The following is a 72,089-nucleotide window of genomic DNA, read 5'->3' as shown; positions in this document are numbered from 1 at the left end:
TGCTTTCAGTTGTGGAAAGAAATCTAGACAGAATTTCAGTAAGGAAACAGAGTACTTGAACGACACTATAAACCAGCTAGACCCCACAGAACACTTCATCCAAGAAGGAGAATACTCATTCTTTTCCAGTGCACATGGAATATTCTTCAGGATAGATCATATATTAGGTCATAAAAAAAAGTCACAATAAAGTTAAAAAGATTTGAAATCACACAAAGTATTTTCTCTGTCCACAGTGGCATGAAACTGAAAATCAATAACAGAAGGAAAACTGGAAATTGTGCAAATATGTCAAAATTAAACAACACACTATTATGCAACCAATAGGTCAGACAAGGAATCACAAGGGAAAATAGAAAATACTTACAGATGAATGAATATGAAAGCACAATATACCACAACTTATGAGATGCAGTGAAAGCAGTGTGCTTAGTGGGAAATTTGTAGTTATATATGCCTACGTTGTGGGCATGTAGGCATATATAATGAACAAATCTGTCTTGGAAGACAGAATGCTCCTTAGAAGCAAGCCTACGTCTCACATACTGTGAACATGGAATCAGAAAGGATCAGTCCCTGGAGAAGAATATCATGCTTGGTAAAGTAGAGGGTCAGCAAGAAAGAGGAAGACCCCCAACAAGATGGATTGACACAGTGGCTGCAACAATGGCTTAAGCATAGCAACAATTGTGAGGATGGTGCAGGACCAGGCAGTGTTTCATTCCATTGTGCATGGGGTCACTATGAGTCGGAACCGACTCGATGGCACCTAACAACAACAACAACACTGCGGGACAAAGATGTGGCAGTCTGCTTCCATAAAGATTTACAGCCTTGGAAACCGTATGGGGCAGTTCTACTCTGTCCTATAGGGTCAGTGTAAGTAGAAATTGACTCAACAGCAGTGGGTTTGGTTTGGTTTTGGATGCCAACATTAAAAAAGAAGATCTCAAATCAATAATCTAACTTTAAACATTGAGGAAGAAGAGCAAATTAAGTCAAAAGCTAGCAGAAGGAGACCTTTTTCCTCAGCTGCTGCTAAGGTGCTCAGTTCTTCCAAGGAAGCTAAGGACGCGTTGGGGTGAGGCCTCACTTCATCCTGTGACTAGCACCATGCTTGGCAGCTGCCAGCCCAGCACTCCAGCACCATGGCCTCGTTATTCAAGCTCACCTGCATCTACTCAGCCCTCACTTTGCACAATGATGAGGTAACTGTCACAGAGGATAAGAACAATATCCTCATTAAAGCGGCTGTATAAATGTTGAACCCTTCTGGCCAGGCTTGTTCACAAAGGCCTTGGCCAACATCAACATCGGAAGCCTCATCTGCAATGTAGGGGCTGGTGAACCCGCCCAGAAGTTGGCGCTGCACCAGTGGGAGGACCTCCCCCCTCCACCACTGCTGCCCCAGCTGAGAAGAATGTGGAAGCAAAGAAAGAAGAATCTGAAGAGTCTGATGATCACACGGGCTTTGTTTTTTGTTTTTTTTTATTTGTTTGTTTTTTACTAAACCCCTTTTGTAACATGTTCAATAAAAAGCTGGACCTAAAACAAAAAATAAATAAATAAAAGCTAGCAGAAGGAAAGAAATAATAAAGATTAGTACAGAGATAAAAAAAAAAAATAGAGACTAGAAAAACAATAGAATCAATAAAACCAGAAGTTGGTTGTTTGAAAAGATCAATAAAACTGACAAAACTTTAAGCTAGACCTAATGAAGAAAAAAAGAGAGAAGATGTAAATAACTAAAATCAGATAAATGTGAAGACATTTCTACAGAAATAAAAAGAGTTATAAGAGAATACTATGAACAATTGTATGCTAGCAAATTAGATAATCTAGATGAAATGGACAAATTTCTAGAAACACACAAATTACCTAAATTGACTCAAGAAGAAGTAGAAAATCTCAACAGACCTATAACAACTGAAGAGATTGAATCAGCAATCAAAAGCCTCCCAACGAAGAAAGGAATTCTACCAAATATTTATGGAGAATTAACACCAATCCTTCTCAAACTCTTCCATAAAACAAAAACCAGAATTGGAGGGAATGCCACAAGAAAATAAAATTACAGACCAAGATTCCTTATGAATATCATCAACAAAATACTAGCAAACCAAATCCAATTGAGACAGAGCCCCCACAGCGTTGTATTAAAAGTCCTGTTTCCTTTGCTGGGCTTCCTCTCCGCCATTTTGCATTAGAATCCTGCTGTTGCTTGGACGTTATATGTAAACCCTACTGCGCCTCCGTAGTATGATTAAGAATGTTGCTGATGTAACTTGTATGAACTTCCTACTTGTAAACCCCTTAAAAGTAACTTGCTTGCCAGCCCTTGGGGAGCAGTCTTGGCAACAACAGCTCCGAATGGCTCCTTTTCCTCGTACAATGAAATAAAGGTGGCTTTCCTGTTCTCCCGCCTTAGTGGCTCATTTACTGGCCAATACGAGTCATGCCGAGCAAGAACCTGGGGTTTCCACCCAGTAATACAATGGTATATTAACATGATTATATACCTTGCTCAAGTGAGATTTATTCCAGAAATGTAAGAGTGTTTCATCATAACAAAATCAATCAGTGTAATACATCACATTAATAGACCTGAGGAAAAGAACCTCATAATCATCTCAATTGACAAAGAAAAGGCACCAGTGAGTCTGGGAAATATGTTCCACTCACAAAAACTCAATTTGGCCTTTGCCTTTGGTTTAGGAAAGGTAGCCCTTGGAATTTTCCAGTAATTGAGGTATCTTTGTCTTCTAAATCGCCAGTCACCATTTGAAAATGTGTGCAGATAAGTGGGAACCACAAAGACCACACCTGGTCAGACAACCTCAGGAAGGAAGGGGGCATGATTTCAATCATGCATATTCAATGATCAATCAATCATGACTATGCCATTGGGCCCCAGTTATGACTATGCAAAGAAGATGATAAAAGGCCCAGAATGTTGAAGTAGCTGGAGATTTCCAGATTGGCATGAGCACCTGCTCTGAGAAGAGTGGCTCGTCCCTGGGGACAATCGAAGCCTTGCACCAGGACCCCTTCCAGACCTCACTCTGTGTGTCTCTTTGTATCCTTTCTGATTATAATTAATGGGTAATAGTAAGTATAGATGTGTTATTGTTGTTAGGTGCTGTCGAGTCGGTTCCAACTCATAGCGACCCTATGTACAACAGAACTAAACACTGCCCGGTCCTGTGCCATCCTCACAATCATTATGCTTGAGCCCATTGTTGCAGCCACTGTGTCAATCCATCTTGTTGAGGGTCTTCCTTTTTTTCACTGACCCTCTACTTTATCAAGCATGATGTCCTTCTCCAAGGACTGATCCCTCCTGATAACATCTCCAAATTATGTGAGATAAAGTCTTGTACTTCTTCTGAGATAGATTTGTTTGTTCTTTTGGCAGTCCATGGTATAGTCAATATTCTTTGCCAGCACCACAATCCAAAGGCGTCAATTCTTCTTTGGTCTTCCTTATTTATCGTCCAGCTTTCACATGCATATGAGGCGACTGAAAACACCATGGCTTGGGTCAGGCCCACCTTAGTCTTCAAGGTGACGTCTTTGCTTTTTAACACTTTAAAGAGACATTTTGCAGCAGATTTGCCCAATGCAATGTGTCATTTGATTTCCTGACTGCTGCTTCCATGGGTGTTGATTGTGGATCCAAGTAAAATGAAATCCTTGACAACTTCAATCTTTTCTCGTTTATCGTGATGTTGTTTATTGGTCCAGTTGTAAGGATTCTTGTTTTCTTTATGTTGAGGTGTGATCCATACTGAAGGCTGTGGTCTTTGATCTTCATCTTCATCAGTAAGTGCTTCAAGTATATATACTCTCTGTGAATTCTATGAGCCATTCCAATAAATTAAAAACCCATGGGGCAGTAAGTCCGCAGTGGCCGGCATTTGCCTATCTGGCAATCTGAAAGACAGAGTACTTCTAACTTGTAAGCTGTAACCCAGCTGACCGTGGGTCAGAGAAATGCTGCATGGACAGCAGGTGTCTATATAACTTGTGACCCAGCTCTGGGTGGCTGAGATTGGAGAGAGAGAGTTCTGCTTGGGAGGCTGGCAACGAGAATGGAGAAGTGGGACAGTGAATACTGGATCCATTTTCAGGTGGGAATTGGATTCATGCTGATCCTTACCATGCAGTCAGCAATAAAACTGGGATTTTCCCTTCTTGCCCCTTGTTTATTAGTACAGAGGTATTACAGAGTTACATGGTAAAGGGTGTGGTGTACAAGCCTAGTAGGAAAAAAGAAACCAAACCTGTTGCTGTTGAGTTGATTCCGACTCATAGCAACCCTGTAGGATGGAGTAGAACGGCCCCATAGGGTTTCCAAGGAGCAGCTGATGGATTCTAACTGCCAACCTTTTGGTTAGCAGATGCGTTTTTAACCACTGTGCTGCCAGCCACCAGGGCTCCAATCCTAGTAAAAGAGATTAAAAAATTGGGAACAATAATTCAGCATACCACAAGAAGCAAGATTCTTCACCTACCCAGCCCCCTCATAGCTAGAGGACAGACACAAGACCTAATCTTTATTCTTCAAGTGCTCACTCCTTGGCCTTTGAATCTTGAGGAAGGAAAAAATACTTGCAAGTCAGCTTTATTTTAGCAGCAGCAGCAGCCTTGGAGTCTATGACTCACTTATATCCTTCTGTGATGGTTAATTTTATGTGTCAACTTGCTAGGCTGTAGTTTCCAGTTGTTGGCCAAACACTAGTCTATTTGCTGCCACGGAGTAGTTACATGTGATGAAATCAGTTGGCTTTGGGTAGATCAGATTATCTTTCACAATGTAGTGTAATATGATGTAATATGATGTAATGTAAGGCTATGCAATGTAATATGTTGTTGTTGGGTGCCATCGAGTTGATTTCCGACTCATAGCAATCCCATGTAATAGAGTAGAACTGCCCCATAGGGTTTTCTAGGTTGTAATCTTGACAGAAGCAGATCGCCGGGTCTTTCTCCCGTGGAGGCGTTGGGTGGATTTGAACCACCAACCTTTCAGTTAGCACCCAAGTGCTTAACCTTTGCAGGACCGTGGATCCATGTAATGTCCTGTCATTACCTTACATGTAATGTAATGTAAGGAGCCCTGGGTGGTGTAAATGGTTAAGCAGTCAGCTACTAACCTAAAGATTGGTGGTTTGAATCCACCCAGAAGTGCCTTGGAAGAAAGGTTTGGCGATCTATTTCTGAAAGATTACAGCCATTGAAAACCCTATGGAGTGCAGTTCTACTCTGAAACACATGGGGTCGCCACGAGTCAGAATCGATTCAATAGCAACTAGTTTGGTGTTTGGTTTAATGTAACGTAATGTGATCACCTTCCATAATATCATGTAATCAATCATTTGAGAAGAGAATTTTCCTAGGGTGTGTTCTGCTTCCAGACTATAAACAGATATTTTAGCAGAACTGTCTCACACATATGGGGGAAGACAGATGCCATGTGAGAATAATGTACAAGCCAAGGAATGCTAAAGTACCAAGGAACATCTAGGGCTGCTGACAATGAAGGAATCCACACAGTCAAGGCCCTGCTTTGAACTTTTAACCTCGAGAACTGTGAGAAAATAAATTTCTGTTCTTTAAAGCCACCCACTTGTGGTCTTTCTGTTACAGCAGCATTAGATAACCAAGATACTTTTCAGTACATCTCCCTTTTGCTTACAATAGCAGAGTCACTTTCCATTGCTTGTACTCAAGGTATTAAGTGTTCTAGCCACTACTTACCTCTAAAGTCATTCTTTTCCAAGAGCCCACCCTTTCCAACAGTTCAACCATGCACATTATTTAGGGGATGTACCCTTCCTAAGTTCTTGTTCTTCTTTTTTTAATCCACTCATTCAGACATTTATTTAAGCCTTCAGATATCTGGGTTCTGTCAGGGTCAAACCTTGAGGTCAACATGGACCACTATCCCAGGTCTTTCCTGTCACTCCCAATAATTTTAATATCTCTAAAGATTCAGTGCTTAGGAGAGCTTCCAGAAGATACTCAGATCAGTAAAGTGTATCCGAGAGGAGGCCATATGAGTCTCACTATGTGCTGTACCCACACCTTCTCTGAGGAAAGAACTGGTTGCCTTCTGTCTAACTTGCCATTATTTATAACATGTGACCCTCATTCCTTGTCTATAGCTTCCACATCAGCACTAAATCTAAAGGCAACTATCTAGAGGTTGGGTGGGCAGTCCATGAGGGTGGTATCACTCTGACTAAAGGGACGTTTTGAGGTTATTCCCCACCCATAAAAACCCAAAACCCATTGCCATCGAGTCAATTCTGACTCATAGCAACCCTATAGGACAGAGTAGAACTGCCCCGTAGGGTTTCCAAGGAGCGGTTGGTGGATTCGAACTTCTCACCTTTTGGTTAGCAGCAATAGCTCTTAATCAGTGCACCACCAGGGCTCTGCCCATAGCCTATGCCAAAGGATATCTTCACAACCATATATTTTTACTGCATTTCCTCACCGTCTTGGCCACAGTGGTTTGAGATTTTGAACCCAGAGTCACTTTGCTTGAGTAAATCACAATAGCATGGAAAGCCACAGTCTGTATGATCACAAGTTAAGAGCCTTCTAGAAGCTGATCTACGGAGAGGAGATTAAGCAAGCATGTTGATAGAGGCAAAACACAAGGTTATGAGACCCCAGAGAAAGACTGAATGCTTGGAAAGTCAAATCCCACTTCTCTGACATCCAACTGTAATGATCAATTGTATATCAATACCTATAATCAATGCAAACTATCTATTCCACTTCATTCAGTTCCAGTTCAACTACAGATACAATACTTCTTCTTCTGACCCTAACTGCCAGGAATAGGTCAAGTCTCAAGTTAAAGGACATAGTCCTCCAGACTGCCAAGTCTGTCAAAGGCCTCAGATGTCAGCTGCAAGCTTGGAGGTCCCCACAACACCCTCACTTCTGACCTGCTGGCTTAGGCTGGGTTCTCTAGAGAAGCAAAACCAGTGAAGTGTGTATGTATATAGTGAGAGAGAAAGAGAGAGAGATTTATCTCAAGAAAATGGCTCACGTGGTGATAGGGGCCATAAAGTTCCAAGTCCATAGGTCAGGCATCAGACTGGAGGCTTCTTCTGACCTACTTAGCTGCAGGGACTGATGAAACAAGATCAGCAGATCAGACAGCAGGCTGCTGGCTCACAGGCTGCAGAGGCCAATGAATTCCAAGATCAGCAGGCAATATGGTAGGCTGCTGGGTCAAGTCCCAAGAACTGCAGGTAAGATGATGACAAGCCAGATGCAGGGCCCAGAGAGTTTTGGCAGAACGTCTGTATATATTGTAAGCAGGCCACACCGCCGAGGAAACTCTCCTTACAACTGATTGGCTGATCACATCAGATAACATCTTGGATGGGATTACATTATATAACAAAATGGAGGATAACCACATCATTACACAACTGCCAGATTACATCATTATGTAACTGTCAAACTACATCATCACATCACTGCCAAACTACATCATTACATAACTGATAAACCACTGAGAATCATGGCCCAGCCAAGATAACATACAACCTTAATCATCACAGGCTCCCACTGCTCCCTCAATTTCAATAATTCACTAGAACCACTCACAGAACTCTCAGAAAGTGCTATACTTATGATTACAGTTTTATTATAGCAAAAAAGATACAAATGAAGAGATGCATGGGGTGAAGTCTAAGGGGTTCTCAATGTGGATCTTTTGTGCCCCAAACAGGGATGAGTTACCCTCCAACGTGCATTGATGTCTTCACCAACCAGGAAGACCATGGGGCTTCCGTGTCTAGAGCCTTTATTGGGACCTCATTATGTAGACATGATTGACTGTATAGTGTCTCCCTCCCCTGAGGTCAGCTGAGAACACACCACAGGATTTTCTGACATGGCTACCCCAACCTGAGTCACCTCATTAACATAACTTGTCAGGTCTGATTTGGAACCCTTACAGATAAAAGACACTTCAATCATTGGGGAAATTCCAAGGTTTTAGAGGTTATCTCCCAGGAATCAAGACAGAGATCAAATTCTTTGGGTAAAGTTAACCCCACACTGACACCCAGCTCTATTTCTCATAATGAGTTCCAAGAAATTGCTTTGTATCCTTTTATTTGCACTCCTTTAACTCGCTTTCTTTTTTTAAAACTGGACCTCTTTCTTGCAAGCAAATCGTCCCTAAGACGATTTGACACTTCAATTTCTCCAGTCAAAGGCCATCAAGAACACACTTACGGTTGAACAAGTTGGGTTTATTACTTGTTGCAGGGTGAGAGAACTCACACCATTGGGAACTGAGGGACATCTCAGTATGAGGATGTTAGAAAAGACTTATTATAGGATTTGGGTGCGTTTTAGGTGATTTTGGGAGAGGGTTTTAGGAAGTGAGGCTTTGTTCTGGATTGGATGCTGTCAGGAAGCAGAGTCAGTTCTATGGTTGAGTGTTTTAATAACTCCTATCTATAGAGAGGAGCCCTGGTGGTGCCGTGGTTAAGCGTTTGGCTGCCAACCAAAAGGTTTCCAGTTTGAATCCACCAGCCACTCCTTAGAAATCCTATGGAGCTTTTCTACTCTGTCCTACAGGGTCTCTATGAGTCGGAATCGACTCGATGGCAATGGTTTTTGTTTTGTTTTGTTTTTTAATCTATAGAGAGGAGCCCTGGTGGCACAGTGGTTAAGAGCTCGGTTGCTAACCAAAAGGTTGGAAGTTTGAATCCACCAGCAGCTCCTTGGAAACCCTATGGGGCAGTTCTATTCTGTCCTATATGGTTGCTATGAGTCAGTATCAACTCAATGGCAACAGGTTTATAGAGATGGCAGACTCCACCAAGACTAAAGCTGTAATTGGAAAAGAAGCAGCAGTCACTCATACTAGCTGGGAGAGAGGATATTTGGTATTTTGTGACTTGGACAATGTTCATGTTTTGTCTGTGCTCAGACATGATCATGGCATAGTCTTGATTTTGTCTTGCTACATCATGGCCACAAAGTGGCCTTGTCTGAAGTGATGTTCTATAAAACTGGTTATGTTCAACAAGAGAGCACCAAGGCCTAGCTGTGAGTGCCAGGCCAGCTCACAGCAACACCACAGCCTCGGTGAGAGTACCACACCAGTTCCTTGATGCCAGGGACTTCTTTTCTTTTTCTCAACAGAGTGTCAGCAGGACCTGTGACCTGCTTCTAGCCAGTAGAATATGACAAAGGAGAAGTGATTTTGAAATGTAATTAAGGTCCCAAATCAGTTGATGTTTAATTCATCAAAAGGGAGATGATCTGGAGTGGGCTTGAGCTAATCAACAACCAAATTGTTGTTGTTGCGTGATGAACATGCTTTGAGAAACAGTGGCAGAGGACATGAGTTTGAGCTACAAGAGCTACGACCTTGGAGACCAAGTGTTGTACCAAAATCCTCTGTCTAGACATCTGGTGAAGTGTGCTGGATATTCTCGTGACCCCCTCCCCCAGCCCCATCTTCTGCCCAACTCTGTGCCCTGGGGTAGGGTGGGGCTGATGCCTATGAACTGAAGGATACCTTGGTTTTTGACTTCTGGTTGGGTTCAGCCAATGGAAGGCCCCAGGATAAGACAGAAGTCCCTTTATGCCTCACTTTGTTTTTGGCATGGCTGCATTCCTGTCCAGCCATTGGTTCATAGCTTCTTTTCCATGGTTCCAGTAATAGCTCCTCTTCCTCCTATTCCTTCAGGCTTAAAGGTGATAACAGCTTCCCACTGTTGCTATTCCTTGGATGCTTTACCATTCCTTGGTGGTTGTCTTGACCCTGGCTACACCTCTGTAGCTGTTGTTGTTGTTGGCTGCCATTGAGTCAGCCCCAACTAATGTGACCCCATGCACTATGGGACTGGACTATTGCAATCCATAGGGTTTTCATTGGCTGATTTTTGGAAGTAGAGCACCAGGCTTTTCTTCCTTGTCTGTCTTAGTCTGGAAGCTCTGCTGAAACCTGATCAGCATCATAACAACACGCAAGCCTCCACTGACAGACTGGTGGTGTCTGTGCTCAAGGCGCATTGGCTGGAAATTGAACCCAGGTCTCCCTCATGGAAGGCGAACATTCTACCACTGAGCCACCACTGCCCCTCTCTGTAGACAGGCCCTCCACTAACTTCCCTTTGTTAAGCCCCGTGGGTGTGCCATCTATGCCCTGCTGGATGTAACAGGAGAGGGCAACGCCATGGCAATGGAGTGGGTGGGGCAATACCCAATTTACACATCATCTGGGAGTGAAGGTAGATGTGGACGCAGGGGACTGTGCCATTCTCTGTCTGCCTGACTTCTGGAATCAAAATTGACACCTGTGGACTGCATAAGCCCCTGGATTCCTGGGCAGTTTGGGACAGACACAGGCATGTGAAGTCTCAAGTGATTAATTGGAAAATAAAAGTGGTGTACCATGCTTGTACCCTAACCTGGCAAAGCAGGTCATGCAGGTGCAATGTAGCTGTATTTGTGAGGCACATTTGTTTTCGTGTTGATACTCAAGCTTCACCTGTATCATAGCTACCCAGTTTGCCCAGTCTCAGCCGTTTCATATTTGGTATGGCTTTACAGTTTACATCACCCAGGATACAACAGCAAAACAGCGTGGGAGGGATGTTCTTGGCACAGCTCACTCAGGCTCACTTAAGTCCATAGAGATTAAGGAATTGGCTCATGTGATTGTGGGGGTTGGCAAGTCCAGTATTTGTAGAGCAGGCTGGAAACTCAGTAAACACTTGATGTTGCAGAGTCTTGAGTTTGAAATTATATGGCAGGTCAGCAGTTTGGAAACTCAGCCAGGATATCTGTTATAGTCTCGAGGCAGAATTCTTTCTTCTTCTGGAAACCTCAGTTTCTGCTCTTCTGGTCTTCAACTGATTGGATGAGGTCCACTCACATTATTGAGGGAAATCTCCTTTACTTAGAGTCAACCGATTGTAAATGTTAATCTCTACAAAACACCTTCATAGCAACATCTAGACTAGTGTTTGACCAAACAACTGGGCACCACAGTACAGGTGAGTAGACACATAACATTGACCATTACAGAGCATCTGAAACTGCATCAAATCTTAGAATCTTGCCTCCAATTTCCTTCTATGGCTTCTTCTGTGTTGTGTGAAGCAGAGATGGTACATAACAAAATGACAGATAGCAAGTGGTAGGCATGTCCTGAATGTACGTCAAAACACACCATAACGGGTGCTATGGATTGAATTGTGTCCCCCAAAAGTGTGTGTCAACTTGGCTAGGCCATGATTCCCAGTACTGTGTGATTGTCTACCATTTTGTCATCTGATGTGATTTTTCTATGTGTTGTAAATTCTACCTCTATGACGTTAATGAGGCAGGATTAGAGGCAGTTATGTTAATGAAGCAGGACTCAATATACAAGATTAGATTGTATTTTGAGTCAATCTCCTTTGAGATATAAAAGTGAGTAGCGAGCAGAGAGACAGGGGGACCTCATGCCACCAGGAATGAAGAACCAGGAGGGGAGCACATCCTTTGGATGTAGGGTTCCTGTGCCAAGAAGCTCCCAGATTGATAACAAAGACCTTCCCCCAGAGCTGGCAGAGAGAGAAAGCCTTCCCCTGCAGCTAGCACCCTGAATTCAGACTTCTCATCTCCTAGACTGTGAGAGAATAAATTTCTCTTTGTTAAAGCCATTCACTTGTGGTATTTCTGTATAGCAGCACTATATAACTAAGACAACAGGATACTCTCTTGTTGGAATATGTGTGTGATAATACAACATGGTTAACTTAAAGATTTTTTATTGTGATGAGATATATATGCATAGCATAAAACTTGCCATTTTAACCGTTTTTAAGTGTACCGTTCAATGACACTGATTACATTCACAATGTTGCACAACCATCACCATTCTCTATTTCCAAAACTTTTTCATCACCCCAAACAGAAGCTTGATGTCTTAGTTATCTAATGATGCTATAACAGAAATACCACAAATCGGTGGCTTTAATGAACAGAAATTTATTTTCTCACAGTTTAGGAGGCTAGAAGTCCAAATTCAAGGTGCCAGCTCTAGAGGAAGCCTTTCTGTCTCTGTTGGCTCTGGAGGAAGGTCCTTTCAGCTTCTTCCCCTCAGTGATCCTCTTGTGGCTTGGCTTCTATCTTCCCCCATCTCTGCTTTCTTGCTTGCTTAATATGCTCTTTTACATCTCAAAAGAAATTGACTAAGACACACTTTACACTAATACTGCCTCATTAACACAAAAAAGAAAACCCATTCCCAAATGGGATTATAACCACCATAAAAAAACCATTGCTGCCGAGTCAATTCTGACTCACAGCGACCTTATAGAACAGAGTGGAATGGCCCCAAAGGGTTTTCAAGGAGCAGCTGGTGGATTCAAACTGCCCACCTTTTGGTTAGCAGCCTGAGCTCTTAGGCACTGCGCCACCAGGGTACCTGTAGCCACTATAGGGGTTAGGATTTACAACACATATTTAGGAGGGACACAATTCAATCCATAACACTCGGTATCCATTAAGCAATAACTGGACAACAAAAATGTCCATCAACTGATGAATAGATAAACAAAGCTTGGTAGATCCATACAATGAGCATTGTTCAGCCTTGTAAAGAAATGAAATGCTGATACATGCTACAACACGGAAGAAACTAAAAATAATTACGCTAAGTGAAAAAAGCCAGACAAAACAGCTATATATCGTATGATTCCATTTATATGAAAGGTCCAGAACAGGCAAATCCATAGAGACAGAAAGTAGATTAGTGTTTGCCAGGGGCTTGGGAAAGGGGAAGTGGGGAGTGACTGCTTAATGGGTATGGAGTTTCCATTTGAAGTGATGAAAAATTTCTAGAATTAGATAGTGGGCATGCTTGTACAACATTGTGAACAGACGTAATGCCACTAAGTTGTATACTTTAAAAAGGTTAAAATGGTAAATTTTCTATTATAAATATTTCACTACAATAAAAAATAAGTTACAGTAAAAAATACTATTAGGTTCTATTGCAGTTATAATATAAGGTTACTCATCTGACAGCTTCTCCTGCCCCCACTTCCTCACTGAAATAACTACAGCTGACCACTTGGGTACCCAAAGCCTCTTTCACTCACTAATCGAGGAGGAAGACAGACCCTGAGAGCAAGAGAAGTGGAGAAAGAGAGAAGAAAGGGAGGGCGAGGAGGGAGAGAGAGAGAAATAGAGAGTCATTTAAAGAGCAGCAAAGACAGAGAGCTAAGCAGAGATAGATAGAAGAAAGAAAGAAGGGAGAGATGGAGATAGGAGGGGAAAGAGGTGTGGAGACTGACAAAGAGGGGGAAGAGGAGAGAAGAAGTTGCTCAGAATGAGGAGGTAGAGAGAGAGAATGAGAGACACACAGAGAAGGAGAATGGGAAAGACAGGGAGAGAGAATAAAACAGATATGAGAGGTGGAGAGAGGGTGAGAGAATGAGAGGCAAAGGGAAGAGGAGAGGGAGATTGAGATCTCAAGATCCCAACGCCCTGACAGCCAGAGCCTGAGGTCTGGTATGACTCTTTTGGAACATTACAGAAGAACAGCAAACACAGTGGTGCCCAGAGTGCAGATGGGGTCAGCCAGAGAGAGGCGGGGCTGCGGTCTCTGGAGTGCCCCACTAACTTCCCCCCCAGCAGACTTTCTCAGCTCCCAGCTAGACAGTGCAGTTTCAATGCTTCTTCACAGGGGGCATATAAGAACAGTTTTTGAGTTTGATCCATGTTGTAGCATGTATCAGTACTTCATTTCTTCGTAAGGCTGAACAATACTCCATTGTATGGATATACCAAACTTTATTCATCAGTTGATGGACATTTTTGTTGTCCAATTATTGCTTAATGGATACCAAGTGTTATGGACTGAATTGTGTCCCCCTCAAATATGTGTTCTAAATCCTAACCCCTATAGTGGCTATAGGTACCCGGTGGCGCAGTGTCTAAGAGATCAGGCTGCTAATCAAAAGGTCGGCAGTTCAAATCCACCAGCTGTTACCACCTCCAGGACCACAGCACCCACTCCAAGCCTTGACCCTACGGGGTCACCTGGTCAGAGTGGCCCTGTCCCACTCACTCCACCATCCCTACGAATCAACCCTCCTTCTGCCAACAGCCAGATCTGAGTGTAGGGTGGAGAATAGTATTGTGAAAACAGTGTGGGAGCGGTGTCTGACCTCCTCTCACTTCACAAGTGTGAAGGAGAATCAAGATCAACATCCCAAGGCTGATTCCCATGAGGCAGATGTCTGACCTGCCTCCTCTCCTCTCTCTGTGCCATCTTTACCAATTCTGACACCAACCATCCCTCCCACGGCACCCTCTCCTCCTGGCTGATCTTTGGTGGTAGTAGGATCCTCTCTCTCCCACCTCTGGCGCGGCTCACCTCAAGCCCAGCGGATGGCAAAACTGATCAATCCCTTTGGTGGGCCACAATTACCGTATCTGCACTGTCCCACCCAATCACTTGGGTGGGAGTTAGAAGACCATGGCGAGTAAGGCCACACAAAAGCAATCCATCATACCGCAGGCATTGACCTTGGCAAGGTTGGAGCTTGTTTTATCTGTAAAGGAAATAGTTTGAACAGCATGAGCCAGAACTGAGGTTGAGAAATCAGCGGTCAGGCCAGGCCAGGTCTTGCATGGGCTGAGTGAGGGCGGGCTGGGGAGAGGAGTCAAATGTGGGAGGAGGAGGAAGAAGAAAAGGGGGGGCTCAATCACCCTCCCCTAGGCACTCTCTCTGGTCTCAGCTCTGGTCTCATCATCTTGAACCTGGACTGCTGCAGTAACCTGGTGTCTTTTTAAGCTGTCCTTTAGTGAATATTTACTAAGCAGCCTCTCAAGAGGCTGGGGACACAACAATGTCTGAGACAGCCTGGGACCCTGCCCTCCCAGAGCACACAGTCCAGTGGGAGAAACAAACATGTCCCCAGACAGATAGTCCAGAATCAGGGCCCGAATGGGAGAGGTGCAGGCAGAGGGACCTAGCTGGGACTTGGGGAGCCAGCCCCTCCCTCTGTCTACCTTCTTCCCTGCCCTCCTGTCATTCCTGCCTTTGGACTTCTGACATGTATGCCTCATGTCCTTCCCCCTCCTGTCTATCTCCTCTCTTCTCTCCTTTACTCTCCCACTTTCCTTATATAAAGGAGCCGTGGTGGTACAATGGTTAAGCACTCCCTTGGCTGCTAACCAAAACGTCTGTTGGAACCTACCAGCTGCTCCGCTGGAGAAAGCTGTGGCAGTCTGTTTCCCTAAAGTTTTACAGCCTTAGAAACCCTAGGGGGCAGTTCTACTCTGTCCTATAGGGTAGCTATGAGTCAGCATTGACTGGATGGCAATGGGTTTCCTTATACATGTCCCCTCCCCACCTACCCTCCTTTTCCCCCCTTACATCTGAGCATACGGTCTGTGGCTGGCAGAGCTGAGGGCTAAAATGTGTGTCTGTGGAGATAGCATGTCTTCTACTAGGAGGAGGTCCGTCTTCCCCACTGGGAATCCTTAAGGGCAGGGCTGGGCTGTCTAGGTCGCTGCCATGTCTCCAGCACCAGCACAGTAATATTTCCAATGAGTCTAAGAAAGGCAATTTCTCTAAGAAAGGGATTTCCTTCCCGAAAGGATTCTCAGAGTGGCATTTTTTACTCTGATATTTTGCCATCATTTGGGATCTCATCCTCAACCCTGGAGGCTCAGGGATCTGATTTTGCCAAGGTGCTGAGTGTGGCCCCATCGCAGCCAGGGCTGAGGGTAGGGGGACAGGAATGCCCAGGCTCAGGTGACCAGCAGGGCAGAGTGGAGAAGATCTGGGACTCAGGAGCCAAAGTGCCTGAGTTTGAATTCTAGCCCTGTCACTTTCCAGCTCTATGGGTTTGGGCAAGTTTCTTAAGCATTCTGTCTCACCTTCCCCATGGATAATCCCTACCTCCAAGGGTTGGAACATGAACTGAGTTAACACATGCAAGGAGTGTAGAGTGCCCAGTGGCCCATGGGGAGCACTGCACAAGTTAGCTGTCATTATTGAACAGCAAAGATTTTATTTATTTTATCGTGGTAAAATATATGCAACAAAAAGTTTGCCATTTTAACCATTTTAAGTGTACAATTCAGTGACCTTCACTATATTCACAATGTTGTTCTACCATCACTGCTATCCATTTCCAAAAGTTTTTCATCATCCCAAATAGCTGGCGCAGTGGTTAAGCGCTTGGCTGCTAACCAAAAGATCAGCAGTTCAAATCCACCAGCCGCTTCCTGGAAACCCGATGGGGCACTTCTACTCTGTCTTATAGGGTCACTATGAGTTGGAATCAACTCCGTGACAGTGGGTTTTAAACAGAAACTCAGCTCCCTTTAAGCAATAATTCCTCATCTCTTCCTCCCACCTACCCCTGGTAACCACTAATAAACTTTGGTCTCTATGGATTTGCCTATTCTAGATATTTCATATATGTGGGATCATACAATATTTGGTTTTTTGTGTGTTTGACTTATTTCACTCAGCATAATGTTTTCAAGATCCATGCATGTTGTAGCATGTATCAGAACTTCATTCCTTTTTATGGCTGAATAATATTCCATTGTATGGACATGGCACATTTTGTTTAACCATTCATCTGTTGATGGACCCTTGGGTTGTTTCTACCTTTTGACTATTGTGAATAATGTTGCCATGAACATTGGTATACAAGTATCTGTTTTCTGCTTTCAACTTTTGGGAGTAGGATTGCTGGGTCTTAAATCTATGTTGAACTTTTTGAGGAACTGCCAAACTGTTTCCCACAGCAGCTCAGCAAAGGTTCAGTGAGCACATACTATATGCCAGGTACAGCCAGCACAGGGGCTCTAGCAATAAACAAGAAAACCAAGGCTCCTCCTCTAATAGAATTTGTAAATTCGAGTAGGAGAGATGACTAAAAGCTAACAGTATACCGGATGAGCAAGATGATCTCAAAAAACCCAAAACCTGTTGCCATATAGTCAATTCTGACTCACAGTGACCCTATAGGACAGAGTAGAACTGCCCCATAGGGTTTCCAAGGAGTGGCTGGTGGATTTGGACTGCCAACCTTTTCGTTAGCAGCCATATCACTTAACCACTGCACCACCAGGGCTCCAAGATGATCTTAGCTCGTGATCTCAGCTAGTGATAAATACCATGAAGAACACTAAACAAAGAAATGTGATGACTACTGACTGGTGGGGGTTGCTTTAGATCATGTGGTCAGGGAGGGCTTCTTTGAGGAGGTGACTTTTGAGAATCAGTCATGGGGAGGTCTGGAGAAAAGTATTCCCAGCAGAAGGAACAGCAAGGGTAAAGGCCTTGAGGCAAGCACAGGCTTGACAACTCCAAGAGCAACCTGATACTTGTTCTGATGACATCCCATGAGGGCAGGGATTCTCATTTACTTATTGCAGTCGTTGTTTGCTTTGGTCCCTTTGGATTTTCCAGCTCCGAGTGCAGGGCCTTGTATATACTATGGATTACAATAATTATCTGTGGAATAAATAAGAGCTAGAATGAACAAGTGGAATAAATAAGACAAATATTACGTAGTTCCACTTTGCTATGAGTCAGAATTGACTCGACCGCAATGAATGTGGTATGGTTTTTTTATATGAAATATCTAGAACAGGCAAATTCATAGAAACTAAAGTATATTAGAGGTTACCAGGAGCTGGGTGGTGGGGGACAGGGAGTGGGAATGGAGAGTTATTGTCTAATGGGTACAAAGTTTCTGTTTCAGGTGATGAAAAACATTTGGAAATACCTAGTGGTGATGGTTGCACAACACTGTGAATGGAACTAACATCACTGAATTGTATACTTAAAAATTATTAAGATAAAAAATTATATTATATATATTTTACCACAATAAAATTTTTTTAAAAAGAGCTATACCTTCCAAGGATCGAAAATAATTGTACACAGTTTCTCTGGGGTGTGACCCGGCCCCATATTGTGTGACCATTCTGGGGCATTCACAAGGCTCCCTTTGTTGACCCATGGACTCTAGGCTAAAATCCCCACTTCTCCAAATTTGGGGGCCACATCCCTAGAGTCCCCAGATCTCTCTCTTGGGAGTAGATAGTTAGAAAGAGAGAGTTGCTGTCAAGTCTGCTTCTACTCATGGCAACCTTACGTACAACAGAATGAAATTTTGCCTGGTCCTGCGTCATCCATCCTCATGATCACCTGCGTGTAAAGTGTATTGTTGCATCTGCTGTGCCAATCCATCTCACTGGGGATCTCTCTCACTCTCACTGGCCCTCTACTTCACTAAACATGATGTCTGTCCTCCTCCAGCAACTGATCCCTTCTGATGATGTGTTCAAAGCAAGTGAGTTGGACAACGTTCTGTTGTAATCCATAAAGTTTTCATTGGCTAACTTTTGGAAGTAATCACCAAGCCTTTCTTCCTAGTCTGTCTTAGTCTGGGAGCTCTGCTGAAACCTGTCCACCATGGGTGACCCTGCTGGTATTTAAAATATCATTGGCATAGCTTCCAGAATCACCGTAACATGAAAGTCACCAGAGTACGATAAACTGATGGATCGGTGGTGGCTCTTGGGAATAGAAGAGCTAAAATACCAGGCTTTGGAGCCAGATTGCCTGGGGATTGAATCCTAGTCACTAGGATTCAAATTTGAGAAGAGATTTGCCTCAGTTTTCCTCCTCTGTAAAATGGAGGTAATCCTAGCACTTATCAGGTAGGGTTGTTGTGAGGATAAGGTGTGTTATGTGTCTGGGGCCTGTCATAGTGCTCTATAACCCTTAGCTATAATCATTATCATTAGCAACACTGAGATGTGTTGTTAGAATTAAAAGAGATCAGATCTGTCAGGCCTGACAATAAGAGGTGCTAGAAAAATAATGCCTGTGCTGGCAGTTGACAAGACTTTCCAGGCCAAGTTGGCACATCTTAGCCCGGGCGCCTTCCCTTTGATTAGATGGATCTCTCCTCCCCGCTGCTGATCTCTCTGCCTAAGGCGTGTCTCCTTCATTGACCTGTTTCTACTTTTGCTTGTGTCTCTTAGTCCCTCCCTCTGACCTCTGTCTCAGTCTCTCTGTTTCTCTGGCTCTGTCCTCTGAATCTCTGTTTCTTGTTTCTCTGGATCTCTCCCTGTCTCCAGGTCTCTCCCAGTCTTTGTCTCTGTCTACACATCTCTGAATGAGTGTCATTCTCTAACTCTGTCCATCTCTTCCTTTCTCTGTATGTGTCTCATTGGCTCTGGCTCTGCCTCTCTCTCTCTCTCTGTCTTTCTCTGACTCCTTCTCCCTGTTTCTCTGGGTCGCAGTTACTCATTCTCTCCCTGCTTCCTCTCTCTTTCCTCTTTTATTTTCTTTTAATACACTTTATTTTTAGGACACTTTTAGAGAAACTGGAGCCCTGGTGGCACAGGAGTTAAGAGTTAAGAGATCAGCTGCTAACCGAAAGGTCAGTGGTTTGAATCCAGCTGCTCCTTGGAAACTCTATAGGGCAGTTCTACTCTGTCCTTTAGGGTCGCTACATGTCAGAATCGACTCAACGGCAAGCGGTTTTATTCTTTTAGAGAAACTTACAGAGAAATTGCACATAAAATACAGAGAATTCCCATATCTCCCCCAGCCCCCACTGTTTGTCCTATTACAGTGAAACGTGTGAAAGCCAGAATTCAATGGGACTGCCTTGTTTTTCGAGGTCTTGCAATATTTCCGCCTTCGACAGGGTGCAGTCTTACCACTTTTCTACCGCTCTCTATTAGTGGAAAATATTTGAGTTTTCCTTCTCTGACAAGTTTCTACCTTACACAGGTTCTGGCTTTCACAGGTTTTACTGTATTAATATCTTGCATTAGTATGGTACATTTGTTACAACTGATGAACCAATGTTGATACATTATTATCAACTGAAGTCCATAGTTCACATCAGCATTCACTCTTTGTGTTGTACAGTGCTGAGTTTTGACAAATGCATAATAATACTATTACAGCATTCTGCAGAATAGTTTCATTGCCCTAAAAATCCTGTTCTCCACCTATTCATCCCCCACCCCAACCACTGATCTTTTTACTGTCTCTGTAGTTCTGCCTTTTCCAGCATGTCATATAGTTGGAATCATACAGTAGGTAGCCTTTTCAGACTGGTTTCTTCTCTTGGCAATAACCATTTAGGTTCTTCCATGTCTTTTTCGTAGTCCCCTCCCTCTTTTTATCTCTTTTCTGTCTATGTCTCTTTCTCTGCCTCTCTCTCCCTCTCTCACTGCCTCTCTCTCTTGTTTTTGGACTCTGTCTCTCTGAACTCATTCTCTTACTCTCTTCTCTTATGCTCGTTGCACAAGATAACCCCCACTTTCTGGCTGGCTGCCTGTGGGAGAGGGTGAAGAGGAGTGATTATGTAATTGTTTGTTATGAACTTAGAGGGTGAAGAATGAGGAAGAGGTCAGGAGAGAACATTTTCCTCCTCCTCACCCTTCTTAGCCCTCTCTTTTTTCACCCCCCTTCATTAACCTGGCCTCACAGACCTCCTAGCTCCATTTTTCCAGGATTAGGTGGAGAGATCAGATATCACTCCCTCCCCTCACCTGGTGTGAAAATGGTGTGGCAGGGGCATCTGACTTCCTCTAACTTCACAAAAGGAAAGGAGAACCAAAATCAACAGCCCAAGGCTGATATCTATGAGGCTGAGGTCAGACATGCCTCCAAACTTCCAACCTTTTTACCAATTCTGATACCAACCGTCCCTCCCACAGCACTCTCTTCTCTGCTGGGTTTGATAATTCATTGCAATGGTCACACAGAACTCACAGACCATACTCATAGTTATGGGGTTTATTAGGGAAGTAACAGGTTACAATTCAGGTTCAGGAAAGCTCAAAATACAGTTCTTACATCAGGACTGCGACTTCTCAGCTGTGCCCACAGGTGCCCGACTCCCTGACTCCTCAGCCTCTGCCCTGCCCAGGCAAGTGTTACAAAGTGTTACAAGTGGTACTTTTAGCTCTGCTCATAAGTGCCCCAAGAAATCCCACTCCACCGGTAAGCTTTGGCCCGAGGGTGCTCAGCTCTAGCTCCATGGGTTGGCAAACCTAGCTCCATCAAGTGCCCAAAGGCACCCTACTCCTCCAGCAAGACTCCTGCCCAAAGGCACTCAGCTTTCTTACTCCATGGGCAGGGAAGCCCACCACACCATCTCTTGACAGTCTCTCCTGCGGCAGTTTCTCTGCCACTGCTTCTCGCTATCTTCAGTGTTATGGCTCTCTCTCTCAGTCTCCTGGTTCCAGGAGTTTCTCAGTGCAGGGATCCCAGGTCCAAAGGATGTGCTCCACTCCTGGCTCTTCTTTCTTGGTGATGGGGAGATCCTTTCTTTCTACATCTGGGATGGTTCATTTTAAGCCTAGTGGGATGGCAAAACTGATCAATCCCCTTGTTGGGTCACAATTAACGTTATTTGCATAGCCCCACCCAATCACTTGGGTGAGAGTTACAAGACCATGGCAAGAAAGAACATATAAAAGGTACCCATCACACCGCCCCTGGGGACAGTCAGAGAATAAACAGTACCAGACAAGAGGGAGTGAGGGGCTTCGACTGGGAGACAGAGGCTGCAGTCAGGCAGGGCTTCCCAAAGGAAGCAGGCAGGCACCAGGGCTCTCCTCCACCCCCCAGAAAAGGCACAAAGCTATGGAATCAAGATGTCAGTGGAAATTTTGGGGAGTCACTCAATTCAGCCAGGCTGAGGCCTGGGGGATCCAGTTTCTAAGCGTCAAAACCGAGACTCCTGAGAACAGAAGGAAGAATGCCAGGTCTCCTTCCCAGTCCTGGGTTCCAACAAAGAAGGAAGTGCTTTCCTTCCCACCGCTTCACAGGAGATCTTGATCACCATAGTGCTCCAAAAAGTCCCATAGGTCACTGTCCTACCCACCAGAGAAAAATATTAAGCAACTTATACTCCCAATAGGGTCATTGGTGGTTCAGTGGTAGAACTCTCGCCTTCCGTACGGGAGACCAGGGTTTGATTTCCAGCCAATACACCTCATGCACAGCCACCACGTGTCTGTCAGTGGAGGCTTCGCACATGGCACAAGGGTTAAGTGCTTGGCTGCTAATCAAAAGGCTGGTGGTTTGAACCCACCAGCCACTCTGAGGAGAAAGATGTAGCAATCTGCTTCTGTAAAGATCACAGCCTAGGAAACCCTATGGGGCAGTTCTACTCTGACCTATAGGGTTGCTATGAGTCAGAGACAACTCAACAGCACACAACAGCAACAAATGATGTTGAACAGGTTTCAGGGGAGCTTCCAGACTAAGATGGACTAGGAAGAAAGGTCAGAAAAACTACTGCTGAAAATCAGCCAGTGAAAACCCTATGGATCACAACAGTACATTTTGCAACCAATCATGGAGATGCCGCAGGACCAGACAGTGTTTCTTTTCAGCATGCATGGGGTCGCGCGAGTCAAGGGCTGCCTCTATGGCAGCTCACAACAGAACAACAACATACTCCCAACACCTACACTTCAGCCCTTGGTTCCTCCATATCCTCCCCACATATCTCACCATTTCCTACTCCCTCCCTGATACACACCAGCCTGTCCCATCCCTCAGTGCCCCACCCACCAGCCCAGTGCAGCCTGAGGAGAGGAGACCTAGGCAAGTCACTGTTCCCTGGTGGAAGACAGCTCCTGGAGGTGCAAACTGATGCAGGAATCCCAATTCTGCCCCTTGAGAGCCACAGGACTTGGGCAAGTCTCAGACTGCCCATGTGCAGAATGGGACGGACAGACGAAGATGTGACAGTTCAATGAGGGCATGAAACTTGAGGAAGAGCATTCCAAAACGACAGCTATTGACATGACTGGGACTTCTGGCTGGGGTCTGGGCCAACTCTCTCCTTGTACTAGGTGACTCCATCTTAGATTTCTAAATGCAGCTTCTGTCATACAATGCAGCTTATCACTTCGGTAAAATTTCCACTGTGCTCTGACCTAGAAACAAGCAATTCTGCAGAAAAAAATGCAATTTTACCTACCTTACTCTGCTAAAGGAAGAGCTTGGGGTTAGAAATAGCTTATGTTAGAAAACGATAATTTAGACCTGTATAGGTGTTAGACAAGTTGTTAAACATGTGACTCAGTGGCAAAGCCAAGTTTCCTTTAACCAAAAACAAAACCAAGCCTGTTGTCATCGAGATGATTCCGACTCATGGTGACCCTATAGGACAGAACAGAACTTTTCCATAGGGTTTCCAAAGAGCAGCTGCTGGATTCAAACTGCCGACCTTTTGGTTAGCTGCAGATTTCTTAACCACTGCACCACCGGGGCTCCAACTTTCCTTTAGACTCCCTTAAAAAATTGTTTTTTTCTGATTTCTTTACATAGTTCTGTATAACTATATTTTAAATGTTCCCAGAAACTCCTAGTCAGACAGATTCTATCACCTATAACCACCCTTGCAAAGTAGGTCAACTCCTGCCAAGGTGTCAGCTGAGACTTTGCCACCTGTAACTTTGTAAATGTTAACCAATCAAAAATGTTTTAGCTCTCCCCCCCTTTAAAAGCCTCTGTATTACTGCGACCCCCTGGGGCATTTTGTTCAGATTATTCTGGCACTGTTTTCCATTTTGCAGAATGCTTTTTCTGCCGTAATAAAACTCTGTTTTTAGGCTTAAACAGACTCGTGGTTTTTCCACTGCAACAAACTAAAGAACTTAGCACAGTGTGGTACACAAGAAATGCTCAGGAATGCGTAATGCCCGCCTTCTCCCTGCCTCCCTTGTTGGTCCAGCCCCCAACTGAAAGTCCATGCCATAGTCTGCTCATTACCCACTGCCATCAGCATCAGTCTACCCTCAGCCTGACTACTCAGCCTCACTGCTCTAGCTATTGGCCACCCCACACCCCTTATAATAAATTTTTCCTTGAGAACCTATTTCAAAGGGCTAAGGAGCCTATGGAGCCCTGGTGGTGCAGTGATTAAGAGCTCAGCTGCTAACCAAAAGGTCAGCAGTTCGAATCCACCAGCTGTTACCACCTCCAGGACCAGAATATGTGTCCTATAGGGTCGCTATGAGTGGAAATCGACTCAACGGCAATGGGTTTTGTTTGGGTTTTTTTTGGTAAAGAGTCTATGTGAGAGAACAGTTGTTGAATAATAATAATGGCACCATGTTAATGACTTTGTTGTTGTTGTTAAGTTCATTGAGTCTGATTCCGACTCATAGCAACCCTATAGGACAGAGTAGAACTGCCCCATACGGTTTCCAAGGAGTGGCTGGTGGATTCAAACTGTCAACCTTTTGGTTAGCAGCTGAGCTCTTAACCACTGCACCACCAGGGCTCCATGCTAATGACTTTAAATACATTTAATCCACACAACAATCTTGCAAGGGAGGTATTAAGACTGGTACTCTCATTTTACAGGAGAGGAAACTGAGTCTCAAAGAACTGACATGTCTTGCTCAAGATCACACACAGCAAAAAAAGTAGCTGAGGCAGGACTTGAACCCAGTTTCACCTGGTCCCAGAGTGTGTGCTTTCAGCCACAACCTTAGACCTGCTCTCAGAGGACAACACTGGAAGGTATGACCATGACCATGAGTGCAGGGGGGCCCGTAAGGATGAAGACAAGAGAATGGCCCCAGAAGCTCGGAGCTCAATGGTGAGATCAGAGCAGAGACTAGAAGTTATGTAACTCCACAACCGTGGTAAACTCCTTTGTGGGATCCACACCGAGGGAACTTAATCCAAAGGTATTCAGGTTACCGAAGAAGCTGAATCCCAAGTTCTTTGTAATCAGGGCTCCTGGCCAAGAACAGTTCCTTCTTCCTGGTGCCCTGGAGATCTGTGGTGCCTTTGCCCTTTTTCTGTCCCCTCGCCATCAGGAATCACATGAACGAAAGCAGCAACAAACCCAAAGGCATTTATTTCTGCTATGTCTGTGAAGCTGTCTGGGACCCCAGCGCCTCCTCTTCAACTTTCATAAGGATTCATGCATCAGCTGAATATTAACCCTGCTCTTTGCATAGTGTTTTCCTTTTGTTTCCCTACCAGCCCTCACTCAGTTACTAAGTCAGATGCTACTAATTGTTCCCCTACATCTATTTACCCCTTCTTTCTTTAGTAATGTTGTTGGTGTTAGTTGCCTTTGAGTCAGTCTCGACTCATGGCAACCCCATATGTTACAGAGTAGAATTGCTCCATAGAGTTTTCTTGGCTGTAATACTTTATACGTTGTTGTTGTTGGGTGCCATTGAGTCAATTCCGACTTGTAGCGACCCTATAGGACAGAGTAGAACTGCCCCATAGGGTTTCCAAGGAGCAGCTGGTGAATTCGAACTGCTGACCTTTTAGTTAGCAGCCTGAGCTCTTAACCACTTCGCCACCAGGGCTCCAATACTTGATAGATAGATAGTCATAGACATAGATATAAATATAAATATAGATATAATATTTTATTGTGTTTCCAGTTAAACAGAAGTTTAGGTTCCCGTTCAACAATTCTACACAAGTTGTTCAGTGGCATTGGTTATTTTCTTCACAATGGGTGAAGATTCTCATTATTTCTGTTTTGGTTGTTCTGTTTTCTTGGCTATTGTAAAAATGACGTGGTGAAGGCATCTGATTTCCTCTAACTTCACAAGGGGGAAGGAGAATCAAGATCAACAGCCCAAGGCTGACTGCTATAAGGTGGAGATCAGACATCCCTCCTCTCTCCACCATCTTTACCGATTCTAACACCTACTGTCCTTCCCACAGCATTCTCTACTTCTCTTCTGGGTTCCATAATTCGTTGCAATGACCACACAGAACTCACAGACAATACTCACAATTATGGGATTTATTAGGGAAGTAACAGGTTTCAATTCAGGTTCAGGAATGCAGGATACAGTTCTTCCATCAGGACAGCCTCTTCTCAGCCGTACTGCAGGCAGGTCTCTTTCCAGCAACTCAGCCCCTGGGCCTGGACTCTACCCTGCTGGGCCAAATGTTACAAAGATTTTTTAGCTCTGCTGATAAGTACCCAGAAGCACCCTACTCCACCAGTAAGCCTCGGCCCAAAGGCACTCAGCTCTATCTCTATGGGTCAGCAAACCTAGCTCCACCAAGTGCTCGCACAGAGGCATCCCACTCCTCCAGCAAGCCTTCCCCCTGAAGGTGCTCAGCTTTCTTGCTCTGTGGGCCAGGAAGCCCACTGAACTGTCTCCTGCCTTTACTACCACTGTTTCTCTGTCACCACTTCTCACCATCTTCGGTGTTACTGCTCTCTCTCTCAGTCTCCTGGTTCTAGGAACTTCTCAGTGCAAGGATCCTGGGTCCAAAAGATGCACTCCACCCTTGGCTCTTCTTTCTTGGTGGTGGTGAGATTCTCCCCTCCCGCCTTTGGGATGTCTCAGTTTAAGCCTAGTGGGATGGCAAAACACCAATCCCTTCTTTAGTGTTCCACATACCTCATTTGCATAGTCCTACTCAATGGTTGTGTGTGAGTCACAAAGACTATGGCTAGAAGGGCCATATTAAGTCATTCATTGCACTACAGCTGTAATCTTAATGAAAGCGGATAATCAAACCCCTAAATCTGAACTGAACACAAGACTATCCAGAATAAACTACATTTACCTGCCTCCCCTGCAGCTAGGTGTGGCCTTGAGACTAAGTTTTAGCCAATGAGGTATGAGGGGGAGCAATGCATGCAGCTTCCAGGTTGTGTCTCCCAATCCCCCTGCCCCAAGAACAAGTCTGTCTTGGAAGAAGTACAGCCAGAATGCTCCTTGGAAGCAAGGATGTCGAGACTTCACCTCAAGTACTTTGGACATGTCATCAGGAGAGACCGGTCCTTGGAAAAGGACATCATGCTTGGTAAAGTAGAGGGTCAGCAAAAGAGAGGAAGACCCTCAAATGACATAGATTGGCATAGCCGCTACAATGATGGGCTCAAGCACAGCAACAATTGTGAGGATGGTACAGGACTGGGCAGTGTTTCACTCTGTTGTGCACGGGGTCACTATGAGTCAGAACTGACTTGACAGCACCTAATAACTACATTGAGGACCCTAAGGAGCTTGTTAATATGAGTTAAAACTATTGACATTTACTGTATTGGAAGTTGAAACTAAGAAGTTTGAAAAATATTTATTGATTTATTTGAAGATAACTATGGTGATCAGATTATATGTTTACATAAATGATATCTTGAGATTAATATGAAAATTGTTTTGACTTTATGAACCCCCTGAGAGAGAACTGCTGTCCTCAAGCAATGTCAGTTTGTTCCAGAACACGAAGAAGGGTAAAACTTGGAAAGTGAATCTTACTTGCCTTCGTTTATAATTCCTGAGTCTCAGGAGAAGCTATGAGATGTGTTAAAATGTTAACAAAGTTCACTCAGTTTTGATGGGTGTCCGAGTTATCTAGTGCTGCTATAATAGAAATATCACAAGTGGATGGCTTTAATAAACAGAGATTTATTCTCTCACAGTCGTAGGCTAGAAGTCCAAATTCAGGGTACCAGCTCCAGGAGAAGGCTTTCTCTCTCCGTCGGCTCAGCAGGAAGGTCCTTACCATCAATCTTATCCTAGTTTAGGAGCTTTTAGCACAGGGATGGGCACATCTGGCTTTACTTTCTTGGTGGTATGAAGTACCCCCCCACCCCCCCCTCCATTCTCTCTTTTATATGTAAAAAAAGATTGCTTAAGACAAAACCTAATCTTGCAGATTGAGTCCTGCCTCATTAACATAACTGCCTCTAATCTTGCCTCATTAGCGTCATAAAGGTAGTATTTATTACACATAGGAAAATCAAGTCAGATGACAAGATGGTGGATGATTACACAATAGTGGGAATCATGGCTGTCATGGATTGAATTGTGTTCCCCAAAAATATGGGTCAACTTGGTTAGCCCATGATTCCCAGTACTGTGCGGTTGTCCTCCATTTCGTGATTGTAATTTTATGTTACAGAGGATTAGGTTGGGATTGTAACACCCTTACAAAGGTCACATCCCTGATCCAATGTAAAGGGAGTTTCCCTGGAGTGTGGCCTGCACCACCTTTTATCTTACAAGAAGTGAAAGGAAAGGGAAGCAAGCAGAGAGGAGGGACTTCATACCAACAAGAAATCAGTGCCAGGAGCACAGTGTGTCCTTCAGACCCAGGGTTCCTGTGCAGAGAAGCTCCTAGTTCAGGGGAAGATTGATGACAAGGACCTTCCTCCAGAGCCAACAGAGACAGAAAGCCTTCCCCTGGAGCTGACATCCTGAATTTGGACTTCTAGCCTACTAGACTGTGAGAAAATAAATTTCTTTTTGTTAAAGCCATCCACTTTCTGTTACAGCAACACTAGATAACTAAGAAAATGGCCTAGCCATTGTTTCTCAAACACTCTTGATTCTATCTTAGGATCCAACTTCTTGATTATTACCTCCCTCCAATTGGATTTAAAAATGTTAAAAAGCAAAAATGTCACTTTAAGGACTAAGGTGCTCCTGATCCAAGCTGTGGTGTTTTCAATCACCTCATATACATGTGAAAGCTGGACAATGAATAAAGAAGATCGAAGAAAAATTGATGCCTTTGAATTGTAGTGTTGGTGGAGAATATTGAATACACCATGGACTGCCAAAAGAATGAACAAATCTGTCTTGGAAGAAGTACAATCAGAATGTTCCTTAGAAGCAAAGATGGCGAGACTACATCTCACTTACTTTGGACATGTTATCAGGAGGGATCAGTCCCTGGAGAAACACATCGTGTTTGGTAAAGCAGAGGGTCAGTGAAAAAGAGGAAGACCCTCAATGAGATGGATTGATACCGTGGCTGCAACGGTGGGCTCAAGCATAACAACAATTGTGAGGATGGCACAGGACCAGGCAGTATTTCTTTCTGTTGTGGGAACCGATTTGAAGGTACTTAACAACAACAACAATTGGATTTGAAATATAGAAAATAAAAGTTTCAGGAAATATTTTACACTTAAAACTACTGTTAAGATTTTCCAGAGGGCCCTTGGAAAACCACAAAGATTTGTTCTTTCACCAAATAAAAGAGATGCTAGAAATAGATTAGGCTTTTTTGAAGACTTGCATTTAAAGGGTCGTCAAATCAGAAGAGAAGCTCAGCCTTCCCTAAGTTAAATTAATATGGGTAAAATGTTATTAATAATAAATATTTCAGAAATTGTGTTTTATGGGAAATCCTTGGAGATTTGTCAATGCCCTCACTGTCCATAATATGTTTTTGTGATTAAACTCATAAAATAGCACTGTTGAGCTTTCCTGTGTTTATGGTAGCCTGTGAAGCATTTTGCCGGATGATATTAAGCAACAAGAGTATGGAGTTATCAGTCATAATTCCAGTTATTACATATTACATTTTTAACCAAAAGGTAAGCAGTTCAAATCCACTATCCGCTCCTTGGAAACCCTATGGGGGCAGTTCTACTCTGTCCTTTAAGTCACTATGAGTCGTAATCAACTTGACAGCAACAGTTTTGGGTTTTTGTTTCGTTTTGTTTGTTTTTTTGGTTACTTGGATACAGCCTTACTTCTTTCATTTGAATCTAGCATCTTCTAGACCAGTGGCTCTCAACTGGGAAAACACATTGGATTTATAAAAATGCAGATGTTTATGCCCTACTCCAGACTTACTGCATCTCTTTACTTGATATTCTTGGTATAAAAAAATCATGTCTCTGGATTATCATATTATATTTTAAGATTTTCTGTCATAAAAATTATGTTCATCCATTTTTATAAATCAGATGTAATACTCACTAAATTTTTTTGAAAATAAACTTAAGCATTATCCTTAGCAATGACCTGTTGCCATCTAGTCATTTCTGACTCGTGGTGATCCCGTGTGTTACAGAGTTGTTGTTGTTGTTGTTGTTAGGTGCCATCAAGTCGGTTTTGACTCATAGTGACCCCACACACAACAGAATGAAACACTGCCCGCTTCTGTGTTATCCTCACAATTGTTGCTATGCTTGAGCCCATTGTTGCAGCCACTGTGTCAATCCATCTCATTGAGGGTCTTCCTATTTTTCCCTGACCCTCTACTTTACTAAGCATGATGTCCTTCTCCAGGGACTGATGATCCCTCTTGATAACATGTCCAAAGTATGTGAGACGTAGCCTCACCATCCTTGCTTCTAAGAAGTGTTCTGGTTGTACTTCTTCCGAGATAGATCTGTTCGTCCTTTTGGCAGTCCGTGGTATATTCAATATTCTTCACCAACACTACAATTCAAAGGCATCAATTCTTCTGTCTTCCTTATTCATTGTCCAGCTTTTGCATGCATATGAGGCAGAGTAGAACTGCTCAGAAGGGTTTTCTTGGCTATAATCTTGACAGAGGAAACACTGGTGGCATAGTAATTGGGAAGACTGCTCATGTGTTGTATACTGTTTGCTTCTTTTTGTGAGAAATAAATTTATAGTGTTTATATGCAGTGTCCTGTTGGTTGTTCAAACACTGTTTTCCAAAGTTACTTAAACGTTAGTTCTTTTTTCTCTCACCTCCTTCATCATACATTTGTATGATGTATCTTTCGTTACGCTTTTGTAAAATAGATTCATTTATCATAGCCTAATTTCCATCCACAGATCCCCCGACATCCTTGTTGATATGCTTTTTTGTTTTATTTTGTCTAGTTTTGTTTTGTTTTTGGTTAACATACATTAAACTTCACTCTTTGATATTTATAGTGCCATGGGTTTTGACAAAAGCATGAAGTCATGTATCCACCACTTCAGTATAGTAGATAACAATTATTTCAAGCTAAAATATTCCATGTGAATCTCATTTGTAGTCAACTACTCCTCCTTCCCCTAACTCCTGGCAACCTCTAATTTTCTTCCCCATACCTACAGTTTTATCTTTTTCAGAATGTCATATAAATGGAATCATACAATATAGTCTTTGGGGTTTGGTTTCTTTCACTTAGTAAAATGTATTTAAGGATCATCCATGCTGTTAAGAGAGCCAAAAGCTTGTTCCTTTTAATAGCCAAAGAGAATTCCATTGTATGGGTGTACCACAGGTTGTTAATTCTTTCCCCTTCTTGGCAAGCACACAGCTTGGTGCCTGGCACAAAGCTGGTACATAATTAAGAAAGAAAGGAAGGAAGAAAAAGAAAGAAAGAAGGATGGCCTTGACAGCATCACAGCATCACTTTAGTCTTAGAGGAAGAGAAGTGTGACCAGGTATAAAATAATCCTGATTCCACTTCATGCATCCACTCCATGGAAATCAAATCATCCTTTCACCTATGTGTTGGTTGTTTCCAGCTCTTAATGATTATGAATAAAGGTGCTGTAAACATTCACATACAAATTTCACCTGCTAATCAAACGGTCAGTAGTTCAAATCCACCATCTTCTCCTTGGAAACCCTATGGGGCAGTTCTACTCTGTCCTGTAGGGTCGCTATGAGTCAGAACTGACTGGATGGCAATGAGTTATATTTTGGGTTTTTTGTTTGTTTGTTTGTTTTTAAGTTTTCAAATTATTGGGTAAATACCCAAGAGTACAGTATGGTAAGTCTATGTTTAAATTTATAGGAAACTGCCAAATTGATTTCTGCTACTGTGTTTTTTATTTCTACACTTTCATTCAATTGTTTCTTTTAATTTATATTTCTGCTCAAATTACTTACTGATCTTGCATGATGTTTATCTTTTCCATTAGAGCCTTTCATATATTTATCATAGTTATTTTAACCATGTTTGATAGTTCCAGCATCTGTAATTCAATGGTGTCAAAGACTCAGGCTACTTCCATATTGTTGTTCCCCCTTCCTTAGGGTATTTACCTCTCCACCTCCATATCCTCATTGCAGCCACCAGAAGCAGGAAATATTCAGGAGGAAAATCTGTCCCCCCTTTGAAGAGCATGTTGTGGAAGTTGCACACACCATTTCTACTCACATCCTATTGACCAAAACTTGGTTACATGGCCACACCCAGTTGAAATGGAACCTGGGAAATGTAGTCTTTATTCTGGATAGCAGTGTGTCTGGATATGATTCCCTTAATGTGGTAGAAAGGCAAAATAGACATTGGGGAACATCCAGATGTCTCTGAAATACATTTTCTCAAATATAATCATACATAGACGTATCAAACCAGATAGCAATGAGAACTTTACTTTCAAGCACCCCAAAACATCTGAATGCATTTCTCATGGTAGGCAAGGTATTGTCCAATGGTACATACCATTCTGGGACATTTCACAGACCTCCTTCAAGCCCATCCAGCAGTCCCAGGTTATCAGAACACCATGTTAAGGTTACTTGAGTCATCTCTGACCACATGCCCTGCCTTGTAAAGTGGTGGTTTGGATTAGAAGATACTCTGCTTGTCAAGCACATAGCTTGGTGCCTGGCACAAAGCTCATACATAATAAATAAATAAAGACAGCCTTGGCAGTATCACAACATCACTTCCTTCCAGAAGGAGGGACGTGTGACTAGGCGTACAATGATCCTGCACTTCATGCACCCACTCCATGGATTCCAAATTATCCTCTCACCATCTCACTCAGCCCTGGGCTTGTCTCTGTCTCTGCATCTTTCTGTTTCTTTGCCTCTGTCTCTCTGTCATTCTCCATCTCTGTCTTTTTTTTTTCTATTTTGAATTCTGTCTCTCAGTCTTTGTTGTTCTTGTTGTTTTTAATGTGTGTGAGAGAGAGGGAGAGGGAGAGAGAGCTAGCTCTTCGGTTCTTCTGTTTCCTTCTTCCTTAGCCCCTATGTCACTTTCTCAGTCGCTATCTCTGCCTCACTGAAACTTTTTTCTGTTTGTTTTTCTTTCTGATTCTATCTCCTCTCTGTTTCTTTGTATTTCCTTTAAAAAAAAAATCTGTGTCTCACTTAGCCTTTGTCCTTGACTCATTGAATCTCAATCTCCCTCTCTCTCTCTCTGATCTCTATTTTGATCTGACTTTGGATCGCTTCTCTTCACTTCTCTTTCCTATTTGTCTCTGTCAGTGTTGGTCTCTATCTCTATCACACGTTGTCTGACATAACCTGCCCCTCTCTGTGTTTCTGTCTCAGGCTCTCTGTAATCATTTTCCCTCTTTAACTTGCTTCCACCCTTTACTTTAAGTGCCTCCACTCCTGCTTGGAGGTGGAGGTGGTGATAGGGGCTGTTCTAAAGCTACTTTCTCTTTCCCTTCCTGTCTAAATGGAAAGACTAGATTACCCCTCCTCCACCACCACCACATATATACCACCACAGGACAGGTAAAAGACAAGTCATGAATGCATGTAAGTGTGTATTTGGGGTGGGAGTGGAGTCAGATTGAAGGAGGGAATGAAGGCTAGGAAAGTTAAATGTGAGACAGCCTAAAGCTGAGTCTCTAGTCCAAGAAAACACATCATAGCAGCAGATCCAAAACCTAGAAGGTTAAGCTGCATGATTCATTTTGTTTTCCCAGAATTCCCACTGTCTCTTGTGGACACAAATCGGTCTTGGAAAAAGCAAAACCAGAATGCCCCTTAGAAGCAAGGATGGCGAGACTTCATCTCGCATACTTTGGACATGTTATCAGGAGGGATCAGTCCCTGGAGAAGGACATCTGCTTGGCAAAATAGAGGGTCAGTGAAAAAGAGGAAGATCCTCAACAAGACGGATTGACACAGTGACTGCAACAATGGGCTCAAGCATAACAATGATTGTGAGGATGGCACAGGACCAGGCAATGTTTTGTTCTGTTGTACATGGGGTTGCTGTGATGTTTAAGATTGTGTGTTAGCTTGACTGGGCCATGATTCTCAGTGTATGTATGTGATCACTCCCATGATGAGATCTGCTGTGAGTAGTCAATCAGTTGAAAGAGAGTTTCCTTGGGGGTGTGGCCTACATAAGCAGACATTCTGGCTTTTTGCTCTCTCTGGATCCTGCGGCTGCCTCCTGTTCGTCTGACCTCCAGTTCTTGGGACTTGAGCTATCAGCTTATCTGCCGACCTCATCTGCCATCGAGCGGGAGCCCTGCTCTCTAATCTGCCCGTCGTGGGTTCACCAGCCCCTGCAGTTACTTGAATCAGGAGAAGCCTTGCGGTCTTGCCTGCCAATCTTGAGATTCATTAATCTTCACAGCCTGCGAGCAAGAGCCCTACTCTCCGACCTGCCAATCTTGACTTTGCCAGCCCCTGTAGCTATGTGAATCAGGAGAAGCCTCTATTCTGATCCACGGACTTGGGACGTTCCAACCTCTACAATCGCATGTGCAGTTTCCTTGATATAAATCTCTGTATATATACTTATATGCTTTATTGGTTTTTCTTCTCTAGAGAACCCAGCCTAAGACAGTCGCTATGAGTCAGAGCATATGTGACAGCATCTAACAAAAACTAGTGGACACAAGATGAATTTCCCACCCACACAAGCCCTATTACCAAAACCTTCGGGTTCTCTCAGGGATTCAGTTTCCAAGTCTGAGAATCCAGACACACGAGAAGGGCATTAGAATTTATTCAATAATATTTGTAGGTAGGATACATTTCAGGACAGTAAAGGAGATTTACCATTTTTTGAAAAAAAAGAAAAAGGGCTGAGAACGAGTTATTTATATTATGTTAGTTGTTGTTGTTAGGTGCCAACGAGTCGGTTCTGACTCATAGTGACCCTATGTACAACAGAAAGAAACACTGCCCAGTCCTGTGCCATCCTCACAATCGTTGCTATGTTTGAACTCATTGTTGCAGCTACTATGTCAATCCATTTCACTGAGGTTCTTCCTCTCTTGCACTGACACTCTACCAAGAATGATGTCCTTCTCCAGGGACTAGGCCATGTCTCTAGAGGTGATCTTCCCCTCCAGAGACTGACAGTGAGTGGTGGTCTCTACATCTTCGACTCTGAACACACACACACTTTCACCAGCAAGGGTCTGATAAAGCAACAAAGGTAATCTTTGATAATTATTACTTAATATTATCTTGAATACTAAACAAAACAACTTGTTGAATTGATTAATTTCTCTTGGTATTCTAAATCTTTGTCTGGTTGTCTTTATTAAAAAACAACCCTGACTTATTACAGCCTGACAGAGAAAGTAAGGACAGAAGGAATTATAGATGGCTGGATAGAATAAATGAATGATGTGAAGCTACTTGGAATTGAAAGGTGTGGGTAGTTTGGGATGGATGTATGGGAAATGAGTCTACATAAATAGGGGATGCAGGAGATTATGTGTTGTGTATTGGTAATGCCTGTTTTCTAACAATACTTTCTAAAACAGTACAATTAGCCTATTTGACATGTAGGGAAACTGAGGCCCGGAAAGGTTAAATGACATGTCCAATGAGGAAAAGATGGAGCTGAAACTTGAACTCAGATTGTCTGACTGTCAAACATAACAGCCTAGTAATGATGTTAATCTACTTCTTGCACCCAACCAAGAGATGTTGAGATTAGGGAATGATCTGAGGATAAAGGATTATGGGTTTAAAATGTGAAGAGAGGGGATGGTCCCAGTGGACTTATCTTGGGAGAATTCAATACACATTTATTCAGGTGAGAGATTATAGGTTATATAACTACTCTCCAACAAAGCAAACTCTTTCCTGATGGTATCCAACACTCAGAAAGCAAAAATCCCAGGTGTTCAGAATTCTGGATAATCTGATCTCTCAAAGCCTATTTATGTAGGATCTGGGGCCCTGAACACAGATCTCGGTCTGGCACCATGGAGCTAGGAGGGACTTTCACTATCTTTCTAGCACTATGCTTTTCTTGCCTGATCATCCTCACTGCCTGGAAAACAATCAGCAAGGGAGGGAAGCTGCCCCCAGGACCTACACCACTACCTTTCCTGGGAAACCTGCTGCAAGTCCGCACTGATGCCACCTTTCAGTCTTTCATGAAGGTGAGTCTGTTTACCTCCTCTTGGGCAGGGAAGGAAGCATAATTCTATAGCCAGTTATCTTTAGAAGTTTATGACTTCAGAAAATACAGAATCTTGGAAATGCAGAATTTTAGACTCTCAAAATCTTGGTAGCACAGACTTCTAGTATATTGGGACGACAGCTCTCAGAATCTAAGGACATTGCAATCACAATATCTTAAATTCTTAAACACTTGGACACTTGCACTGAGATTGTCTTAGAACTTTGAGACTCAGTATCATGAAATCTTAGGATTTCAGAAATTTAGCATTTCAGAAAGAGAAGACTGGATCTTGGAGTTCATGCAATCCAAGTCCATCATTTTACAGATGAGGAAATCAAGGCTTGAGGCGATGGGACTTGCCCAGGATCACAGAAGCCCAGGCTTGCATGTCTTTTTCTCAATAGTCCTTCCAAATCCAGGGCTTACACTTAATTGTTTTAGCCTCATCAGTGTCCCCGTCAAATCGCCACCCCTAAAATCCTTGAGCGATCTATACTTGGTGCAACAACCAGCATTCTTCTCTTCTGTCCTCCTCCACCTCCAGCTCAAGGAGAAATATGGCCCTGTGTTCACTGTGTACATGGGACCCAGGCCAGTAGTGGTTTTGTGTGGACATGAAGCAGTGAAGGAGGCCCTGGTAGACCAAGCAGCTGATTTCAGTGGCCGTGGAGAATTGGCTTCCGTAGATCGAAACTTCCGAGGTCATGGTAGGTAACAACAACAATGATAACAGACATGTTTATAATGTATTTCCTCTGCCTGAGGTATTTTAATAAGAACTCTACAGCATTATTGCATTGACTCCATGAGAGAACTATTAATATTGTACCACCTTTTCAAATAAAGAAGCTGAAGGTGAGAAATCTCAGGAACTGTCACACAGTGAGTAAGTAGTAAAACCAGGATTTGAACTCAATTTGCTGACTCCAGAGTGCCTGCTGTGTTACTTCTGTTCTAACTTTTAATGGAGTAGCTACACTCTTTGTGTACCCACTCATGCCCTCATGGCCAACATTCCTTCATACCTTTCTAAAACACATACACACATATAGTCTCCTGCATCCCCTATTTAGGTAGACTCACTTATAGGGGTACCCATACAACCATATCTATCTACCCATACTGTTTTAGTCATCTAGTACTGCTATAACAGAAATACCACAAGCGGATGGCTTTAACAAAGAGAAATTTATTCTCTCACAGTGTAGCAAGCTACAAGTCCAAATTCAGTGTGTCAGCTCCAGAGGAAGGCTTTATCTCTCTGTCGGTCCTGGAGGAAGGTCCTTGTCACCAATCTTCCCTTGGTCTTGAATCAACACAGCACAGGAACCTCAGGTCCAAAGGACACCCTCTGCTCCCAGCACTACATTCTTGGTGGTATGAGGTCCACATGTCTCTCTGCTCGATTCTCTCTTTTATATCTCAGAAGATATTGGCTTAAGACCCTATATAATCTTGCAGATCTTATCAATATAACTGCCACTAAACCATCTCATTAACATCATAGTGATAGGATTTACAACACATAGGGAAATAACATCAGATGACAAAATGGTAGACAATCATACAATACTGGGAAATGTACACTACTCAAGGTGACAGATATTTTGGGGTGACACAATTCAATCCATGACACATACTCTTAAATTACAAGTAGCCTCACATCATTCATTCATTCCATCCTTCCATCCATCAGTCTATCTCTCCCTACATCTCTACTTTGACCTATCCACCTTTTCACTGATCCGTACATCTACCCAAACATCCACTTGTTCATTATTCTTTCTATACAAATATCTAGACATCTATGTGTATTACCTGCCATTAATCCTTTCACCTACCATCTTTCCATTTATTTATTCATTCATTTATTAATCTTTCCAACTGTTTATCCATTCAATTCTCAAATCACGCATCCATTAACCCTACACCCATCCATTAGCTCTTCCATCCATCCATCAATCCATTCATAAACTATTCCTTTTACCCAACAATGCAAATACATTTTCATTAACTCCCCAAATATCTATTTAAACACCCATGCACGTTTGGAAACTTCTAAATCCTTCTTTTTATTTTTTTAGTGGAAGGGAAGAATGTGTTGGATGCAGATGGGGAGAAACTCGGGTGGGAGTGAGAGGAACAAGCAATGGAGAGGGGAAGGAATGTGGTAGAAGAAGGATGGGGAAGAATTAGGATGTGAATCTCTAAATGTTTCTTACTGAACGATAACTCCTTTTGTGTAAGTATATTGATGTCCTGGTCTGAGCTTGTGTGTACTTATAGGTACATGTCCAGAGAAAAAGAGGTAGATAGAAAATAGAGAGCCCCTGCCCATTTCAGGGTGCTCCATATGACATTCTATCCATTGCTACCCAAACTTCCTATGCATCCATTCAATTATTTTTCCAGCTGTCTGTCCTTTGAGAAGCTCTCCTTGATACCCCAATTCTTTCTACTCTGATTCCCTTTTCCCTCACTTCAACTCTAGGCTATATTTGAGGATCCTGTAGAGATGGAACCTTAGTCACCCCCATTCAGAATGGGAAGTTAGGAGGGGGTTCTTGGAGAGCGGAATTTAGAGCTGGACCTCATGGTCCAGCACAGAGTTGGAGAGAAGAAAGGGGGGGGGGGAAGGAAGATAATGACCTGACACTGAGATCCTGGCAGGTGTAGCCCTGGCTAACAGTGAACGATGGAGGATTCTCCGCCGCTTCTCCCTGACCATTCTCCGGGACTTTGGGATGGGAAAGCGAAGCATTGAGGAGCGGATCCAGGAGGAGGCTGGCTACCTATTGGAGGCATTACGGAAGACCAACGGTACTGCGGTCACACAGTGGAGGGCTAGAAAGAGACTGGGTGGTTGTAGAGAGCTCAGTCTAGAAAACATAGGCATTGGAGGGAGCAAATTATATAATGGGGGTGGATAAAAAAAGATTGATTTAAGATTCACAGATTTTTCTAGTCAGGCACAATGTTACAATTTGAAAGACCTGTCCAAAGAACTTCAATCTCAATGGATCTTAGGGAATCTGTGAACCCCTGAAATTGTATGCCTACTCTGGGGATATATGAGCTTGTGCCTTTTTCTGGATACAGAATTTAATTTCATTATATTTTAAAAAAATATAGGTCAAAAAATAAGGTCAAAAACCACTGGGGCATAGAAAGAATAGACACAGAGGCTGACAAATACCAAAATAGATAAGACATAGAGACTAGTTTCTCTCTAAATCAGAGATTCCTACCTGGGCTCCATGGTTGCTTAAAAGAATCTATGTGAAGGCTTTGAATATCTATATATGTCCAGAAATCATTTTCAAAATTGTGTATATGTATGTACATTTTTCTGTGGAAAATGTCCCAAAATTCACTGACATGACACCAGCATCCTATTTTACAGATAGGGGCGACTGAGGCGTAGAGTAGGATATTCTTAATTGCCAGAATGGAATCAGTGGTAGAGCTAGTCCCAGAATCCAGTCATTCTTTTTCTGTATATCTCTCACTGTACTTTCCCAAATTTCTGATGCTATCCCACAAACATGTACAAAATAATAATAATAATACCAAGTCCTTCTAGCATTATTTGTGTCACTTGTACATGCCAGGCAATGTGCCAACCATATTACATGTATCAATGTATTGAGTTCTCAAAAATCACTGAAGTGATTATTAAACCAATTGGCAAATTGGGAAAACTAGACTCAAAACACAACAATAAAGTGACTCACACATTTGAAGTCCTAAAGCCAGGACTGAGTGATTTCACAACCCATGTTCCCAATAATTTCCTGCAACTTAGACAATTCTCATCACCAGGTGCCCCCATTGAACCCACCTTCTTCCTGAGCCGCACTGTCTCAAACGTTATCAGTTCCGTTGTTTTCGGAAGCCGCTTTGACTATGAGGACGAGGAATTCCTGAAACTGCTGAGGCTGATGAACGAGAGCTTCATCGAGATGAGCATGCCCTGGGCACAGGTGCCCACCAGCCACTTCTCTGCCCACCCTACCCCAAATCTCAATTACCTAACCACTTTCCTATACCTGACTTAATCTTCCCCACCCTGGGAGGCAAGTATCAAGTCTTCAAAGAGTGAAGGGACATGCCCAAGTCAGACTCGGTGCTAGATTTTGAGCCCAGCTTTGTGGTTCCAGATTCAGCTCATGCTGGCCCCATCAGTGACAAATCTTCTCTGCTCTATTGCCCACAGCTATACGATATGTATTCCGGAATCATGCAATATTTTCCAGGAAGACACAATCGAATCTACTATCTGATAGAGGAGCTCAAGGACTTCATTGCCTCTAGAGTCAAGATCAATGAAGCATCACTTGACCCCGAACATCCTCGGGACTTCATTGACTGCTTCATCATCAAGATGCAACAGGTACCTGCTCCTCTTCCACTGACGCTTTCCTCCCATTTTCTCAATCCCTAGGCCTTGACACAATAAGGCTATATGTAAACAAGTTGGGGACAAAACAGCAAGTATTGTTTCACATGGTTTACTTACATTTAGAAATAAAATATGGAAACCATAAAATTATAAACTCTTAAAACTTTAGAGTAAATCACTGAGTCTTAAAGTGTTACAATCATGGACATTTAAAATCTTACACCTTTCTAATCATATATGACAGCAACCTACACCTGTAGAAAACTAAAATGATAACTTTAGAATCTTGGAATTTAAAAAACTTAGATGTTAAACGTTTTGGTGATTTAGGAATTTAGAAGTTCAATATTTATGATTCATAGAATCTTAGAAGTTCACAAACTTATATTTTTATGCCATAGAACCTTAGCACTCCGAAGTTTAGAATTATACATCATCATGTTCTAGAACTTTCAAATCTCACAAGGCACTCTATATTCTTGTCCTCCCATTTGGCCATTGTTCACTTCACTCCAACCACGCTGGCCTCTTCCTTGCTGTTCCTCTAAAACAACAGGTGCCCTCCTGTTTCTGCACCTTTGCTCTTGCTGTTTCCTCTGCCTGAAATATTCCACCCCAGATACACATATACTTTACCCAGCTACTGTCTTTTCACAAAAGTCTTCCCTTAACACAGGGAAGAAATAAGAAGACAGACAGGAAAGGGTGATTCTCTTCACTCTCCTCCTCACTTTTAGGATACAAATAACCCCCACACAGAATTCAACCTCAAGAATTTGGTCCTCACCACTCTCAATCTCTTCTTTGCTGGCACGGAGACAGTGAGCTCCACCCTCCGCTATGGAATCCTGCTGCTCATGAAGCATCCTGAAGTAGAAGGTAAGAGTCCACTTCAACATATTTTCCTGGTGCATCGACTCCCAACAGGAAGGAAGACACGCTCTTAAACCTTAGAATCCTATTGCATGAGACTCTTCAAACTATAGACCCTCTGAATATAATGAGTAAAAATCTTGGAATGTCATCTTTGGGAGGCCATTTAATGTAATTGAATCTTCTACTTGATGCCTGTATTAGTTTCTCATTGATGCTTTAACAAAACACGACAAACGTAGTTGCTTAAAACAACACAAATGTATTACCTATAGTTCTGGAGGAGCCCCGGAGGTGAAGTGGTCAAGAGTTTGGCTGCTAACCAAAAGGTCGGCTCCTCAGCCACTCCTTGGAAACCATATGGGGCAGATCTACTCTGTCCTATAGGTCACTATGAGTTGGAATCGAAGTCCAAAATGGCTTTCCCTGGACCAAAATCAAGGTATCAACAGGGCCATTCTCCCTCTAGACTCTGTAGGGTAGAATCCACTTCCTTGCATTTCCAGCTGCTAGAGCTCTAATCATTGTATCTTTGGCTCATAGTCCATTTGTCTATCTCTAAAATCACCAGTTAGCATCTTCAGATCTTCTTCTGCTTTCATATTCACATCCCTTTCTCTAACTCTGAGCCTCCTGTACCCCTCTTATAAGGACACTTGTGATTACATTTAAGAATCACCTGGATAATCTAGGCTAAACTTCCCATCACAAGATCCTTAATTTAATTGCATCTGCAAAGAACTTTTTGTGATATAAGTTAATATGTACAGGTTCCAGGGACTATGAGGTAGATATCTTTCGTGGCAACTATTCAGCTTACCACAGTGCCAGAATTAAGTAGAACCTATCTCCAATAAGTTGTAATCTGGTCTGTTTGTGGAACTACAACAATGAGTGTCTCATTGTCTTCTTTAAGGATATCCTCAATTTTAGCCCCTCTCACTCCTAATAAAGTTAAAACAAGGCAACAGATTTCTCCTGGTTCAGATGATGGGAGACAGGAAATTGTTTTCACTCACATTTTTATAGACTCACCCTGTTGTCCTCGTTTGTCTTTTACTACTATAAATAAATATTTACTGGACACCTTCTACATTAGTTTCCTAGTGTTGTTGTAAAAAGGTACCATGAACTAAGAAAAAAAAAAACAACCTGTTGCCATCAAATCGATTCTGATTCATAGCGACCCTATATATAATACCATGAACTGGGTGGCTTAAAAGAACAGAAATCTATTCTCTCACACTTCTGGAGGTTAGAAGTCTAAATTCAGGGTGTTGGCAGAGTCATGATCTCACTGAAGACTACGGGAACAACCTTCCTTGTCTCTTCCAGTTTCTGGTAACACCTAGTGTTCCTTGGTTTGAAGCAGGTTAATTCCAATCTCTGTCTTCACATGACCATCTTCCTTCTGTGTCTCTGTGTGTCTCTTCACCTGTTCTTATAAGGAACCAATCATACTGCATTACGGCCCACCCTACTCCAGTATGATCTCATGCTAACCAAACTAATTACATCTGCAAAGACCCTATTTTCAAATAATGTCATGTTCACAGGTACCAGGAGTTGTCTTCCACATATTTTTGGGGAACACAATTGAACCCCTATCACCTTCCAAGTATAGGCATGTCTTACTTTCTTACACATTTAATTTTATGTAATCCTTGAATGCCTATGATCTTGGTACAACTATCACACCCATATTCAAGAAGAAGAAACAGAGGATCATAGGTAAGATTTTTTTTGCCCAAGGTCACTCATCTGGGAAGCGACAGAAGGGCAACTCCACCAAGGATGCTTTTAATCACTACCTCATAACAGCTTCTTGTTTGCTTCAACCCTGTCTTAGTAGGCTATCTGTTCTTTTCCCATCCTGCTAAAAATGTTGATAAAAATCCAACTAGAATGAGGACGCTGCCCTGCTCATCAGTCTTCCATGGTTGCTCAGGGCTTTCAAGACCTAATACCCCAACTGGCTTTCAAGGCTCCAGGCTGTCTCCCTCCCAATGGTCTGATGAATACTGATTGTGCACCACCCATGTGCCAGGTGTTAAGTATAAAGAAGAAATCCCAAACACATGGCCAGCACTCTCAGCGCTCACTGTCTGCTGGAGGTATGAAGGCATGGCCCTTCCTGACTCCCAACTTCGGTACCCTAACACAGACACCTTCTGCCCGTTCTGTGCGCCCTTCTCTGCTATGTTTCTCACTTCTTCCAGCCAAGATCCATGAAGAGATTAACCAGGTGATTGGACCTCACCGGATCCCAAGTGTGGATGACAGGGTCAAGATGCCCTACACGGATGCCGTGATCCACGAGATACAGAGACTGACAGATATTGTGCCTATGGGCGTCCCCCACAACGTCATCCGGGACACTCATTTCCGAGGCTTCCTTCTGCCCAAGGTGGGGTTGCACCCACACTTTCGCCCTGTCTTCTCCCCTGACCTTCTCTTCACTCTTGTGTACCTAGTGTCATACCTCAACATTGGATATCCCCTAAGTGTCCCCTTCTCCAATCCAGGGCACCGACGTGTTTCCCCTGCTTGGTTCAGTCCTCAAAGACCCCAAATATTTCCGCTACCCAGATGCTTTCTATCCGCAACACTTCCTGGATGAGCAGGGCCGTTTCAAGAAGAATGAAGCATTTGTTCCTTTTTCCTCTGGTATGTTGCTATGGACTGGGCTTCCCCCCGGGAACATCGTACATCCCTCCCCCAACAATTGGTCCATCTAGGAAACTGAGCAGAAGAGTAGTAATGCCACCTGTTGGGCCTCCTAGCTGAGCATGGTAATGTGTAAATCCTTTAAGTGGGTATTATCATGACCCCCTGAGGCGCTGTGGAGTCATCTGAAGCTTGGAAAGGTGGTCTGGCCCAAACTCCCCATCCCCCATCCCATTATTCTGTGCAGGTGTGAGCCAACTTATCACCCTCGCCTATGCCCACAGGAAAGCGCATCTGCCTGGGCGAGGCCATGGCCCGAATGGAACTCTTTCTCTACTTCACCTCCATCCTTCAGAACTTCTCCCTGCGTCCACTAGTGCCGCCCACCGACATCGACATCACCCCCAAAATCTCCGGATTTGGCAACATTCCCCCTACCTATGAGTTCTGCCTGGTGGCCCGCTGAGTGCTCCCTGTTGGGCGCCCAGGAAGGTGTCGGAGGACAATGTCCACGTGTACAGGTGCAGCCAACCACCTTGTTTCACTAAATTTTCAAAGAATCCATAGGAGACCGGCATTAGTACCTGTCATGGAACAGAGGTTTTCCGAGATCACCCTGAAAATATAGAGCTGTATATCTTGTACATTCAGTAAAATATCAAAGCCCCATCCAACATTTTGCAAAATTCTCAAGCATTTACCTTCTCATGATCATCTCCTGCTAGGCTTTCTGCCTCCACCAAATCCTTGTTGTCTATTCTTCATCTTTATGTGGTCCCGTTGTCTCTGGCCTGATATTGACCCAAATGTGGCTCACAATCCTTTCAACTTGAACCTAATCTCTTCCAAAAGGGGGAAAAAAATGCAACTAGGAACTCAAGACTGTTGAATGTAGGACGTTTATTTTGTGTTGTGTGTGACTTCACCATAGAACACACCAAAACGGACCTTTAGATTCCACTGTTATTAATCATCCTTTCTCCAGCCCACATCAGAGATCTTTAGTTGGTTGGGCTATCTCAAGGAATACCTCAGCTTCAACCATCCTGCTGGGTCACTGCCCCTAAACACCCCCCATCATCTTTACCTCGTTTCTCTCACCACCATTCCCAATTCCAAATTCTCCTCACTCCATTTTGAAGAATAGTTAGTTCAGCTGCCCCTAGCTTCTATTATCCCATTTTTATGTCCCTCAACTTTCAGCTAATTAATGTCTTCTTTTATCTATTCATCTATTCAAACAATATTTATCGAATACCCAACATGTGCCAGCACACTCTCCATATACTTGGAATCCACCAGTGAACAAAACAGACAAAAATCCTGTCCTCAGGTGGCAACCAATGTCACAAAACAATATATGTATTAATTGTCTAATGACAAACTAATCTGCTCTGTAAACCTTCATCTAAAGCACAATATAAAAAAAAAAAATCCTGTCTTCATGGAGCTTACATTCTAGTGGGGAAGATAGACAATAAATAATAAACATGATAAATAAGCTAATCATTTATAATGTTAGAAAAGTAAAGCAAGTAAATGGGATAGGGAATTCCAGGTTGGAATTGTGTGTCACTAACTAGAGGAGGTCTCACAAGCACGTGGAGGAGCCAAGAGATATGGTATTCTGGAAGGGAGTCTTCCTGGAAGAGGGATTAAAAAGTCAGGAATGTGCCTGGTTTTTTGTGTTTGTTTTGGGGTTTTTTTTTTTAATTAAAGAATCCACAAAAGGGACTAGTGTGGCTAGGGTAGAGAAAAAATGGAAGAGGAATAAAGGAGATGTGGTCAAGAAGTTATTGAGGGTAGACCGTGTGGGACTTGGGCCACTACGAAGATTCTGGATTTTACTCTGAGAGGTGGGGTTTCTCTGGGGCAGATGGGAGGTGCGAGTTGGTAGTAAGCAGAGAGTGACATGTACTGATTTGTTTCCAAAATCTCCTTCTAGCTGCTGCATGGAAAACAGACTGGGGGTGAGAATGAGAAGAAAAGTAGAAAGATAAATTTGGAGGCTGCTGCCAGCTGTGATGTTAGCTTAGACACAATGGAACCAGTGTAGGTGGGGAGAAGTGGGTGGATTTAGGCTCTATTGTGAGGATGTAGCTGGCAGGATCTCTGATGTATTAAATGTAGGGTGTAGTGACCCATGTGTGTCATAATAGAACTGTGTTTCAGAGAGTTTTCAGTGGCTAAGTTTTTCTAAGTTCACCACTTCTTTCTCCCAAGGTGCCTTTGAGTGGACTCGAACCTCCAAATTTTCACTTAGCAGTCAAGTGCATTAACCTTTTGCACAAGTCAGGAACTCCCATTACATGTTACCCATAAACCCATTGCCATCAAGTCAATTCCGACTGATAGTGACTCTGTAGGACAGAGTAGAACTGCCCCACAGAGTTTCTGAGGAGTGCCTGTTGGATTCAAACTGCCAACCTTTTTTTTAGCAGCCTTAGCTCTTAACCACTACGCCACCAGGGTTTCCCATTACACATTAGGGGAGTGCAAATTAAAACCGTAAGGAAATACCACTACACCCTACAGAATCGCTAAAACCAAAACGTTTGACGATATCAACTTCTTGTGAGGATGCAAAGCAACTGGAACACTCATACAGTTTTGGTGGAATGGAAAATGACATAGCCACTCTGGAAGACAGTTTGGCAGTTTCTTACAAAGCTACACATACATTTACCGAAAGACTCAGCAATTCCACTGCTAAGTATGTGCACAATTGACAGAAATGAAAACTACCTTAACACAAAAACCTGGATGCAAATGTTCACACCAACTATGATGGTTATACCGCCACCACCAACAAATAAGAAAATAAGACACGTTGGAGACGATGTGGAGACATTGGAACACTCGTAACTTGTTGGTGGGAATGTTAAATGGTGTAGCCGCTGTGGGAAAGTTTGGTGCTTCCTCAAAACGTTAAACATACGATCACCATCTTAGTTATCCAGTGCTGCTATAACAGAAATACCAAAAGTGGATGGCTTTAACAAACAGAAATTTATTCTCTCACCGTCTAGCAGGCTAGAAGTCCAAATTCAGGGCACCAGCTCCTGGAGCAGGTTTTCTCTCTCTCTGTTTGTTCTGGGGGAAGATCCTTGTCATCAATCTTCTTCTGGTCTAGGAGCTTCTCAGTGCAAGCACCCAGGTCCAAAGGATACACTCTGCTCCTAGCACTTCTTTCTTGGTGGTATGAGGTCCCTCTCCTCTCTGCTGGCTTCTGTCTTTTATATCTCAAAAGAGATTGACTCAAGATACAACCGAATCCTGTAGATTGTGTTCCACCTCATTAGCATAACTGCCTCTAATCCTGCCTCATTAACATCATAGAGGTTAGGATTTACAACACTGGAAGATTACATCAGATCACAAAATGGTGGACAACCACACAATACTGGGAATCATGCCTAGCCAAGCTGACACACATTTTTGCGGAACACAATTCAATTCATAACAATCACCATTAACAAACTGCCCTGGAGTCAATTCCAATTCATGGTGACCTCATATATGTCAGACTAGAACTCTGCCCCATAATGTTTTCAATGGCTGATTTTTCAGAAGTAGATCTCTAGGTCTTTCTTCCCAATGCCCCAGAAATTCTACTCCTACTATAGACCCAAAGGAATTTTAAACAGATATTCAAACAAATACTTCCACATGAATAACAGCACCACTATTCATAATAACTAAACAACCCAAGTGGACTTCAACTGAAAAATGGATAAACAAAATGTGATATATGCATACAATCAAAAATTACTCAGCCATAAAAAGGAATGAAGTATTGATACATGTTAAAAGGTAGAAGAAGCTCAAAAACATTATGCTTATTGAAAGAAGCCAAACAACAAAGGTCACATATTGTACGATTCTATTTATATGAAACATCAGAATAGTTACATTCATAGACACAGAAAGCAGACTAGTGGTGCCAGGGCCTGGGGGACAGAAAGGAATAGGGTGTAACTGCTTAATGGGGTCTCCTTTGGAGGTGAAGAAAGTATTTTTGAACTAGATAGAGAGATGTTGGTTCCACAAAATTGTGAGTGTACATGTTGTTGTTAGTTGCCGTCAAGGCAGTTCTGATTCATAGTGACCCCATGTACAACAGAACAAAACGCTGCCCAGTCCTGATCCATCCTTACAATAGTAGTTATATATGAGACTATTGTTGCAGCCACTATCTCAATCCATCTTGTTCAGGGTCTTCCTGTTTTTCACTGATTGTCTACTTTACCAAGCATGATGTCCTTCTCCAGAGAGTGGTCCCTCCTGATAACATCTCCAAAGTAAGTGAGACAAAGTCTTCCCATCCTCCTTTTTAAGGAGCATTATGGTTGTACTTCTTCCAAGATAGATTTGTTCGTTCTTCTGGCAGTCCACGGTATATTCAATATTCTTTGCCAAATCCATTATTCAAAGGCATCGATTCTTCTGTCTTCCTTATTCATCATCCAGCTTTTGCATACATATAACGCAATGGAAAATGCCATGGCTTCGGTCATGTGCGCCTTAGTCCTTAAAGTGATATCTTTGCTTTTCAACACATTAAAGAAGTCTTTTACAGAGATTTGCCCAATGCAATGCAGCATTTGACTTCTTAACTGCTGCTTCTTTGGGTGTTGATTGTGGATCCATGTAAAATGAAATCCTTGACAACTTCAATCTTTTCTCCATGTATCATGATGTTGCTGATTGGTCTAGTTGTGAGGATTTTTGTTTTCTTTATGTTGAGGTATAATCCATACTGAAGGCTACGGTCATTAATCTTTGTCAGTAAATGCTTCAAGTCCTCTTCCCTTTCAGCAAGCAAGATTGTGTCATCTGCATAATACAGTTTGTTAATGAGTCTTCCTTCAATCCTGATGCTCCGTTCTTCTTCATATAGTCCAGCTTCTCACATTATTTGCTCAGCATCTAGAATGAATAAGTATGGTGAAAGGATACAACTCTGATGCACACTTTCCCTGATTTTAAATCACGGAGTATACCCTTGTTCTATTTGAATGACTGCCTCTTGGTCTATGTATGGTTCCCCATGAGCACAATTAAGTGTTCTGGAATTCCCATTTCCACAAGGTTATTCATAATTTTTTGTTTTGTTTTTTGTTTTTCAAAAGTCTGCATAGCAATCTGGTAATGATGTGCTGAGTTGTTTATTTTTAACACATGGTTCCTTGGTGCTTTCATGATTAACACCAAACACTCCAGTTAACATTCAAGGCTCTGGTCTATGTGTCTCCCAATGGTCTGATGGATATTGATAGAGTATTACCTGTACACCAGGTACTAACTATAAAGAGGAAATCCAAAACACATGGTCACCACCCTCGTGGCCCACTGTCTGCTGGAGGTATGAACACATGTCCCTTCCTGGCACCAAGTTCGATACTCTAACACAAACACCTCCTGCCCTTTCTCTGTGCCATTCTCTACTATGTTTCTGGCTTCTTCCAGCCAAGATCCATGAAGAGATTAACCAGGTGATTGAACCTCACCGGATCCCGAGTGTGGATGACAGCGTCAAGATGCCCTACACGGAGGCCGTGATCCACGAGATACAGAGACTAACATTGTGCCTATAGGCGTCTCCCACAATGTCATCCGGGTCTCCCACAACGTCATCCGGGGCACTCATTTCCGAGGCTTTCTTCTGCCCTAGAGCAGAACCCTCCTTGTTGGCCTTCTCCCTCCCCTATACCCGTCTCCTCTTCTGGGTCTCTATCCCCACACCTTGACACTGAATAACCTCCTCACTGTCCCTTTCTCCAATCCAGGACACTGACAAGTTTCCTCTGCTTGGCTCAGTCCTCAAACACCTCAAATTCTTCCGCTACCTAGATGCTTTTTATCCAAAACACTTCCTGGATGAACAGGGTTGGTTTCAAGAAGAGTGAAGCCTTTGTGGCTTTTTCCTCGGGTAGGTTTCTATAGGGTCTTTATGAGTTGGAATCGACTGAAGGGCAATGGGTTTTCCCCCAGGAACATTTTACATTCATCATTCAAGCCTCGTTCCATCCAGTAATCTGAGCATAAGAGAAGTAGTGTGACATGTTGAGCCCCCTTCTATGTCCCAGCCCCTAGCTGATCAATGTAATGCACAAACTCTTAAAGTGGTTACTGTCTTGACTACTAACCTAAAGGTTGGCAGTTGAAACCCACCAAGGAGCCCAAGAATGAAAGGCCCGGTGATCTACTACCGTAAAAATTACAGCCAAGAAAACCTTATGGAAAAGTTCTACTCTATAATACATGAGGTCACCATGAGTCAGAAACTATTAAATGGCAATGGGTTGGTTTTGTTCTGTTTATAGTGACCCCCAGGCACTAAGGAGGGAGCTGAGGTTTGGAGAGGTGGTCAAGCAAGAAGGTGCCCACCACCCAGTGTGCCGGCCATTCCACTTTCCCCGGTACTTGCAGGAAAGCACATCAGCCTGGGCAGATCCTTGGCCCCTATGGAACTCTTTCTCTACCTCTCCTCCATCCTTCAGAACTTCTCTCTGCACCCACTATTGTCACCCGGTCATCAACATCGTCCTTAAACTCTATGGCTTTAGCAACATCTTCTCCCTACCCCACCCCACCTCCAGGTATGAGCGTTGCCTCGTGGCCGGTCTGCGCCCCCATTGGGTGTGGAGGCAGAATTCGGAGGACAATGTCAGCCCACGTGTACATAGGCAGCCACTCACCGTGTCTCACTGGCTTCTCACAGTATCCCTGAGAGACAGGCACTATTACTTCTTTCATGGAGCAGAGATCTGCTAGGATGACCCTGAAAATATAAAGCAGTACATCTTCTACATCCAGTAGAAAAGTAAAACCCATCTGACATTTCTGCAAAATATCTGGCAGCATTTACCTTCTCATGATCATCTCCGGCTACACTTTCTGCCTCCACCAAATTCTTGTTGTCTATTCTTCACCTTTGTCTCTGGCATGATAATGACCTGCTAATGACCTGATAATGACCTAAATTGGGTCACAATCCTTTCTTCTTGATTCTTCTCCCCTCCACAAGAAAAAACAAACAAAAAAAGCAGCTAGGACACAAGGCCAGGCCAAGATGACAGAATAGTCAGATGCTTCCTGTGGTCCTTCTTACAACAAGGACCAAAAAAAACAAGTGAATGATTATATACGACAATCTAGGAGCCCTGAACATCAAAGACAAAGTTGAGGAATCGGACTGAGTGGCAGGAGGAGGGAGAGATGGCTCAGAAGCAGCAAGGAGTTGCCAGACCTGACCCAGTGGGAGCCGGCACACTTCAGGCCAGTTTGGCTGGTGTGCAGGTGAGGCAAGTGGTAGTGATCAGGAGACGTTTTCCACATCAAAAGAGACCCAGTTGCAGAGAGTTTACTCGGACATCCAGAACCAGTGAAAAGTGGCGATCAATCAGCAAAAGATAAGTACTTCTATCTGATCTACTTCACAGGTGAAAAAACACCACCTTTGGGAAAAACCTGTCTCCCATTCACCTCCTCACTACCCACTATGCACCAGGTCTAGGGCTGGCTTCACCAAATGACGAGTCTCCTGGGGTGGAAGTAGGACCTGTCACACAACCTGAACCATTCTCTCGGCCTTGGAGAGGGAACAAATTAAAAAACAGGGAAAAATAATCTGCCAGCTCCCATACGCCAGAACTCAGGGTAAGCATAGCTCCTTTGCCTAGGCACAGGCATAAGGGGTGCACAGACTTTGAATGTCTTTCACCCCTGCATAGATCTGTGTGGGCCCATTTCAACAGCGTAAACCCTTATTACCACAGTACAACAGGGTATATACCTGAAGCCTAACTTCAACTGTGTCAGCTATATGGTGAGGTGGCAGGTTTGTGACATTTGACACTGCTCTGCCCATTAAGCAGGATCCTCACCTAACCACATCAGGCAACTGAGGACTGGTGGCTCCATCCACACCACATTGTCACCTATGACAGGGGTCCAAGAATAAGTGGTGTGTCCCAGTCCTTACAGCCAACAGCATTGAGTGCTCATAGTCTGGCTGCAAAACCCACCCACCTACGCGCTCTAGGGAACAGGGACACACTTTCCTCCCAGACACTCAGGGGCAGCCATCAGCCCCCTGCTTTGCTCAGTGTGTGACCCACTACTGCAGTTAGATACCGCGGCCTACACCAATCACCCCTGCTTCTCTAGGACTATAGTTAGGAGCCTGTACCACACGCTTGGTGACCGACTACCTGGACACCTGAGCTGAATCCATACAAGAAAAGTAAATGGACTCCTGGGTTCACATGCATAGTAACAGATCTAACCACCTGGTGACAGGATGTTAGAGATTCAAAGGTGCCAGTAATCAAACTAGCTCACACGAGCAGCCTATTTGGGCATATCAAAACAAAACAAAACAAGAAGCTAGGGCACAGTAAGCAAACATAAAATAAATAAATATAATAACATTGATGGCTCAGAGACATCAGTCAGTTTGAAATTACATGAAGAGGCAGACCATGATGGCTTCAGTCAGCCACCAAAACAAAGAATCAAGACATTTTCCAGAGGAGGAGAATTTCTTGGAATTACCAGGGGTAGAATACAAAAGATTAATATACAGAACTCTTCAAGATATCATGAAGGAGATCATGCAAAACTCAGAACAAGCCAAGGAACATACAGACAATGCAATAGAGGAACTAAAGAAGATTAGAGAAGAGCATAATGACAAAGCAATAGAGGAACTAAAGAAGATTAGAGAAGAGCATAATGACAAATTTAAGGGCTGCAAGAATCCATAGAGACAGCAATCAGAAATCCAGAAGATTAACAATAAAATTCGGAATTAGACAACTCAACAGAAAGTCACAGGAGCAGAATTGAGGCAATGGAAGTCAGAATTAATGAGATTGAAGATAAAGACCTTGACACTAATGTATTTGAGGAAAAATCAGATTAAACGATTTAAAAAAATGAAGAAACCTTAAGAATTATGTGGGACTCTATCAAGAGGAATAACCTACCAGTGACTAGAGTACCAGAATGGGGGGGGGGGGCGATAACAGAATATACAGAGAGAATTATTGAAGATTTGTTGGCTGAAAACTTCCCTGGTATTGTGAAAGATGACAAGATATCTATCCAAATGCTCATCGAAACCCACATAAGATAGATCCCAAAAGAAAATCACCAAGACATTATAATCAAACTTGCCAAAATCAAAGTTAAAGAGAGAATTTTAAGAGTGGCTACGGATAAACAAAACGTCATCTACGAAGGAGAGTCAATAAGACTAAGCTCGCACTACTCAGCAGAAACTATGCAGGCAAGAAAGCAATGCGATGACATAAAAAAAGACTTGAAGGAAAAAAATTACCAACCAAGAATTATATATCCAGCATAACTGTCTCTCATATGATGGTGAAATTAGGGCATTTTCAGATAAGTAGAACTTTAGGGAATTTCCAAAAACCAAACCAAAATTACAAGAAATAGTAAAGAGAGTCCTCCAGTTAGAAAATCAATAACTTCAGATAACAACCCAAGACTAGAACACGGGACAGAGCAACCAGATACCGAACCAAGAAGGGTAGTCAAAAAATAAATCAAAGCTAAAACAATGAAAATAAGCAAATAGAGACGTCAATATGTAAAAGATGACAACATTAAAACAAAAAAGAGGGACTAAAAAAAATAGTCATAGATCTTTCATGTGAAGAGAAAGTCAAGGCAATATAAAGAAATAAAAGACTGGTTTAAGCTTAGAAAAATAGGGGTAAATATTTAGGTAGCTGCAAAGGAAACTAACAGTCCTACATATCAAAATAAAAAACAACACAAAGACTCAGCAAATACAAAATCAACAACAATGAAAAAGATGAAAAGAAAACACATAAAGAAAAAAGACTCAGCACAGAAAATTAAGTGAACAAAGAAACTGTCAACAACACAAAAAAAGACATCAAAATGACAGCACTAAACTCATACCTATCAATAGTTACGCTGAATATAAATGGACTAAACGCACCAGTAAAGAGTCAGAGAGTGGCAGAATGGATTAAAAAACACGATCCATCTATATGCTGCCTACAAAAGACACACCTTAGACTTATACACAAACAAACTAAAACTCAAAGGATGGAAAAAAATATATCAAGCAAACAACACCCAAAAAAGAGCAGGAATGGCAATATTAATCTCTGACAAAATAGACTTCAAAGTAAAATCCACCAAAAAGGATAAGAAAGGACACTATGTAATTATTAAAGGGTCAGTACACCAGGAGGACATAACCATAGTAAATATTTACGCACCAAATGACAGCACTGCAAAATACATAAAACAAACTCTAACAGCATGGAAAAGAGAAATAGACATCCCCACAGTAATAGTAGAAGACTTCAACACATTACTTTCAGTGAAGGACAGAACATCCAGAAAAAATCTCAGCAAAGACAAGAAAGATCTAAATGTCACAATCAACTAACTTTATCTCATAGACATATACAGAACACTCCACCTACAGCAGCCAAGTATACTTTCTTTTCCAATGCACACAGAACATTCTCCAGAAGAGACCACATATTAGGCCATAAAGCAAGCCTTAACAGAATCCAAAGCATTGAAATATTACAAAGCACCTTTTCTGACAATAAAACCATAAAAGTAGACACCAATAACAGAAAAATCAAGGGAAAAAAAAAATCAAACACACAGAAACTGTACAACACCTTGCTCAAAAAATGACTGGGTTATAGAAAAAATTAAGGATGGAATAAAGAAATTCACAGAATCAAATGATAATGAAAACGTATCCTACCAGAACCTTTGGGACACTGCAAAAGTAGTGCTCAGAAGTCAGTTTATAGCAATAAATGCACACATCCAAAAAGAAGAAAGGGCCAAAATCAAAACATTAACCCTACAACTCGAACAAGTAGAAAGAGAGCAGCAAAAGAAGCACTCTGGCACCAGAAGCAAATAATAAAAGTTAGAGCAGAATTAAATGAAATACAAAAGAGAAAAACAATTGAAAGAATTAACAAGACCAAAAGCCAGTTCTTTGAAAAGATTGACAAAATCAGTAAACCATTGGCCAGAATGACAAAAGAAAAACAGGAGAGGAAGCAAATAACCAAATAAGAAATGAGATGAGCGATATCACAACAGACCCAACTGAAACTAAAAGAATTATAAAAGAATACCATGAAAAATTGTACTCTAACAAATTTGAAAACCTATTGGAAATGCACATAGTTTTAGAAACTCACTACCTACCTAAACTAACACAAACAGAGGTAGAACAACTAAATAAACCTATAACAAAAGAAGAGATTGAAAAGGCAATTTAAAAACTCCCAACAACAAAAAAGCCCTGGCCCTGATGGTTTCACTGGAGAATTCTACCAAACTTTCAGAGAAGAGTAAACACCACTACTACTAAAGGTATTACAGAGCATAGAAAAGGATGGAATACTACCAAACTCATTTTATGAGGCCATCATAACCCTATACCAAAAGCAGGTAAAGACACCACAAAAAAAAAAAAAAAAAAAAGAAAATTACAGACCAATATCCTCATGAACATAGAAGCAAAAGTCCTCAACAAATTCTAGCCAATAGAATTCAGCAACATATCAGAAAAATAATTCACCATGATCAAGTGGAATGTATATCAGGTATGCAGGGTTGGTTCAATATTAGAAAAACAATCAATGTAATCCATCACAGAAATAAAACAAAAGATAAGAACCACATCATCTTATCAATTGATGCAGAAAAGGCATTTGACAAAGCCCAACATCCATTCATGATAAAAACTCTTAGCAAACTAGGAATAGAAGGCATTTATAGAAAGCCAACAGCCTCCTTGAGGGTGGGTCTTCCTCTTTTTAAATGACTGTACTTTACCAAGCATGATGTCCTTCTCCAGGAACTGATCCCTCTTGATAACATCTCCAAAGTACGTGAGACGTAGTCTCACCATCCTTGCTTCTAAGGAGGATTCTGGTTGTACTTCTTCCAAGACAGATTTGTTGGTTCTTTTGGCAGTCCATGGTATATTCAATATTCTTCACCAACACCACAATTCAAAGGCATTCTTAAGTCTTCCTTATTCATCATCCAGCTTTCACATGCACATGAGGCAATTGAAAACACCTTGGCTTGGGTCAGGCGCACCTTAGTCTTCAAGGTGACATCTTTGCTTTTCAATACTTTAAAGAGGTCCTTTGGAGCAAATTTGCCCAATGCAATGCGTCTTTTAATTTCTTGACTGCTGTTCCCTTGGGCATTAATTGTGGATCCAAATAAAATGAAATACTTCACAACTTCAATCTTTTCTGTTTATCAAGATGTTGCTTATTGGTCCGGTTGTGAGGTTTTGTGTTTTCTTTATGTTGAGGTGTAATCCATACTGAAGGCTGTGGTCTTTGATCTTCATCAGTAAGTGCTTCAAATCCTCTTCCCTTTCAGCAAGCAAGGTTGTGTCACCTGCATAACACAGGTTGTTAATGAGTCTTCCCTCCAATCCTGATGCTCTGTTCTTCTTCATATAGTCCAGCTTCTCAGATTATTTGTTCAGCATACAGTAAGCATGAGTAAGTAGGGCAAAAGGATACAACCCTGACACACACCTTTCTTGATTTTAAAACACGCAGTATCCCCTTATTCTATTTGAACAACTGCCTCTTGATCTACGTACAGGTTCCTCATGGGCACAATGAAGTATTCTGGAATTCCCATTCTTTGTAATGTTATTCATATTTGTTATGATCCACACAGTCGAATGCCTTTCCATAGTCAATGAAACACAGGTAAACATCTTCGGTATTCTCTGCTTTCATCCAGGATCCATCTGACACCAGCAATAATATACGTGGTTCCACATCCCCTTCTAAATCTGGCTTGAATCTGGTAGTTCCCTGTCGGTATACTGCTACAGTCACTTTTGAATGATCTTCAGCAAAATCTCATTTGCGTGTTATACTAAATAACCCCCACAAAAAAAATCTGTCATAGGGCCTTATAACTGTCACCCAGGCCACCTAATCAGAAGCCTTGGGTCTGGAACTTTCTCTGATAATGGAGGTTGAGGACTGAGCCTACCTGTCGCAGTTTCTTTTTCTTTCTTATTAGGGAAACTCCTTCCCTGTTTCGGGCTTAAAGAGTATCTCTGTTCTGCTTGTGTGCAGCATCATATCCAATGGGGTATGATGCAGCACCTGTCCAACCCCACTATTATATCTATTCCTGATTGGGGGTGGGGGGAAGTGGGGTCTCTCAACCGCAATAGAACACCAGCCCTGTGTTGGCTTTGGGAAGTGACCCACTGACCTTGGGGGACCTGTGCCCACTATAGAAGTTGACCTTCCTGTCTCTCTTCTCTATGTGAGTAAAGTGTTGTTCCATCCAATGCCTGTGTGTAAGTCATGTCTTTCTTGGTGGGCTTGGACCTTTGCTTGGTGGTTTGGCACAGCCAGCAGAGTTGCCAACAAAGTATGTCATGGTGTGGTGAAAACGCAGTAGCTCATCAGTCCAATCATCTCAGGATGGTGCTGGAACTCCTGGAGATGATTCACTGATGCCAGCGTTGGCCTCCCTCTGGCCAGATGGGGATAATTGGGGTGTGGCTACTCTCCCTGTCAGCAGGAAAAAACTGGTGTGATAGGTGAAGGTAGAGATGTGAGAGGTGGTTCCTAAGAAGAGTAGGGAAACATACCCTGGCTCTTGGCTGCTCTCACCTGGTTCTCTTGCATTCTTACCCCCTCCCCACTCTACATCTTCCCGTGTTATCTCAGGGGTCTCAGATGACACCCAAGGAGAGTCTGGAGTCCCTGTGCAGGACTTTCCACCCAGTCAAGGCTGGTCGTGGGTTCCAAATGAGACCTGTTTTCATGCAGCGCTGAACCAACAATGGCATTGCTGAAAGTGAAACTATTGAAATGAGGTCTTTTTCTGAGCGGGAGATAAGGAAGCTGAAGAACAGTTATGGGCAGAAGCTGGGAGTCACAAGCAGGCTGGCTGATGCATTTGTTTGATGAGGGAGCATTGCAGACTGAGATGTCTCAAGTTGAACGGTGCAGTCTGGGCAAGCTTATCACTGACCCCTTGCTGCAACACTGTTTTTGCTCACATTGAAAGGAACACCATCAAGATAGAGACATAGACAGACCCGTGCTACTTTTAGTTTGAATTTCTGAAAGTATGAGAACAGTGTTCCTAACTGCTGGGGATTTCCACTAGAGTAAAACCCCAGGAAAACTGTTCATGAGGCCATCACAACACTTCAGGTAAAGGTGCTTTAAAAAAAATTATTTATTCAATTTCTTTAAGAGATATATACCTATGCAGATTGTCTTATTATCTTTCTGTAAATTTTAGTAGATTGTGTCATTCAACCAATTGGTCCATTTCATCTAAGCTATCAAATTTATGGGCACAGTGTTGTTCATAATATCCCTTTATTATACTTTTAATATCCACAAAATCAGTAATGATGGCTCCTCTTTCATTCCTGATATTGGTAATTTGTGTCTTCTCTCTTCTTTTCCTGGTTAGCCTGGCTAGAGGTTTATCAACTTTATTGATCTTTTTAAAGAAAGAGTTCTTGGATTCCTTCATTTTCTCTATTGCTTTCCTGTTTTCAATTTCATTGATATCTGCTCTAATTTTTATTATTTCTTTTCTTCTGCTTCTTTTGGATTTAATTTGCTCTTCTATTTCTAGTTTCTAAGTGGAAAGGAGCCCTGGTGGCACAGTGTTTGAATGCTCAGCTGTTAACCAAAATGTTGATGGTTCGAACCCACCAGCCCCTCTACAGAAGAAAAATGTGGCAGCCTGCTTCTATAAAGATTATAGCCTTGGAAACCCTATACGGCAGTTCTACTCTGTCCTATAGGGTCACTATGAGTCGTAATTGACTCAAAGGCAACGAGTTTTTGTTTTTGTTTTTTTTAAGAGGGAAGCTAAGAATATTGAGTTTAGATCTTTCTTCTGTTCTAATATATGCATTCAATGCTGTCAATTTCCCTCTAGGCTTTTGCTGCATCTCACAAATGTTGACAAGTTGTATGTTCATTTCCTATTTTTTAATTTCTATTGAGACTTCCTCTTTGACTCAGGCGTTATTTAGGAATGTGTTGTTTAATCTCCACATATTTTGGGATTTTCCAGATATCTTCTGTTATTGATTTCTAGCTTAATTCAACTGTGTTCTGAGAGCATACTTTGTATGATCTCTATTCTTTTAAATTTGTTCTGGTGTGTTTTATTTCCCAGAATGTGGTAGTCTTGGTGGATGTTCCATGTGCGCTTGAAAACAATGTATATCCTGCGGTTGTTGGATGAAGTATTCTATAAATGTTCATTAGATCCAGTTGACTGATGGTGTTGTTCAGTTCAATTATATCCTTACTGGTTTTCTGCCTGTGGATCTGTCAAATACTGATAGATTAGTGTTAAAGTCTCCAACTACACTTGTAGATTTGTCAGTTTTCCTTTCAGTTCTATCGGGTTTTGCCTCATGTATTAGGCACATACACACTAAGGCTGGTTATGTCTTCTTGAATAGTTGATCTCTTTATCATTATGTAATGCCCCTCTTTATCTCTGATAATTTTCCTTGCTCTGAAGTTTGCTTTGTCTGATATTAACACAACCACTCCAGTTGTTTTTTATTAATGTTAGCATGGTATATCTTTCTCTATCCCTTTACTTTTTCTGCAACCATTATCACTATCTATTTCCAAAACTTTTTCATCGTCCCAACAGAAACTCCCATTCCCAGTAAGCAATAATTCCTCCCCTTCTTCCCTCCCTTCAGCTCCTGGCAACATATAATCTACTTTCTGCCTCTAGGAATTTGCTTATTTTACATAACATAAGTGGAATCAAACAGTATTTGTCCTTTTGTGACTGGTTTATTTAACTTAGCATAATGTTTTCAAGGTTCATCCAGGTCATAGTATGTATTATAATTTCATTCCTCTTGATGCCATTGTATGGATATACCCCATTTTATTTATCCATGCATCAGTTGATGAACACTTGGGTTGTTTCCACTTTTTGTGGTTGTGAATTATGTTGCAATGAATATTGTTATACAAGTATCTACTTGAGTCCCTGCTTTCAATTCTCTTGGGTATAGACCTAGGAGTAGAATTGCTGGGCCATTTGGTAGTTTTATGTATAATTTTTTGGGGAACAACCAAACTGTTTTCCACAGCAACTGTACCATTTTACATTCCAACCAGCAGTGCACAAGTGTTTCAATTTCTTTACATCCTCATTGTTATGGATGGAATTGTGCCCCCTTCCTCAAAAAATGTGTTGTAAATCCTAACCCCTATAACTGTGGATGTAATCCCATTTGGGAATAGGGTTTTCTTTTAATGAGGTCATATCAGTGTAAGGTATGTTTTAAGACAATCAACTTTGAGATATAAAAAGAGCAGATTAGGTATAGAAGCAAGGATGCACAGATGGTAGAAGAAGATGTCATGCCACATGTTGATGGCCAAGGAACTGAGGAACAGGAGAATATTGCTTCCTTTGGACCCGGGGTCCCTAAGCTGAGAAGCTCCTCAACCGGGGGAGATTGATGACAAGGACTTTCACACAGAGCCGACAGAGTGAGAAAACCTTCCCCTGGAGCTGGCACCCTGAATTCAGACTTCTAGCCTCCTAGACGGAGAGAATAAATTTCTCCTTGTTAAAGTCATCCACTTGCGATATTTCTGTTATAGCAGTACTAGATAACTAAGACACCAAGGTCACAATTTTTCCTGTTTTCTATTAAAAGCAGTCCAGCTTCAGACTGAGTCGAGGTTCATTTCTTTTGCATATGAATGTCCAATTGTTCTAGCACCATTTGCTCTCCTTCCTGCTTGTCCCGCACTGAAAAAACACTTTTCTGCCAAAAGGTTGTTACCTCACTCTCCTGATCTTAACCCACTCGCTATAAGTGGGTGGCCTGGGCTATTATCCTTCGTTCTTTCCCAGAACCCACTTGACTCCTAAAACTTAACTTAAGTTTATGCCTGAGGACTCTGCCCTATTTTCCCAGCCCAGTTCCTCCCCATCTTTACCCATAAGCCCTGATGTCCTTGTTTAGCTCTCTCAGAACTGGAATTCTTTCCTTAGGAAGCTACCACCCCCTCATATGGTGCTAGAACAATTGGACATTCATAGGCAAAACAGATATCCTTTCTCTACTGGACTGTCTTTGCACATTTTTCCATAAATCAATTGATCGTATTTGTGTGGATCTATTTCTGGACTCCATTCTGTTCCAGGGATCTATGTGTCTATCCTTTTGCCACTTGAAATTGGAAGTTGGGGGAATATTTAATGACAAAGGGAGTGAGCAAGAGGGGTTTTAAAAAAAACAATGTAACTGTTCTGTATCTTGATTGTGATGGTGATTACATGACTCTATGCATTCATCAAAATGCATAAAACTGTATGCCAAAAAATAAATTTTACTGTATGTAAATCTAAAACTAAAGTTTAAAAATTACATATATGGCTCACATTGTATTTCTATTGCACAATGTGCTAAGAAGAAACACCACAAAAGAAGCTAATACGCATCATGTTTTCTTGTGCAGAGAACAAGATATAAAAATTTCAGAGTATACCTGCTTTTCTTTCTTTCCTTTACCATAAATTATTAACTTTTGTGTAAGAGAATGGCTCAGGCTTGAAGTACAGTGACCTAGGAATATAAGTGGCAGGTTTTATCAAACTCGTATTCTTTCAGATAAAAGATAAAATAACACTTGGGGAGGGTTTACGAAGGCACCAGAACATAGTATATGTTTATATGTTCCAATTTAAGTAAAAATATATTCATCCATTTATTCATCAAATATTTACTGGGCTTCCATTCTGTTCCAGGCACTGGGGATTTGGCAGAAAATAAAATACATTCTAGTAAGGGGGTCAGGAGGCAAAAAATAATTCCATAAACAAATAAAGGGACCAGGTGATTTCAAAGAGTGATGAGCACTATGAAGAAAATCAAGTAAAGCAATAGAATAAAGAGGCTCTTGCAGTGAAAGAAGACAACTGAGATTAGTGGCTAGAAAACGCCTCCCTGAAGAAACTCAACTTCAGGTGAGCCTTAAATATTATGAAATAGCCTACCACGAGATATGGGGGAAGAACTTTTCAGGCTATGGGAGCAGTTAATGTAAATGTATACTTATTTATACATACTTCTGTGCATTCAGGAGCACTGGTGGCAAAGTAGTTAACAGCTTGGCTGCTAACAAAAAAGTCAGCACTTCCAATCCACCAGCTGCTCCTTGGAAACCATATGGGGCAGTTCTACTCTGTTCTATTGAGTCGCTATGAGTCAGAATCGACTTGCAGCAACCTATATACATGCATTCAGGAATATCTGAAAGAACGTTTCCCTAGATATGAGGTCTTACTTCAGTGTGAGAGGATTTCAGGTTGCATCACTTACCTGTTGCTAGGTAACACACCACAACATCTTGTTCATCAATAAGCATTTATTTAACACAGGTATCTGTGGGTTGCCTGGTGTTAGCTTATCTAGGCTGGGCTCAGCTGGATGTCTCCACTCCATGTCTCTCACCCTCCTCGTGTCTAGTGGGTTAGCCTACACCTGTTCTTCTCATGGTGATGGCAGAGGTGCAAGAGTGAAAGCTCAATTGCACAAGTGCTTTCCAAACCTGTGGTCACACCAGGTCTGTTACTCAAAGCAAGTCACAGGGCCATGCCCAGAATCAAAGTGTGAGGATATACACTCTGCCCTGGAGGTAGTGGGGAGGAAGGAGTGAATATTTCTGAACAATAATTTAATCTACCATAGGTATGATTTTTTATTTTACTTTCTTCTTTTTCCCTTTCTGTGCTGTTTAAATTATTTTAATAACAAGTGGGTATCATTTTAACATCAGAAAAAATAATAAAGTCATTTTTATTTAAACAAAAGAGAATAGAGCTGCCCAGATATTTAAGTGTATCTATTGTTTTACAATATCCAGTTTTACAATGGTTAATTTTTTTGGTGAAACCTATTGTACTAGTTTCCTAAGGCTGTATAACAAATTACCACTAAGTGGGTAGCTTAAAAGAACTAAAAAATATTCTCTCATAGTTTTGGAGGCCAGAAGTCAAAAATAAAAGTGTTGGCAGGGTGACACTCCCTCTGGAGACTCTGGGGGACAGTCTGTTCCATGCCTCTCTCCTAACTTCTGCTTGCTGCTGCAATCCTTGGTATTTCATGGCTTGTAGCCACATCCTACACTCTTTCCCTCAGGCTTCATATTGCCTCCCACTCTGCTGTATTGTCTTCTGTGTCTTAAATCTCTCTCTCTGCCTTTCTCTTATAAGGACACTTATCATGGGATTTACGGTCCATCCAGATAATCCAGGATGATCTCATCTCAAGATCCTTAACTAAATTACATCTGCAAAGACCCTTTTTCCAAATAAGGTCACATTCACGAGTTCCAGAATTTAGGATATGGACATATCTTTTGGGGGTCACCATGCAAACTACTACACCTACCATACATACAAATGAGTGTCCAAAATATATATGAACTGTTTCGTGAAAATTGTGATAGTTAAGGTTATGTGTCGGCTTGGCTAGGCCATGATTCTCCCTGGTTAGGCAGATATTATGTAACCATCCCCATTTTGTGATCAAATGTGAGCAGCCAATCAATGGAAAGGGGAGTTTCCTCGGGGATGTGGCCTGCATCCAATATACATGCATGTTCTGGCAAAGTTCACTCTCTCGATCCTGCATTCAATCCTGCATTTGCCTCGTCATCCTCCAACCTCCATTTCTTGGTACATGAGCCAGTAGCCTTCTGCCTGACCTGCAGATTTGGGGTTCGTCAATCCCTGCAAGCACGTGAGTCAGGAAAAGCCTCCAGCCTGCCGCCTGACTCACAGATTTGGGACTTGCTAGCCTCCACAACTGTGTGAGCCATTTCCTTGAAATATATCTCACTATATATAGTGAAAAAGCAAATCTACTGCAAGAAGACCTCTTTAAAGTGTTCAAAAGCAAAGATGTCACCTTGAAGACTAAGGTGCTCCTGACCCAAGCCATGGTGTTTTCAATCTCCTCATACACATGAGAAAGCTGAACAATGTATAAGGAAGACCAAAGAAGAATTGACACCTTTGAATTACAGTGTTGGTGAAGAATATTGAATATATTGTGGACTGCCAAAAGAGTGAATAAATCTGTCTTGTAAGAAGTACAGCCGGAATGCTCCTTAGAGGCAAGGATGGCTAGACTATCTCTCACATACTTTGGACGTGTTGTCAGGAGGAATCAGTCCCTGGAGAAGGACATCATGCTTAGTAAAGTAGAGGGTCAGCAAAAAAGAGCAAGGCCCTCAACGAGATGGAATGACACAGTGGCTGCAACAATGGGCTCAAGCATAACAATGATTGTGAGCATGGCACAGGACCAAGCAGGGTTTCATTCTGTTGTACATAGGGTCACTATGAGTTGAAACTGACTCAACAACACCTAACAACAACAATCTTTATGGAAAAAAGAGACTTGTTGGCTCAGTGGTTAAGTGCTCAGCTGCTAACTGAAAGGGTAGCAGTTTGAACCCACTAGCCCTATGTTGGAGAAAGACATGGCAGTCTGCTTCTGTAAAGATTTACAGCCTTGGAAACCATATGGGGCAGTTCTACTCTGTCCTATAGGATTGCTATGACTTGGAATCGACTTGACAGTAGTGGGTTATTTAAGTCAGTTTTTTTTTTTTTTACATCGCAGATATCTTTATTTTATACTTGTTATGCCCTGAATTCATCACTGAACAACAAGAAAGCTAAGCCGGACAATGAATAAGGAAGACCAAAGAAGAATTGATGCCTTTGAATTACGGTGTTGGCGAAGAATGTTGACTATACCATGGACAGTCAATTAATGAACATATCTCTCTTGGAAGAAGTAAAGCCAGAATGCTCCTTAGAAGCCAGCATGGTGAGACTTTGTCTCACATACTTTGGACATGTTATCAGGAGGGACCAATCCCTGGAGAAGGACATGAAGCTTGGTAGAGAGTCATCTAATAAGAGGAAGGCCCTTAATGAGATGGATTGACACTGTGGCTGCCATGGTGGGCTCAAGCATAGCAGCAATTGTGAAGATGGCACAGGACTGAGCAGTGTTTGGTTCTGTTGTACATGAGATAACTATGAGTCAGAACCAACCCAACAGCATCTAACAACAACAGGTTCCAGCAGTTCAGGCCTTTCAGTTGAACCCAGGTACCTTTCTCTTTGGCTTCTTCCTTTTCCTGATCATTTTCCTTAACATGTTTCAGGAAGCCATCTCGGCTCTTAGAGTGCTTAACATGCCCAATATGCACATTATTTATCTTGGCAAGAATCTTGCCTTTGTTCACAACAATGCCAACTGTATAGTGTGTAATACTGCAGACTCTTCCAGTTTTGCCAGCATAACACTTGTGGGGCATTCCTTTTTGAACTGTGCCCATTCCCTTGATGTCTACAATATGACCCTTCTTGTAGATTCACATGTGTGTGGCCAAAGGAACAACTCCATATAACAGGCCTAGAGAACATATAGTCGGTGCCTTTTCTCTTTCCCTTTGTGTTTGTCATTTGGCAAATTACTGCAAGATGGCACTTCTGGTTGAAAGGGATTTTTTTAAGTCTTTACAGGAGCAGATCACTAGGTCTTTCTCCCATGGAGACGCTAGGTGGTTTTGAACTGCCAACCTTTTGCTTAGCAGCCAAGCACTTAACCATTGTCCCACCAGGGCTCCTTATTCAAAGATAGAGGCCTCTTTTATACTTACAATAATCCTCTCTCAACCCCTCAGATCTTTCTTCCCACCTCCTCGGGATCAGCAGAAAAAGGCATAAAGACAGACAGAGAGAAAATGTTGACCCTGCTAATGCTTGAATTAGGGGACTGTCAACTACTTCTGTGCATTTTCCCAAGACTTTAAGGTTCTTGCTCTGTAACTCTCTTTAAAACCAAGGCTGACTCAGAGTTTAAATCTGGCTTAGAAATTGTTGAAATTCTCAAATACAAGACATCAAAAAAGACACCAAACTCCTTAAGAAAGCCTGAAGCCATCCTGAGATTAAAAAATGAGCGTGCAAAACCAAATGGGACTAATGAGGTACAGCAGTCCAGGGACAAGGGCCAGGAGGCAGAAGGGGACAAGGAAGCTGGCGATAGGGAACCCAAGGTTGAGTAAGGATAATGTTGATGTGTTGTGAGGTTGTTAACGTTGTCACAGGGCAACATGTGTACAAACTGTTAAATGAGAAACTATTTTGTTCTGTAAGCCTTCATCTTAAGTGAGAATAGCAGCACAATTGGAAGAGCATAGTCGATGTCACCGAACTGTGCATGTAGAAATTTTTGACATGGTGTCTCTTTGGCTATGTATATTTTCACCAAAAAAAAAAAAGGTCGAGAAGGGAGAGGGTTGACATGTTGTGGGGTTGTTAACTAATGCCATAAAACAATATGTGTACTACTGTTTCATGAGAAACTATTTGTTCGGTAAGCCTTCACCTGAAGTACAATAAAAAATAAATAAAGTTCAATTTAAAAAAAAAGTGAAATTCAAAAGTAGAAAAAAAATGGGCGTGCAATTTACTTAAGGATAAAAGTTAAATGAATGTGTCATTAGCAAATTGAGCTTTATGTGAACTGGTTTTACTCAAACAAGACTGTTCTTGTTCCTCTTAGTATTTCCAACACCTTGCCTAGTAAACTATGATATTATCTAGTGATTAAGAGATGTAGCCTTGTAAACAGACAGACCTAGATTCCAGTCTTGGCTCTAGTTGGCAACCTCTGTTTCTTCGTTTGTATACTGTAGATGACAATGTAACTTATCTCACAGAGCTGTTGGGAAATTAAATAAAGTAATACATGAAGATCACTTAGCATAGTTCTTGGCACACAGCCTTCAATAAAATAACCATTCGCTATAATCATAATAGTTTTTATTATAAACAGTTTTCTTATGCCACTTATTTCCTTCCTGCTTCCATGTTCTGTCCCCAAACTATGTTCCTGAAGCCAATCCTGATAGAAAGAATGCTATTTGACATAAATTCCTGGACACATTCAGAATGTGGGCTCCACAGGGTCAAAGTAGACTGTTTCATTGACAGCTATATACCCAGTACTTAGAACAGTGTCTGGCATATAGTAGGTGTTCCATTAACATTTGCTTAATAAATGAACCACTTGTCCAGATTTGCCCTCCATTTCCCAGTCGTGCTCAAAACAGGTTCTCCTCTCAAGAACACACCTTTCCTTAACAACCTCTCAAATAAACTTGTTCTTTTACCTCCAATGAGCCTCAAGGTCAGAAGGTAGGACTAATACCTCTTGCTCTTTGATACCACTTATACATCCTTGAGCACAGACATAATAGCTGCTTTAAAAAAAACCTTGTTAAGAAAATTCCAACATTAAGATCAACCCAGCATCAGTCTCTATCAATTGCCTTTCTCTTCCGTATGGGTCACATTTTCCTGTTTCTTCATATGCCTAGCAATTTTGGATTAAATCCTTGACATTAAACGTGATACACCGTAGAGACTCTGAATTTTGTTATGTTCTGCTGAAGAATATTGATTTTGTTAGTTTGTTTCAGAGGGCAGTAAACTTGGCTGAACTCAAAAGCTCAGTTCTGAAATCACAGTTCATTTCTTTTAGCCTTAGATGAGCACCTTGGATTTTTCCAGCACGAGAGGTTCAACAACCAGCCAAAAATGTAGACAGAGTTTATATACATAATATGGGGTTCCCTCACTCTCTCTCTCCTTTTTTGAGGTTCCACCACCAGGTTCTTTGCTCACCCTGAACTCTGCCCTCCAGTTCTTCAAGCCAGAAAAACTACAAGGTTTCCTTCTGGGTTTTAGCCACCCCACATGTTCTGCCTGCCTTCAGACCAAAAGCTATAATAAACAGGAAATTCCCTTCCAACGTCCTCAGTATCTGTTGGCATTTGTGTACTCTTCAGTGACTTCAGGGAGTCGAGTATTTTAAAAATATTTTATTCAGAGTGTATACTTGTTATTTGCAGGATGGCTGATATAATAGGAGTTACTGAACCATCACCAGAAACAGAAGCTCCTCAGTGCACTTCTAGACTATGACCCCCTCCACTCTTTTATAAAAATCCTTCATCACTGGAGGGACCCCAGAAGACATGGCCCCCAGACTCTCTGTTAGCCCAAAACTAAAACCATTCCTGAGGCCAACTCTTCAGACGAAGATTAGACTCAACTATGGGACATAAAATGATACTGGTGAAGAGTGTGCTTCTTAGCTCAAGTAGATATGTGAGACTAAATGGGCAGCTCCTGTCCAGAGGCGAGATGAGAAGGCAGAGAGGGTCAGAAGCTGGTTGAATGGACATGAGAAATCCAGGGTGGAAAAGAGGAGTGTGCTGTCTCAGTATAGGGAGAGCAACAAGTGTCACATAACAATGTATGTATAAGTGTTTGTATGAGAGACTAACTTGAAATGTAAACTTTCACTTAAAGCACAGCAATAAAAAACAAAAATAAATAAAAATAAAAATAGACACCAAAAAAAGTAACAAAATAAAATAGATGTGTACTGTAATTCTATAAAAAAAAAAACCTTCTTCCTTGGAGCCTCTTTCATTCCTGTCATCTATCAAACTTCTTTCCCCTTTCCCTACCTAGCTCTAATCACACTTAACCATGCTTCATGTGCCTTCTGGCTATTATACTTGCTATATAATGGAACTCTCTCTCCCAACTCTAACAAGGGTTTTAAAAGCCGCTATTAAGTTCTTCCATTCTCCTGGTAAGGTGGTCATTAACGTGAGCTGTCCAAACAGCCAGATACTCAGATGCTTGACTTTCTTCTCTTCTTTGGCCTTCTTCACTCCATTTCAGCCAACACTCTCACAGCCCAACCCTAATCCTTGGCATCATTCGGGGTGCCCTACCTCTCAAATCTGAAACACAAACATTTCACTCTCTGACCACAACACTTTGTTCTCTAGGCTCACACACCACCTTACTGGCAATGCCCTGGGTGGTAACACTGGCTGATCAGGTGTTTAGTTAAGGTTGCAATGAGTGCAAAAATGAGGCGTCAAGTATCCCTCCTATTAAGACTTTTAAAAAAACTTTTTGGAATCTTTTGTTTCAGGCTCACAGGGAAGTTTTTCAAGAACCACAGGTGATTAGGAGTAGTTTTTTGATATGTTTCATAAAAGAAACAAGGTAGGGTTCAGCAGTACAGAGTAGTGGTTAAGAGCATAGAATTCAGAGTCACATAAGCAAGTTTAGGCCCTACCTGTGAAAGCCAAAGCAAGTCACTTCCAATATTTGGGGCCATCCTTAACTCATTTGCAGAATGGGGATGATAAAACCGCCTATATTTGCTGTGAAGACAATAAGATCATGATCATAAAAAGCTTCGCAAAATAAGATAATAAGCTCAATAAATGATATCACTCTTAACAGTGTTGATATTTAAATTTAAAGCAAGGAGGCTCACTTAAGATACTCATTTGAAAATGTTTTGAAACTTTATAGAACTGGTGGTTGTACAACACTGTAAATGTACTAAATGCCACTGAAGTGTTCACTTTGTTGTTGTGTGCCATCAAGTGGATTCCACCTCATAGTGACCCCATGTGACACAGAAGAACTGCCCCATAGGGTGCCCAAGACAGCAATCTTTTTTTTTTTTTTAATTAATAAAAATACTGCATTGAATTTAGGAACTTGATGCTTTTCTGTTAAGTTTTCAAATCTTTGCGCACAAATCACCACTGTACTTTCTAGAATAGTGTGGTACGACTTCAAGGTTGTTACTTATATCCTGTGTCACATAACATAGAAATCCCAAATCCTGACACTGCTCCCACCTTACCCTCCCTTCTGACCATAACTACTGACTTCTCTCTTATCCTAAAAAAAAAACCAAACTCATTGCCATCGAGTCAATTCCAACTCATAGCAACCCTATAGGACAGAGTAGAACTGTCCCATAGGGTTTCCAAGCAGCCACTGGTGGATTCAAACTGCCAACCTTTTGGTTAGCAGCTGAACACTTAACCACTGCGTCACCAGGGCTCCTCTCTATTATACTAGCAGAGGACAATGACAGAAGTGGATGGTATATTTAAGGAGCTAAACTGTCCACACGCGTGCTCTACTGAAGCAAGAGGAAGATCAACCCTGAAATCATCCCGTGGATGCTCTGGAATATAACACATAATTTGGAGTCTATATGAGTTTCCCTTTTGTATTGTTGTTTGGTTGTGGCCAAAGCTGTTGAAGTTAAGTTTCTACTCCCTGAGGGAGCTCAGAAGTTTGGCAAAAGTCAAAGCAGAGACTTGATGAAAATAAAATATTTAGGGATCACAAGTCATAGCTGGGAGCTCACTACACGTGTATCCGGGTTAAGAAACTCAAGAGTAAGAGATGGGATGTTGACATGCTAGCTTCGAAAGCACCCAACAGCTGCATCCTGATACGAGTTCAGTGATCCTCAGGGTGCTGAGGGCTCTTGGGAATTTAGAGCTCAATCTCAACTTCAAAAAATGCCTTAAAGGCTGGGAAGAAAAACTGGGATATGGTAGCTTGCTAATCCATGGTTTTGTTTCTGCCCTTTCCTTGATATTTGTCAATTCCTATGTGCAATGAATAAGCTAACCGAATATGAAGGTCAGAAGGAAACAGGAAAGAACACCCTCACACTGACAAAAGGGACAGCTTTTAGTCTGAGTTGATGATTTAGAATGCTGCCCTTACAGCAAAACAACTCATGCTTTTTCCTCTGTAAAATCTGAGAAGTGGGCAACTCTCTTACATATAATCCCAACAGGAATTCCTCCAACCTCATAAAGTCTGTTTTAGACTCAGAATCACCCTCTTTCTGGACTGCGCCAATGCAGACTGTCTTTGTTATCTAGTGCTGCCATAACAGAAATACCACAAGTGGATGGCTTTAACAAACAGAAATTTATTCTCTCACAGTCTGGGAGGCGAGAAGTCCAAAGTCAGGGTGCCAGGTCCTGAAGAATCCTTTCTCTCTCTATCAGTTCTAGGGGAAGGTCTTTGTCATCAATCTTCCCCTGGCCTAGAAACTTCTCAACGCAGGGACCCTGGGTCCAAAGGACACACTCCACTCCCAGTGCGTCTTTCTTGGTGACATGAAGTCCCTATCTCTCTGGTTGCTTCTCTCTCCTTTTATCTCTTGTAAGATAAAAGGTGGTATAGGCCACATTCCAGGGAAACTCCCCTTAGATCAAGGCTGTGACCTGAGTAAGGGTGTTGCATCCCACCCTAATCCTCTTTAACATAACCTAATGTTTTCTCATTAACTACAGGCAGAGATAAGGGTTTAAAACACATAGGAATAACATATGAGATCACAAAATGGAGGACAATCACACAATACTGGGAATCATGGCCTAGCTGAGTTAACACGTATTTTGGGGGAGACACTCTTCAATCCATGACATTCCCCCCTCTGGCTCTCAAAAATCCATGTCCTTGCCACATGTAAAACACATTCACTCCATCATATCATAGCAAATGTCTTAAATCAACTCCAAGTCCAAAATCTCCTGGGGCAAAATTCCTCTTCATCTGAGAAATCTAGAATACAAGTTATCTGCTTCCAAAATACAACGGTAGGCACAAGGTAGACATTTACATTACAAGTAGGTGAAGTTGGAGAGAAAAAGGGATAACAGGTATCACACAAGTCATCAGAACACATTACATTAGCTCCCAGGGCTTGAAAATAATCCTCTGTTCTCTGAGACCGTTTAGGCAATGACCCTGCCGTCCAGGCTCTGGATGTTGGCCACACTCTCCAGATTCTGGGTCAAGGTCCCTCAGCCTGGGCTTCAGCTCCACCTTCCAGGCCCACTGGAACAGAAATTCTGCTCCCTCACATTTGGGTGGCCCCATCCTCCTAGTCCATCTGAGTGGCAATCCTACACCTTCATTCCCAGAAGGTCCCATTCTTCTGCCCCTTAGGCATGGCAGCTCCGCCCAGCAGCTTTAGGCAGCAGATCTGGCCCCATCCCGCTGCATTTCCTGAACGGCAGCCCCACAATACAGAACCTAGTTGGTGAAGATCTGACTGTTTGAAACCTAGGAGGCTGTGGCCCAACCCTTTGAAACCCCAGGGGCCATGGCTCCACCCTTGGAGACTGAGGCAGCTCTGCTTCCTGTGCTCCTTGTCTCTTCAGCTTCTGCTTCCTTTTTCCTTG

At 42.3% G+C, this 72,089-nt stretch overlaps 1 protein-coding gene and 2 pseudogenes across 1 annotated transcript; all 3 read left to right on the top strand.

Moving 5' to 3' along the window:
* The first annotated feature begins 1,148 nt into the window (after positions 1–1,148).
* LOC101357422 (60S acidic ribosomal protein P1 pseudogene) lies at positions 1,149–2,724 on the top strand (annotated as a pseudogene).
* Positions 2,725–35,694: 32,970 nt separating this feature from the next.
* On the top strand, positions 35,695–44,305 carry LOC101341192 (cytochrome P450 2G1). The gene is made up of 9 exons (XM_004388734.1): positions 35,695–35,874; positions 36,442–36,604; positions 38,568–38,717; positions 39,720–39,880; positions 40,114–40,290; positions 41,037–41,178; positions 43,392–43,579; positions 43,698–43,839; positions 44,124–44,305. Exons 1-9 carry the CDS (start codon positions 35,695–35,697, stop codon positions 44,303–44,305), a joined length of 1,485 nt encoding a protein of 494 aa, XP_004388791.1.
* Positions 44,306–49,379: 5,074 nt separating this feature from the next.
* Positions 49,380–50,441, top strand: LOC101357171 (putative inactive cytochrome P450 2G1; annotated as a pseudogene).
* The last annotated feature ends 21,648 nt before the right edge of the window (positions 50,442–72,089 follow it).

This window comes from Trichechus manatus, unplaced genomic scaffold (assembly GCF_000243295.1).
Source record: "Trichechus manatus latirostris isolate Lorelei unplaced genomic scaffold, TriManLat1.0 scaffold00216, whole genome shotgun sequence".
NCBI lineage: Eukaryota > Metazoa > Chordata > Mammalia > Sirenia > Trichechidae > Trichechus > Trichechus manatus.
The sequence above is the reverse complement of the archived record's forward strand: the minus strand, read 5'-3'. Positions and strand labels throughout refer to the sequence as shown.

Coding starts and splice junctions, on each gene's coding strand:
- LOC101341192 (XM_004388734.1), top strand. CDS start 35,695: ATGGAGCTAGGAGGGACTTTCACTATCTTTCTAGCACTATGCTTTTCT. Junction 40,291..41,036: donor TCATCATCAAGATGCAACAG/GTACCTGCTCCT, acceptor CCTCACTTTTAG/GATACAAATAACCCCCACAC. Junction 43,580..43,697: donor GAGGCTTCCTTCTGCCCAAG/GTGGGGTTGCAC, acceptor TCTCCAATCCAG/GGCACCGACGTGTTTCCCCT.